The sequence below is a fragment of the Chrysemys picta genome, chromosome 1 (assembly GCF_011386835.1).
Source record: "Chrysemys picta bellii isolate R12L10 chromosome 1, ASM1138683v2, whole genome shotgun sequence".
In the NCBI taxonomy this organism is placed as follows: Eukaryota; Metazoa; Chordata; order Testudines; family Emydidae; genus Chrysemys; species Chrysemys picta.
The window spans coordinates 192,778,684-192,850,772 of record NC_088791.1 but is presented as its reverse complement, the minus strand read 5'-3'; the positions used below and the strand labels follow the sequence as shown (position 1 = coordinate 192,850,772).

The window sequence follows — 72,089 nt, the reverse complement described above, 5'->3', positions numbered from 1 at the left end:
TATCACTTCTGTGATCCCCTCTGAAAACATCTGAGTCACATTTGTGTGAGTAATGGGACATAATGAAGAGCAAATGCCATGTCTGGGATAAGTGAGCTCACTGTCCCAGATTGCCAGACTAATGTTTATAAATTTAAATAAATGTCACATTTACCTTTTCAGCTTTTAAGATATGTCTGAGCACGAGGAAGCACCTTGCAAGCTCATGCTACTGAGATGCTCTTTGATGACATCAGCCAAGGAATGGTATTTTTTAAAAAAAGACACCACTTTCTGTGTTGCCTGGCCAAAGGTCAGACATGTGACAAAGAACCTCTGAGCAGTGCCAGCTGGCAGGGCCTACAGTAACTGGCAAAGCACAATCCAGCACTGGAATTTAGCTGTCAGGAGTAGGAGTGAGAGGCTGGGAGAAAGAGGAAGATTTACATTGTTAAATTTACTCCGGTTTCCTGTTTTTGAATGCTTTGTGAACCCACCCTGATTTGTACAATTTTATTTGGTATTCATAAAAATCACCAAATATCTTGGATGAATATTTTTCATCCTATGGGTTGTTTGAGAATTGTTCAGTTTTGCACTTCTTTATTAATTATTTTTAGTGTGGATTTCCTCCCCCCTTTCTTGACTGGATGAATGAAACATTTTAAGCAAGAGAATAACAACAAATGTTGTATGTGGTATGAATTTTCAGATGAATTCTCACATGGGTTAAAATTCATGAAATTTTTTGGATTTGCAAACTGTACCGTGAATAAACTGGTCATTCAAACACTCACAAACAATATAACTCCATGAATAACAGTGGAATTAACTCTCCATATTTATATTACTCCTGGGGGAATGCTGCGCCACTGTGCAAGCGCAGAATTCATGCCTGGTTCAGAATTATTTTTCTATGCAGAAAATATATTCTGCATGAGAAGCAGTGCAGTTCTGCCTTTCTCCCACCAGAGGCTGCTGTGGTGTCAGAACAGCCAGCAGCAGCTGACCAGCAGAAACACCCAGCAGCTGGCTGCAGTCATCACAACACCCTGCTGGTGGAGCCAGTTAGGAAGCATGGGATATGGGAGGGGGATAGACAGAGTGGGGCACATGGGGCTGCTGGGCTAGTGGGGGAAACAGACTAGGGTGGGGGCTCAGGAGCTAGTGAGGTGACAGCATTGAGCCAGGGACAGGGCCACATGGGGACAGGGTAGGGGGGCTTCAGAGATGTGACAATATGTGTGGATGTGGGGATGCAGGGACATGTGGGGGCGGGGTGTGTGTGCAGGAACACAAGGGACAGGAGCAGATATGCCTGACTGAATGGGAGAGGCTCAAGGGTGAGTCAGGGTCTCCATGGGGGAGGCTTCCCAACTCCCTAACAATCCCCCCCTCCAAAAAAATGTTCCATACTTCTCCCACTGATACCCAACATCCCTCCAGGTTCACTCCCAGGCTCCTTCCCTCTCCCTCAGCTCCTCCATTACTCCTGCCTCCCCTAAGCCTTTGCACCGCTTCTGAAGGGTGCAGGAAATACATTTCTGTATTGTAATTTAAATGAATTATTACTCAAAGTTGTGTATTAATTTGCCTAGTAAGGAATCTATTTGTCAAAAAACCAAACCATTTCCTGAATCTTTTTTTTGGTCTGTATTATTACAGACATACTTGCTGACAGATATTTTGAAATAAATTATCAAAATAATTGGAACTAACATGATTATATTGTGTTATTTTGTCAAATAGGCAGAATTTTTATTTTTTTGAGGCAGAATTTTTAATTTTTTTGGAGCAGAATTCCCCTAGGAATCTTATGTACAAATATATTGTCAAATATAGTGATAGATTGAGCTCCTTGAGTCTATTTAGCTTAACAAAGAGAAGGTTAAAAGGTGACTTGATTACAGTCTTTAAGTACCTACTTGGGGAAGAAATATTTGATAATGGGCTCTTTAGTCTATCAGAGAAAGAAATAACATGATTCAATGACTGGAAGTTGAAGCTAGACAAATTCAGACTGGAAATCAGGTGTAAATTTTTAACAGTGAGGGTAATTAACTATTGGAACAATTTAGCAAGGTTCATGGTGGATTCTCCATCACTGGCAACTTTAGTGCATGGTAGCAGGGCTCACATGGACGCTTACTATATGGCATGACAGTGCAGGGTAGATTTACGCTCCAGCTTGGTGAGAACTAAGTATTCACACAGACAAGCCTTTAGAGATGGGGGCCCATATCAAATCCTGAATCCCCCACTTTGGGAAATTTTGGTTCAGGATTTTCACTTTGCCACTCAGGGCCATCTCTGTTCTATAGACCCGTTAAACAGCGGCATTTTTTCTTTGCCTTCTTGTTTTCTTATGGTATTGCAGTGATATTTTCACATTATGGCCACATTCATGCTCCTGTGTCCAAATGGGGAATGGTTGGGCTGGACTCTGGGGGGATGTGTACGTGGAAGAGGAGAAGAATTCTCCTCCGATGACATGGAACTGCTCCAGGGAGGTTACATTTTTAATTTTGGTCCTTAAAGCCAGAGAGCCTGTTGACTGCTACTTTAATCTGCGAGTTTCATTTTGCATTAGCCATATTGCAGTGAACTGAGTTTTTGGATTGTGCTGTGCTATATTAAAATCCATATTTCAAACAATAAATGTTTTCCATTTATTCAGGCAAGTATCTTTTTCTACTGAGCCAAACTTTAAGGCAGCTAGCAAAACCTTTCAGTCATATAAAGCACCTTTTTCATCTTGTGCCAGCACTCTAATGTCTCCAATAACTTAGGTTTAATTTTTAATACAGTTATCTATCATGAGTAATTATGTGGGCTGCTCACAGTATTCCATTTTCTGTTATGTGGTTTTTCTGAAGATTAGAATTTTTTTAAATAAATACCTTGCTGATGAATTTCATCTATAAAGAGATATTGAATCATCTCAGAGGTACCGTGTGAGATAGTTTGTTATATCCCTTAAAGTAACTTGAACACCCTTTAGATTTATGCCAATGTGCAAAGGAGTCTAAACTGGTGTAATTTACTCACTGAGGAGCCAGAACAATGTTTGAGAAAATACAAGTTATGGTAAGATGTAGTCTACACACAGATTTTGCACTGGGATAACTGTTCCAATTAAAGGGTGTAAATATATATATTTTCTTTAAATTGAAATAGTTATACAAGTACAATGCCTAGATTGGATGCAGTTATATTGATATAAAGGTGCTTTATATCAGGATAACTTATTCCCCTTCTCTTTCATATTGCTTGCAATGCTGTTGCCACACGCCGACACTCTATAAAGCTTTCACTACCATCTCTAACAGATGACGAAAAGCAACTTGTACCTGAACTTCAGCAAACTCTCACTCGAACATAAAACCTCAACAGCAATCCCATATGCTCTCATATAAACAGATTCATACATCTGACCGTCATGCCTTTCTTTGGGAAGTTATTCTGTCTTAATGTTACTGAGATCACTGTAATTATACACTTACTTTGAACTACATTATAACTACAGCCAGTTTATTGTAGAGTATATCTAAACATTTTTTACTGATCTTCAAGGATGGCTGTAGGGTTCTACCTTCTGAAAGCAAAATGCAAAATATCTGCTCCCTCAGAGCCCTTAGCTACTTACACAAGCATTTTCCCCCTTATGCGACAGCCTGTTTTGCATGTACAGTAGGAGAAGTTTGGTTTAGTGATCTACATTTGGGAATAAACATTGCACATGTATAGAAGGTTCATCTGAAGGGGCTTCTAGTGGCCACATGTGTTTTCTGCCTTGATCTCATTTGTGGATGTCTATACTGGGAAAATATCTGTACAGTAAAAAAAAAAAAAAAAAAAAAAAAAGTTCTGACTTCCCTTCTGCTCCCTGTCCCCAGCCTGACCTGGCACACTCCCTATGCTGGGGACTCGATGTGGGACTGATGTAGGGCTGCTCCAGAAGCTCTATCTTAGCAGGGCAGGCCTCTGATGCAGGGGTATTTCTAGGGGATGTTTTAACCCTCTTGCTACCAGGGCAACAGAGAATCAGCACCAGCATTACTCTCATCATGAAAAGTGAAATGTTTAGTGTGCATACAATATATTAAAGAAACATTGTTCAGCAGAACCTAAAATCTAATAATATATTCAGAATAAAATACTGAAAACATAATAGGTGAAATCCTGGCCTCATTGCAATGAATGGCAAAACTCCCACTGACTTCAGTGGGGCAGAATTTCACCCATGAACTATCCAATTTATTTTGGTCACAGTCCAGGGTTTAGTTATCATTTCACATGTTGTACCACATATATACATAGCAGTGAATAATACAAGATGTGCAGGTAAATTTAAGGCTGTAATTCAATCAAGGACTTTTGTTGATGTCTTAAACTGAGAGTCTAACAGCTTAAGTAGTTTATGACCAGCAGCAGAATTCTCTCGATTGAATTACTGCATGGGCATTCAATTGTGCAAGTGTATTGCTATTTATAAGGCATGCCAAAGGCTGAGTCTAAAGTTACTGGTGGCAGGTGGTAACTAATGGAGAAGGAACAGTACAGTATTACAGTGCTATTTAAGAAAGGGAAGGGGATGGATTGCATTGTGTTCTCTGTTTATATAAAAATAATTATCAGAGTTTTTTAGTATTCAAAGTACATTCACCTGCAAAAAAACCCAGGGCACCTGTCCATTTTTTGGAATATTAACAATTGATAGACGTACCTGTTCCGTTATCTATGTGCATTTAGAATTTTCCTCAATTTAATACAATCACTAGAAACGATATAGGCATTGTAATGATGCTCACTCTGTAATATGGTAACACCCTGTTAAATAGAAAGATCTGTTGACGATATTCCTATATAATATCTCTTCAAACAAAAGCTAATTGTTGTTTTTTTTCTGATATTAACATGGGAAGGATTTGTAAGCTTGTTAAAACTTACTAAATAAATAGTTAAAAAAACAATAATGATCAGTGCGCTATAGGGAATTAATAGTGCTACAGGGAATTAATTTCTTAATATACATTAAGGAAGGGGAACTCAGTGTTTTTATTTAGGAATACTCCCTGGGCCCTATTGTATAATTGGAGGATCTAAGCAATTCCCATTGAAGTTAGTGGGAGCTGCTCATAGACAGTAGTAGGAGAACTGGGCCCAGATATTTCAGTCTCCCTTTGAGATTTAAAGAAAAGGAAGTGAACTGAGGTACAATATATTACACTACAAAAGATACAATAGAAATGCTAAAACCAGGTGAAATTTTGTGTGTGAAAACTTTTCTGCCAGAAAATGCAGATTCAGGTGACTGAAACAATTCACAAATTCAAGTCAATTTTGATTAATTGTTTCATGGACGGGGGAGAGAAAAACAATTTTGGAAGTGTAAGGGTTGGTTCAGCATTCTTCCCCCACAACGTGCTCAAATAAAACCAAACCAAACCCCACCATTTTGACAAGATGCTTCATTTCAGAATTTACCTGAATGTTACTCAAAAATAAATTTATAAACATTTAAAAACCTCAAAATTGAAATGAGACATTTAGTTTTGGGTTGACAGAAACTTTTCAGTTGATGTGAACAAAGTTTTTTTTTTTTTTTCCTCTAATCTTTCAGTTTGTCAAAAAATTGAAAGCATTTTCATTTTGGGTTGACCCGAAATGAATTTTTTTGTTTGTTTGTTTTATTTGGACCTGCACTTGAACCACATATTCAATTATTCGGACAGCCCGACGGAATACAGTACCTATAATGGATACAATAGAAATACAGTATGCTGCAGTGGTTAGAAATCACTTGGACAGATATTTCTTATTTTCAGCACCTCAGTGTTGTGGAAGTGGGGACTCCCATGTCAGTGAAAGAGTTTATTGAATTCAAGCATTCAAAGACTCTCCTGACTTAGAGCTTTTACGAACTTGCATTAACTTTATATACTGTAACTTAGGCTGCAGTTTTTTCTCTCTCCATTTTAGGCCAGAAGAGCTTACGAATAGGATAACTTTACCAGCAGCTTTCGAAGGGAGACAGATAGACCAGGCACATTCAAATCAACCATTTTCTGAGGCAGTCAAACCTCCTCAATAACACTGCAAGCTGTCCGTGTCGTGGGCTGTCATTGCAAATTAGAGCTGACAGCTAGGAACTGTTCACATAGATTTCCTATTTCTCCTTTTAAACGGCCTGTATTAAATCGCACCAAAAGGGCTGACGTCCTTAAAATCCATGCTATTATATCACATTAAAGGCTGTAAAAATCTGCCTGCTTTCACAAATTTCAAAGTCACTTGACATATAAGCTTGGTAGGTGCATTAGAACCTTGAGACACATTATAACAGGCACACATGTGCATGTTCAACTGTATATAGAGCATCCATGCCCATCTGCAGCTTTTGAATATACACACCCAGCTTTTCACCTACATTTTTCAAAAATTTACATTGAAGGAGGAGCTATTTTACAGGAAAAATAAGTGGCATCTAATTATGGTAGAAAGTTGAAATTTTAATTCAGGGATCCTGGTGACAATATGAAGTATTTGAACATAACAAACACCTGATCCTTCAAACCCTTATTCAAAGTACTATCCCTTGTACACATGAGTAGTTCCACTGAGGTCAAAGAGGCTACTCATATGAGTAAGGACTGCTTCTGAGAGTAAGCACTTACTTATTGTATTTAGCATGTCTGTCTCTGGAACCTAGAAAAAAAACCCAAAGCCTTAGAAGAACAGTGTTTTAAAATATTTATAGTAACTGGATACAAATGAAAAAAACACAGGCATCTGATGCAAATTTTCTGACTTTCTCCTTGCCAAATTATGAGATTTTTCTGGAAACTAACATAATTTTCTAACATACAGTATACTATCTATATTTGCATAGCCTACAATAGAATTCTTTCTCTAAAAGAGCGCTTCAGCAAAAAGTCTCCAGAAAGTAAAGCATAGTATTATTATTATTTGTTGTCTGTGTTGCAGTAGTATCTAGCAGCCCAATATATGGACCTGGAGCCTTTTGTGGTAGGTGCTGTACAAACACAGAACAAAAAGACAGTTCCTTCCCCAAAGGCCTTACAGTCTAAGTAAGGATTAATTCATAACCAATAGTGTGTAGCATACAGACACGTTGATCAGATTTATATCAGAACTGTATTTTTTCAAGCTTGCAACATACTGCTATTCTCACATACCACTATTCTCACACCTGGCTAGTTCTGGTGGCTGCATAAGGGGTTCGGTTTTGGCTCCACCAGCCCTCTCTTGTTAAGGTGTAATGGACATGTTGGCCTTACTCTCCTGCCTGCCACAAGTGGTCCCAGAGAGCCCATCTCTATTCCCCTTCTGTGGCTGCAATACTCCTCCCTACTCCTCCCCTCCCCCCGGTGTGTCTGCTTAAGGGAAAATTAATTCCTTAATGAATGTAAATATTTAATGTAAGGATTGATAAACAAACTCACTTTGAAAATATAAACCTAACAAACTAGCCAAACTTTCCTGCCTGTGGAGAGCTTAATTGAGACTCAGGAGAAAAAGCACTTAAAGATTGTCTTGGAGCTCAAGCTGCACTACTTTCTTGTTCAACAAATGAGCGAAACAGTTCAAAATGTTATTTCGGTGCTCAAACCTTCTGGTTCAGACCCCTCAAAATCCTTCTCGTGCTTATGCCTTGACATGAACAAAATGTGCCCAATGCAAACACAACACACATGCACAAAATCAGATTTCAGGTGGTATTGTAGTTTCACTGGTTCTTTTGGCCCAGAGACTTTGGAGCCATCTGAAGTGTTATAAGATGTTGTGGGAGACTGGTACCATATTTACAACCTACTTCATTGCAGACTGGCTTTGGCATTACTGCAAATGAAAGTGATCTCTTAAAATACTGAAGGGCCTAGATCACTGGTGTTCAAATCTCTAATAAAACAGACAGACACTGCAATTGCAGTCTGATAAAGCTGATTTTCAGCTATACAGCAGAAAATTTTGCCAGAGCTAGCGAAATCTATCTTCTCTTGTATATATATGTATGATGTATTCTGGATCCACTCCTTCTGTTTCAAAGCAAAGGATACTTTGATAGAAATCTAATTTTCACTGAAAGTGCATTGTCCCTTTTGTTTATCGTTCTGATAATACCGCATGTTTTGGTGCAATAAGATGTGAACTCTTGGAAATCAGAGACTGCATCTCTTTCAATTTGCCTCCTATTACTATATTCAAATATGGCTCTTACAGTCTCTTTCTAATGCAGCTGTGTATATATTTGGAAGCCACTTCCATGGTCACTGTTGATTACATTTTCTCTGACCTGAGGGTATGTTAAAGACTAATGTTGATTTTATAGGGACATGAAAGTTTTCATTGCGTAGTTCAATATTTAAAATTAAAAACAAAAAATTAACCGATTGATTTTAAGCTTGCAAATGAAAAGCCACTGTCCTAAGGAGGAGGCTAAATCACGGCTTTCCCATGAGAACAGAGTAAGGGTCAGCATATTGTTGTGCTGTCCCATGAGCAATATGGGAGGGAGATTGTGGCTCAAAGTTTTACACCCTAGTGCCTTGCACCTCTATCAGTAATTTATGTCAGTAGATAGTTTTACCTCATAGCTTTATAAGCATCATAAATTGCTTTGAAGGTTCAGTGGCTGACTGAATGTACCAACTCATGGAAAATGTTTTATTCATTTGTACCATTAATGACAACAGCAAAGGTATTTCCCAAAGGTTGCCAGGGAGGGAAGATCTGTGTGCTCCCAATCTGAAACTTTAGCCCTCTGTCCCCTGCACTAAGCCTGTCTCCTCCAAATATACAGGTACGGGGAATGTGCCATGGAAGTGGCTGATTCCCCTCTACACATTTCACATGGCTTGGGGGCCGGGTAAATCTGTGTACAGTGGGTCCCTTCAGAGTTTGGATTTATGGGGCATGATCTGGCCCATTGGTAACAGACAAGTAATGTTTTAACAGACTGTGACAATACAGTCTTGTGGAAAACATATGTACAAGAGATAGTCATCACAAAACTGTGGGGACTTGTCAGATGGACTAGGATGTGTTAAAGAAATAAGTTTCCAATACTACTTTCTGCATTTTTCTAATCTGACCACTGCAATTTTTGGGCAATGAACCAAATACAGTAGAATTAAACTATTTCCCAATTTTGTCTAACCTCAAGTATTTTTTCCCCCATTAATGCAGAAGTCACAGATTTCTTATTGCAGAGAATAATCTGTTTTGCTACTAATAAATACAGTGAAACCCATTGTTGCCATTAATTGGAACATTTAATCTAAGTATTAAAATACAGTGTTTTCATTAGGGTAATTCTACTGCATAAACTTTTTTGTCTATTTCCCCCCCACAAAAATTAGCACAACAATCTTTCTTCTGTATTTTTTTAGCATAAAAATGTGCAAATAGTAAATCTAAGCTAAATAAACATAAGATGTACCACAGTAAAAGGAAGATATCAGGACAAATGATGCTGAATCAAACTTCCAACCACTAAACAAACCAGGAGGAGAATCATTAAATTAATTCTGGTTTTAATTTTATTTTTCTTACTAAAAGAAAAAAGAAAGAGTCATGAATTCTTATCAAGTTTCCTTAAAGACAGGTTGGCATTGGCTCTGACTTCCTAAAATTAAAATTATATTGATTTTTCAATTTTATTAAATGAATGTTCCTTCTCGAGTTTGCTTTATGAAAAGAAAAATGTTTTCAGTGCAATTTCCCTCTTCAACCATTGCCTGTACTTGGAATGTGGAATGCATATCTGTGTCTTCCAAATTACCTGAACAAAGAGATTACTGAAAAGGGCCCTTTTTAAAGTCTGTGACTAGCAGAACTGAAGTTTTAGTCTCCTCTGTGTTAGGCAAATAAACAAAACTCAGCTAGTGGCAAGTTTTCCCACATGATGTTTTATTATTTTGAAAATCGTGGATGAATTTTTGCATTGCAAGAAACTGGTGTAATACTGACTACTGAATAAGTGGGATGAGATATCTTCCCCTCTCCATATGTCCTCTGACAGTGCAGCTCACTTTGAATGACATGAGGCACCTCTTATACTTCAGTTTATGAAACGCATTGATATTGATTCTAAGAGTGCGGGTACAAGCCATCTGGAATACCCAGTCTGCCCAAAGCCAAAAGGAACACGAAGGCAGAGCAGGACTGATTCAGCTCCAGTGGCCTAACAAAACAGACAAAAAATTCTTTTCAGGTTGACCCAAAATGATTTTTAGAAAATATTTTCAGTGAAATGAGCACGTGGAAAAAAATCTGTTTAAGTGGAACAAAATGTTTTGTTTTGATTTTGAGGTTTTTAAAACATTTTAAATGGTAATTGAGGGAAATTCCAAAAGGGAATGGTTTGCAAAATGCAAAAACATTTTGTTTTGGGAATAACGAAACAAACCATTTAGATCTTTCTTTCTTTCTTAGCTGAAGTAATTCACCAAAATTGGGCTGAATTTGTGAATCTGCATTTTTTGGTGAAATTTTTTTTGTACAGAAAATTTGTTGTCCAGCTCTTCCATGTGGCAGCCTGCACTAGTGCTCTCCTATGGAGCCATGAATAACATTTGATGCTGCCTTTCCATGGGGCTAATCTTCTCTTCCAGTGCAGCAGTTGCTGTCACTGCAGGTGCAAAGGTATGTGGGTAAATGTTCTCACAGGATATTTCAGGGCAATGGAAAGATTCGGAGTGAACATGCTGGTGTTAATTTGGTGCACTCTTATTGTGCTAATGGTGAGATTTTAAGAACCAGTCCTCATTGCTTCGCAATTTCAATTCCCGTCTTAGAAGAGCATTTCACTAGGAGAGTGTTGGGAAGGCGGGGGAAAGAGAAATACTAAATATAGAACACATGCTGTTTCAGGTACCCATTGTGTGAGTGGTTATGAATGTTCTATTGGATCCTGAACTACTCAGTTTCCCTTTTTAATTATTTTACCCCCAATACAAAACAGTAATCTTATTTTAATTGAGGTAGTCAAGATGGCAAATATCATGGAGAGGCCATAATCTTGCCATAGTAAAGATTGCAACCAGCTTCCATTGTATAGCCCTGGTTTAGCACCCCTAGAATTCTGGCTTGCAAAACTGGCTCAGCCTGAAAATTTTCAGATTTATTCTGAAAGCAAATGGAAAAAGCTTCTATAAAGTCTGGAGGGTTTTTCAACTTACAGCATTAAAAATTATACTGCTTTGAAAGGTTGAGTTGTGTAACATTTTTGTCTCCCACTAGCTCAAAAACAGCTTGTCACTACCACTACACAATTTTCATATAATATTATGTCTTTGAAAATTTATGCACCGGCTAGCTTATAAGAAAATTGATTTTAATTAAGCAAAAGTTATGAATGATTTTTGTTGCTAGCCTATAGGAACAATCTTGCTCTCATTCATTTCAATTTGGAGTTATGGTATTAGTCTTGCTCCCATAGAGTTCACTGAGAGTGGGATGAATCACATATATATATGCAAGAGTATGTTTAATTCTATTGGCTGATTGCAGTTTAGAAAGAACATAATGGCCCTTCTATAGCTGGCAGCTAATACAGTTCTCCCTTTACCTCAGTGGTAGAAGCCTGTTTTTTCGGGGGGACTATGGGACCAAGGTTCTAAGTTAGTCTCTTTAGGTGCTTGTTGTTTGTCATGGAGAATTGGTAGCTTCCGAAGTCAAGGTTGCAATGAGACTGATTTTAACTGCTTTTGTTGATCTTTTAAAAAAAGTTCTCATACTGTTGTGTGCTTGAATGTGTGGCCAATTTAACTATATAGTAAATGTGTATCCTGGCAGGTGAACGCTGGATAACTCAGGGCTTTAAAGAAACCTTTTCCATGGCCAGTCATGTTTTAAAATTAATAATGTGGTACCCCGTCCCACCTATCATCTGTTCCAAAGGGAAAAAATGAAAAATGTTAAAATAGAATCAATGGGGAATTCCAAAAGAAAAAAATTTGTTTCAAAAGCCCACTAATGTTGCTTAGTGACATAAATATACTTCTCTCATCATGTAATTAACAAAACCCAAGCACTTAAAAGCAAGGAAATGAATAATTAAGAACATCCTAAATCTTACACTGCCCACATGATAAAGAAATGCATCAATCTTATAAAGTACAAGGAAGTACCCATTTCATCACAATGCAAGAACTTCCACTTTGACTCAAAGCAAATACTCTTGTTTCATCAGTAATTCCCAAACGTAAACACAACACAAAACCCCTCTGAAAAACGTAACAATTGTCTATATACACACTAATGCGATATATTGATCAGCCTCAAATATATAGGTCCACCTGCATATCTAATTTGACCATCATGTCTTCCACTTTTCCTATTTCAACGGCATTTGCACTGTTTGTAGGATTTTACTAAAAATTCTCCATCAGTTGATAAAGATATCATCTGATGTTTCCAGTTTAACAGAATTTCCTAAGAAAAGGTTTTAGTTACCCGAAGTCAGGATAAAAATAATGCAAAAAACTGCCCAACATTCCAAGGGCCAGAGCTAAGGTTGTTGTGCTGTGATGAAATAAACATTTATGTGTAGCTGATGTAATAATAATGGGTAAAATCCTGGTTCAAATGAAATCAATGGAAAATTTCCCGTTAACGTCAATGGAGCCAGAGTTACAACAAATGTGACTCTCGTATGATCCAGCCTCCTTGCAAAGTTCAGGCAGTGGAAAGGTAGTAGGTTCTGGTTGCTGTGGAGGGAAACTCTACTGGGGTAAATCTGGTGGAGTGGCTCCTGTGCCAGCTGCCCCTATTCCAGAGTACTGTGTACCTCTGGGTCAGAGCATGGCTGACTAGAACTCTGCTCAACATTGTAAGATCATGTAGAGTTCCTCTCAGTTGCTCAAACTGACATTGGGCTGGCACAAAATAAGGGAGTAATAGCTGGCTTCCTGTGGCCCCTCTTTCCCGGTGTAGTGAGCCAGGCTTGAACACTGACAGAGAAATGAGTTTTTGTTTATCCAGTGGGCAGTGTAAGACTAATGGCACTCTTATCTGTTCATTTCTTTATTTTTAAGTGCCTGGGGTTTTGTAAATGATCTGATAGGGTATTTTATATATATAAATTTGTTACTTAGCAATCTTAATTGGCTTTGGAAACAAAGTTTCTGTTTTTGTATTAATTTCTGTGTGACAGTCTCATGGCATCAGCAAATAATGAGATGTGTAAAATCATTGTGCTGAGATCCTGATCCCCTCTTGTAAAGAACTGAGGTGTTTCTTTCCATAGAGGTAAAATAATTCCTCAAGATCAAATTTGGAAGTGTCTGTGGCATTGTAGAAGGTAAATATAATTCTAGTTTCTGAAAGAATAATAATTCGTTTACAGACTCTTTCCTCTTCACTGGAACTACATAAGAAAATACCTTTCTTGTGATATTTTTACAGGAAATACCAGGAAACTGAGCATTCCTACCTTATGGTATTTCCATAAAAACACACACTCTTGCTTTATTTTATTGAGAAATGCTGAAAAATAACCTTTCTTGTGTTACAGTATGTTCAGCAAAAGACCCCAAGAATACCCTTTCCTTAACCATTGACAATACGAGCTTTCCAAATTTCATACTTTTACCCCTAGACTTTTCTCAAAAAAAGCTCACAATGCAGTAGCTCACAGCTTTGTGGAAAGCTTGTTCCAACACTGCACTCATATAAGTGGAATGCTCAGCTTGGCTTCTGGGATTCCTAGGTTTATAAGGATGGTGTGATGTCTATAACCATGTGTTCTGAAACTGGTGGTCACCAACAGGTTTCATGGGGTCATGAGGAGGTTTCAGGGGATTGCAACCATCCTGTTTTTTTAATGACTAGATGGAAACTATTCCTAAAATTTTTTGTGTTGTAACATAGGGCCACATTATGGAAAATGTTGAAAACTGCTCTCCTACGCTGATATTTTAGCATCCAAAATCATAGATGTCATAATAAGTAGTTTCTCATCCTTTCTCCTTTCAGATCCCCTGCCTCTTTCCCTGGGTCTGTCTTTCTTCTGAAGGCTACCAAGTTCCTTTTTCTTCTACATACCAGTCTTCTTTCCCCTTCTCTCATTAGGCCACTCTTTCTCTTGCTTGCTTCCTCCACTTGTGTTATAAGATTCTTAGCCTGCCTGCAGACTACTCCTGATGTTCTCTGTCCTTGCCTCACAGTCTTGTTTTAAACATTTTGACATAATTTGTTCATAAAAGCCCAGGACTAAGGCCTTGTCTACACTACAACTTTGGGATATATTTAAAAATGTTTCAAACATGGTCATGCCTAAACTCTTTTTTAAAACAGTTGGGTGCAGCAGTGTTGGAACAACTTTTATAGTGAGGGTGCTGATGATGGAAACCATGTATTTGGTTATTGTTATTACTACTTCAAGTGTGTGTGTGGGGGGTGTAGCAGCACCTCCAGCACCCCTAGTTATAGCACCACTGGTTGGGTGGGGCTATGAATGGGTCTAAACCATGAGTGAAAATTTGAGCCCATTGAAGTCAATGGGAATTTTACCATTGACTTCATAAGAGCCAGAATTTCACCCCCTGTGCGTACAGTTTCAAAAGGACATAGTCCTGTGCCTGGAACATGGTTTGGCCTTGTCTGCATGCCTGGACAAACTATGCAAAACTGTTTGGAGGAAGTTGAGTTTAGGAAAGCATTCAGCCAGAGTTGGCAGCATAATTGTACTGGGTGGCGCCCCAGGTATTAGGGGGCCAGGGACACAATAGGCTATGTTCAACTAAATAAGCATATTTATATAAACACTCACTACACTTCTAGATACATGGAATAGATTGAAGACTTGAAGCACCAAATTAAATGTTTACCAGTCAAACACTGGCTATAATGTATGGAAGCAGTGTGAAGATTTCTTTACACAGTTCTCCTAACGCATGGCAGTCCTATCGTTATTTCAGCTCTTCTCCGGCAATTCCTCCTGTGCTATGGGCTGGAAGACTTGGGGGCACAGAGGGGCTTTCATTACACAAGGTGAATCAGCTGAGGGCTGGTAAGCAAATTCATGAAAAGTTCTAGGGTGAAATTCTGGTCCCAATCCTATTGAAGACAATGGGACTTTTGCCACAGACTTTAATGGGGCCAGGATATCACCCACGTTTCCCCTAGAAAGTTCTTAGTTCGCAAATCTCACTTGATCACATCTTCCCAGACAAAGTGACAGTGAAGACTTGGACTGTTTATGCCGCAGGCCATTAGAGCTTCTCATACCTCAGGTGACTTTATGGATATCTTATTTGACAAATTGGATTTAAATGCATGTTGAAAAATGACTTTGTACTGTCAGAGCTCATTAGGTTTTATGCACAAAACAAAATCATTATTCAGAAATTTGGTATTGCTTTACTAAAGTGGGCATCTATTGAATATCCCCAATGCAATTGTTCCTTCTAATATGGTAATTCGTTATCTGTATTTAATTATCTGCAAGGTGAAAGGTTGCCGGGCAGAGTTGTTCAGCAATAGCCCAATGGAAATTTTTAAGTACTTTCACTCTGGGCCTGCTGTCTTTACAAATCAATCTTTCTGCTAATGACAACCAATACTTTCATATGTGATTACAGACTAGCTCCATCTTTTCATGAGCCGAGACTCTTTGGAATCATATGTATTGATCTTTTTAATAGAAGTCAAGAAAAATGAAATTACCGTGGCTTCTTGTTGCAAAACTATGACAAATGGGAACTTGGAAAGTTATGGAAGAAATTTTTTTCCTGATGTGGATTATTTTAATCACTAAAAATGATGGTCTTTTTAATAATGTTTGTCTTTCCATTATGCACATTTGCAGCAAAGCCAAATATTGTTTTTATATTACTTTATGTAACCACATTTGAGCAGAGACATGTCAGAGCTACCTGCTGGGAAACTCAGGTAACGCCAAAGAGGATGTGGGCAGATTTGTATTTTGTTGGTAACTGCAACAAATTCAAAGCAATTTATATAACAGCAATGTTGTAAAGGTCAACTGATAAGTACTTGTTTTTTGTATATGTTTTACCCTCCATTGCTTGTAATACTCTCTTGCAACCTCAAAAATTATATTTCTTTCCCCATTAATTTAGTTCTTTTCCAACTGGCACCCATGAGTCCCCCCCCTTCTTGTTTTCACTGGAAATAAAATTAACTTGGCTTTGATTTAGGTTTCATTTCCCCCCTTGTTTGTAAACCAAGGGCTTGATCCATTAGTAGGGTGACCAGATAGCAACTGTGAAAAAAACGGGACAGGGGGTAGGGGGCAATAGAAGTCTATATAAGAAAAAGTCCCCAAAAACATGACTGTCCCTATAAAAATGGGACATCTGGTCACCCTATCCATTAGTATTTACACAGCAAAACTCCTATTGTATTCAAAGTGTAAAAACTGTAGGACTGGGCCCCAACATTAGATTATGCTCCAAATACTGTTTGTACACCTGCGCAAATAAAATTGTCTACCTTAATTTCTCATTCTTGTGCTATTTGGGTGGCCAGCAAAAACATATTGAAGGTCCTACATAAACTGCAGTTATTCCATTAGTTGATTAAGATAAATCTCAGTGAGTTAGTAGCCGACAAAAAAATGTGGCCAAATCCTGAGTGGTGCAAAGGATATATAATTTCCATTGATATTAATGATAGTTGAGAGTTGCCAAGCACCAAATAGGATATGGTAGATTGATATTTAGAATATGGAAACACTTCTCATCAAATTATACAAATCATGTTTGGGGATCAGGCTATTTTAAAGTGACTTGTATAGATTGTGATGTATTGCAGGTGGAATGTGTTAGGTGACAACATGCTGTGACATTTTGTATCTAGCTAGAGAAACTACACTATTCCCAAACTACATTAGAGAAACCTCTGTTGAAGAGAGCTCACTGCTAATAATTGTTGTGAATATCTTTAATTATTTTCATAGCAAATAGTGAAAGATGATTCAGGATGCCTTGAAACCATCCATACAAAGCAAGTACCAATATTTTCTGTATCATTCTTAGGCTTCAATTCTCAAGCACTTAATACACACGAATAACTTCGCACCCATGGTTCAATGAGAATATTTACCTCTGCGAAGTTACTCACATTCAGACATGTTTGCAGAGCTGGAGCCTAAACATGGAAAAGTCAAATTGCTCTGCCTGGGCCGTTTTAGTCACAAAATGAACGACTTTGGAAAAAAATCATATGGGCTCTGATGGCTTGTTTTGAACTGTAGGAGCTCATTTTGTCAGCTTGTTTAAATACAGCATCATGCTGCAGTTATATGCTGCAAGGTAATAAATATTCTTAATGAAGTTCTGTGAAACTGTCTTTGTCAGTGTTTTCTGTTAGTACAAAAATCAGACACCAGCTCCCTATTGTTCTGTGCTTAATGAGGGGGAAAACAGGACAAGAGGAACACTAATGCTCCTCCATGCTGTTTATTTTAGTTCAGCAACCTTCTGGCACACATCTGTTCAGACTACAGTGTATTTCTCTACCATTCATGGCAGAATATATATAATGCAATGTATTACAGTGTCACAATAGTGAGGGATGAAATAATACTTTTATTGTAATGCCTCAATCCTACAAACATTTAGGGTATGTCTACACAGCAAAAAGCAAAACAGAAAAACCTCACAGCAGCCAGTCTCCAAGCCTGGGTCAAACTGACTCAGGCTAGTGCTACGGGGCAAAGAATGGCAATGTAGACATTCGGGCTCAGGCTGGAGCCCGGCTCTGAGGCCTGGTGAAGGGGGTGCTCAGAACCCTGCTCCAGCCTGAGCCTGAATGTCTATGCTGCAATTTTTAGCCCTACAGAACAAGCCCAAGTCAGTTGACCCAGGCTCTGAGACTTGCTGCTGTGGGGTTAATTTTTCTGTGTAGATGTACCCTTAGACATATGAGTGTTTTTAGTCATGCAAATAGTTCCATTGAGCTCAAAGGGTTTATTTGCCTGAGTAAAATTACTCGGGCATGTCTTCACTACCCGTTGGATCGGCGGGTAGCAATCGATCTATTGGGGATCGACTTATGGCGTCTAGTGAAGACGCGATAAAATCGATCCCTGATGGCTCTGCCGTCGACTCCGGAAATCCACCGTGGCAAGAGGCGGAAGCGGAGTCGACGGCGGCGCGGCAGCGGTCGACTCGCCACCGTCCTCACAGCCAGGTAAGTCGACCTAAAATACGCAACTTCAGCTACGCTATTCACGTAGCTGAAGTTGCGTATCTTAGGTTGATCCCGCCCTGTAGTGTAGACCTAGCCTCAGGAGTGTAAGTTTTGGTAGGATCCCCTGAATAGTCCTTATTTACTTGAGCAGTCTCACTGAAATCAACAGTGGTACTTGAGTCAGTATACAGGGAATATTTGCATGTATAAGGGTATGCAGGGCTGGGCTTGTTTTGAATTTCTGAACTTTTTTTACCCCCAGTAAGTCAAACCTTTGGGCTTGATCCTGAAAACCATTACATGTATGAGTAGTCCTTATGCATGTGTAAGCGTTTGCAGGATCAGCCTTGTGATATTTTCCCCAGGATGATTCAGTTTACAAACTTAACAAGAAAGGAAGAGTGTGCTACTTATTAGGGATAGAAGAACAGTCCAAAAACAAAGCAGGCATAAGTGGGTGGCCCATATGGGATATGTTGTATTTTCAGTATGTTATATCATGTACTATTTCATATGAATTTTTTCTCAATTCTCTTTGCGTCTTCTTTCAAACTCAGTCTGCACAATTTTTCTTTCACTCTGTTCTTTTACTCAACAAAATTATTAGCCTCTTCCCTAATCCTTATTCATACAGTCTATTTTCTTTTAGATTTTATGGATATCATTATTAAAACTCACTTGTATAGAGCTGTGCATTTACACAGCACTTTATAAATATACTATAGTTGCTGTTAGAAAGTAAGCATTGCCTTTTAGGCAGCACACAGGGGCACCTAAGATATCACAGTTATTTTATTTCCTATTTGAAGTGTAGAGAGAAACTGTGTTATCATAGGTGCCACTTGTATGGTAACTTTTGACTAATGCTGTATTTTTAATGTTAAACAATGTATAAGAAGACATTCTCTTATCCTGGTTTCAGAGTAGCAGCCGTGTTAGTCTGTATCCACAAAAAGAACGGGACTACTTGTGGCACCTTAGAGACTAACAAATTTATTTGAGCATAAGCTTTCGTGGGCTACAGCCCACTTCTTCGGATGCATAGAATGGAACATATATTGAGGAGATATATATACACATACAGAGAGCATGAAAAGGTCATGTACTGGGCTATCTTGATTATCACTTCAAAAGTTTTTTTTCCTCTTACTTAATTGGCCTCTCAGAGTTGGTAAGACAACTCCCACCTTTTCATGCTCTCTGTATGTGTATATATATCTCCTCAATATATGTTCCATTCTATGCATCCAAAGAAGTGGGCTGTAGCCCACGAAAGCTTATGCTCAAATAAATTTGTTAGTCTCTAAGGTGCCACAAGTACTCCTGGTCTCTTATCCTGAAGCACTTACAATCAAAGGCAGACCCAGACAAACCAAGAATGAGAAGCTATGGAACAATAATTCTGGGTAGAAAGCCTACTGTGGAAGAGGTGATAATAGCTACTCTATCCAAGAATACTACTTAAGTAGGGATTTGAAGGAAGAGAGGAGAGAGTGAATGCTTGAAAGAGAAGAGAACATAAACTGTTCTAGGTAGAGGAAGTAACAGGAGCTGTGGCTTTGGTGACTTTTGTGTGTACTGCAAATGAGTGGATGTGATAGCAAAGAGATTAACTAGTTTTCACTGAGAATCTTGAATGTTGCTCACTGCTGTTGGATGGAAGACTGAAACTTAGTGAAAACAGTTCGGTGACATGAAGTGCCAGATTCTGTGAACACACAAAGAGTTTCAATTCATCTGAGCTAATTGGGTTTCTCCCCATTTTAGGGTGAAAGAGTCTTTGAAAAGAAGTTGGTCAGGGTTTACAAAGGTCAGGTCTTGACAGTTATACTACAGTTCTTTGTAGTATCTAATACCTTCTGGTATGGCAGAACTAGTTAAATCTCTCATTATCACAGAATGACCAAAATTCTAGTTATCTAAAATGGAAACATATTTGGGCTTGTTGAAAATTTTCTGCTGAAACTGTTTTGTGATAGAAAATTGATGTTTTGAGCAAAACAACCCAAACAAACCCACCCATTTTTTCATGAAAAGTTTGTCTACTTTTTCTGGAAAATTTTATGTTGAAAAACCAAATACTCTAAAGCTAAAAAAGATTTGTTCAGGTTTTTTGTTTTGGTTTTGTTGGGTGTGTATGAAGTCAGAGGAAAATCAGTCAAAACCCAAATATTTTAATTTGGAAATGCTGACATGGCATCTCATGAGAATTGCAGTTCAAGTGCCTCACACTCCCATTCTCCTTTGTGGACTGGGTTCCCCAGCTGTACTATCTCCCATAATGAACCATGGTGACTCAGCAACAGGAGTAACTGTCCTGTATCATGGGAGATGTAGTCTTGCCAAGGGGTCCAGTGTATAGTGGAGAAGAGGGGTCTGAGGCACATTGGCAGCATTTCCAAATAATTTTTTTTATTTTTGGTTGAAAAAAATCAGTTTTCAGCAAAAAGTATTTTGGTTTTTCACTGAAAATTGTCAGTCTTTGATTTTTCAGCCAATTTCCAAATTTTCTGCTGGATTTTTTCCCCCAAACACCTCTAGAAAATACAAACACCCATGACATTTTGATTTAAAAACTTGAAAAACTCTAGCACCATAATGGTTGCCTTTTTGGCCTTTGACTATCCTTTGACATTTCCTAAAAATTGCCTAGACAAAATAACACTCTTAGGGTTAATGTTCTGCTGACTAGCTTTAAATCATTCCCATTGACAGCTAAATATCAAAGCTGTCAGTGGCATGGGGACTATTTATTCCTTTATATACTCAACCAAATTAACAGTGATCATAGTAGCAACATAAAGCTTATCAAACCTCTATCTCTATTTAAGATTCTAATCCTGCTTCCGTTGAACTCCATGGCAACATTTATGACTACAGTAGAAACAGGATTGGGTCCTAGAGCTTGCATGAATGTCCTGTATGCAATGGAAAATGAGTCTCAGCGTACTGAAGGCTGCTGATGGCCAACAAAGAGAAATTCATGTCTGTAAATGGAAGTGTGACAGTTGGCAGTGGTCTCTCTAACAGAAATTGTTTTTCCTTTGGAATTTGATAACTGTTAATTCTTCATATACTTGGTTTCTGCCAATGTACATTGTACTTTTCACTGATAGAAAATTATATTGTTAAACTCCACATGAACTCCAAGTATTAATGTATAATGCTTACCAGCAAAAACAAACGGCAAATGTCAGAGAAAATTTAATAATTAAGCTTAATAAAATAAGCTTCTTTTTGAAATCTTGCTTTATACATTTTGGATAGAACTATCAGTCTTGTTAAAATGAAGCCAGGAATGAAATGCACTGCATTGTTAATTGTCAGATGATCAATTGATTTAACAAGGAGATTGAAAATACTGCTTAGAAAAACTTTAAATGTAAGTTTAGAGTATGGTTGATTTAATATTCTCTCTCTCTCTTGAGCTGTCAGTATATGCTTATGATATATGAGGAAGAGAGTACTTGTTACTGTAATATGGTATGGGATTGTTATCTGTGTGAATTTGGGGTAGCTACCTTATTCATGACTGAGCGAGGCTGGTCATCCTAACTGAATGCTAATAAAACCTTTGCAGCACATCATCATGTCTTCTGTACGTGCCATATATTAAAATATTTTAGAAATTATATATAACATTTAAAAATGTTAGTGGGCCTTTTCTTTGATATTTCTCTACCTATAAAACTAGGTGACTTAATTATCATAGGCCTAGTCCTCTTTCTATTAAAGACAATGGCACAACTCTCATTAGGCCGGATTCTCAGCTGCAGGCAAGGATCATTCAGCAAAACTCAGGAGAAGGGAGCAGAGGTGCCACCTATTCACTTTCCCACACCTCTAGCTGAAATGTGGTAGGTTGTGGTAAACACAAGTTAGAACAGCCTACAGACAGGAGCGAGGAAGATGAAGAATGAAAGATCAGGAAGGTGGAGAAGATAAGGAATAAACAGTGGAAGGTCATAGTGCTTTGGTTCTGCTGACTGAAAAGACGAGCAGTGATGTGAAAGGAACAACAATATTTGAGTTCTTAGCAGAAGAGATGTGACACATGGGTTATGAAAGGTGTGGGGAAAGGAGGGATGGAGGAAACAGCAAATAAGAAAGATTGGAGATGGAGAGAATCATTCTGGTCACTGGCAACTGGCAAAGGAGAAATACAGAAGGAGACAGAATTGGGGATAGTGGGTAGGGAATCAAGAAGGAAAGAGGAAGGGTAATAACGTCAGGAAGTTTGATAAGCATTAATGGTAATGTGTAAGGAGTGAAAAATATTGTTAGGATGGCAACTTGGAGGAAATGATCAGATTAAGAGGTGTGAGATGATAGCTAGTTGTGCAATAGATGAGTTCTATCAAAGGCAGGTTTATCATTTGGGGAGACTTTGAAGAAAGATGAAGGCAGCTGGTGAGGAAGATATGAAGTGGAGGAGGAAAATATGGGCACAAGACAAATTGAGGTGAGACAAAGGAAGGGGCGGGACTGACTGAAATTAAGGGAAAGAGATGTCTGTATGGAGTAGAGGTAGAAAAATGGATCTAGGGGGATCCTTTTGCCGTGTCCTGTCTGGAGCTTGAGCTCTATGTGAAATGCTGAAGCTGGCACCAGAGCAGTGCGTGCACAATGCTGGAAAATATTGCTGGTTTTGGCACGCTGCCACAAACACGCTGCATCCAGCAACCCACAGGTAGGAAATGGCAATTTTCAACAGCTTATAACTTGGCCAAACTATGAGGCCACCGAACCTACACAAACATTTAATTATTCTTGAATACTGTTGCTCTCTCTTTTCTGAGGCAGTTTGACAAACCTTAGATACCAGCAATATATATTGATGAAGCAAGTGGCAGTCTCCTCAGAAAAGCTTCCTAGCAAGCTGTGTTCCACTTCAGAGTTTTTCTTGGGACATCTCATAACTCTTGTGGACAATAAAATGTCCAGATGTTCATGAAGAGATGTCAGAGTTTTGATTTGAAGGAAGATGTCTTTGTATTTTTGTTCTAATGATTTCCATATGCCCCTCAAATGAAGCAGTGTTTTTCATCTGTTTCTTTGGCCATCCATTGACTAATTCTGTATTAATCTTGAGTAAGTGTGACAGATACCTTGCCAGAATCTTTATGATGATTAAGCAGTCTGAAGACGACTTTGCTCAGCTGTGAGATGAGAATGTGCTGGAGGGATGGATGGACTAATCTTGGCATTTTACAAAGTTCGATGTTTATGAACGTGCAACATAAATGTACCGTAATGCAAGAAACTGGGACATACATGGCTTCAGAACATCTATTATGTGCCCTAATGTGCTATTTCAAATTCTGGCCCAGCTATACTATTAGAGTTGGGGGCGGAATTGCACAAAACTTTTATTAGTTGAAAAATGCAGATTCTGGTCAATCCAAATGTTTAGCAAATTCATGTTGGTTTTGATGAAATGTTTTGGCTTTGAAAAAAAAAAAGAGAAATGTTTGTTGGATGTATCAAAATGGTTCATTTTCAAAACAGTTGATTTTTTTTCAGCATGGATTCACCAAGGGTCTTAAGCATCTAACTACAACATTTAGGTGCCACTGGAACTCACAAAACTGAGGAGGAGGTGGCAGCAGCTGGTCCCTACTGCCAATAGCTCAGTGGTTAGGGCACTCCGCTGAGAGGTGGAGATCCAGCTGTGACACCTAACCACCAGGCCGTCAAGTCATTCTCTCCTTGAGTCTCTCTCTGGCCTAATGAATATTTGTAATTGTGTAATACAATGTGGAACAGCTTCAACAGGCGAGACTGAGAGTAACCTACCCCAGAACAGCCAATATCCTGGTGGTTAGGGGACTCGCATCGGATGTGGCAGACCTAGATTCAAGTCTTCCCTCCAGAGCAGTGATTCACATCCAAGTCTCCCACATCCCAAGGGAGTGCCCTCACCACTGGGCTGTTGTGCATAAGGGTGCACCACTGCCAGCTTGTCTTCTTCAATGCTGTAAATGGTACCTAGGTCCCCTTGTGAATCTAGACCTTTGTTTCCAAATGGATAAAAATGCAAGAAATCCAAGGGAAACACTTCATTTGACTTGAATTTTTTTTTTTTTGATTTTCAGAACAGTTAGTGAACCAGTTATTCACACCCAGCTCTTGTTCTTAGAGCCTGTGAGGATCCTGTTGCAGGACTAGGGCCTTTCTGAATAGTTGAATGATCAGCCCAGTGTTGAAACTAGTGACTTTCTTATAGCTGCTTCTGACTTCAGGCTCCTGCTGGATCATAAATAAGGCTGCAATTCTGTCATGGAGTTCACTGAAGTCACAGATTCCGTGACTTTATGTGACCTCTGTGACTTCCTCAGCGGCTGGTGTGGCTCACTTCAGGGCCGCCCCAGCCACTGCCAGGGCCGCCCTAGAGCCAGCTGCTCGGGCACCCCTAGAGCCAGCTGCTCGGGCACCCCACGGCCAGCCGCCCCAGCCACTGCTTGGGTAGCCCTGGGCAGCTGGCTTTGGGGACTGCATGAGCAGTGGCTGGTGAGGTTGATCCCAGGGACCGCCCAAGCAGCAGTCCTGGGGGCGGCCTCAGGCAGCGTCTGAGCAGCAGTCCCGGCAGCTGCACTGGGGACCACCAGAACAGTGGCCAGTGTGGCTGGCTCTGGGGAGCACCCAAGCAGCAATCCTGGGGGTGTCCTGGGGAGTGGTCCCGGGGTGGCTGGAGGCCATCCGGAGAGTGGTTCCTGGGAGCAGTGGCCGGGGGGCAGATAAACCCGAGCACTGGAGTAGGGCCCTCCCCCCAGTAAGGGCGCCCTGGAGCATCAGGCCCCCAGAAGTAGAGATTTAGTCACGGGTATTTTTGGTAAAAGTCATGGACTGGTTCACGGGTCATGAATTTTTATTTATTGCCTGTGACCTGTCCATGCTTTTTACCAAAAATAACCGTGACTAAATCTTAGCCTTAATCATAAAAAGTGTTGTGACAAAGTTCCTCCTCTACCTTGGTGGGTCCTGCGCTTATTGGCGGATTTGCTCGCTTCACAGATCCACTCTGTGGGTCAGGAAACAGTCCAGAGACCTTCCCCTCTGGTAGAAGCTATAGTCCAGGTCAATTCCTCCTGTGTTTGATCAGGAGTTGGGAGGTATGGGGGGAACCCGGGCCCGCCCTCTACTCCGGGTTCCAGCCCAGGGCCCTGTGGACTGCAGCTGTCTATAGTGCCTCCTTTAACAGCTGCATGACAGCTACAACTCCCTGGGCTACTTCCCCATGGCCTCCTCCCAACACCTTCTTTGTCCTCACCACCGGACCTTCCTCCTGATGTCTGATAACACTTGTGCTCCTCAGTCCTCCAGCAGCACACCCTCTCACTTTCAGCTCCTTGTGCCTCTTGCTCCCAGCTCCTCACACTGACTTCCTCTCCTCTGGCTCCCTGGCTCCCCCTGGCTTGACTGAAGTGAGCCCTTTTATAGCATCAGAGGGGCCTTAATTAGAGTCAGGTGCTTAACTGCCTCACCTGACTCTTAGCAGGTTAATTGGAGTCAGGTGGTCTATTAGCCAGGAGCAGACCCTGCGCTGGTCACTCAGGGAACAGAAAACTACTTATCCAGTGACCAGTATATCTCCCTTCTGCTACTGTGCTGTTCCCAACTGGTCTGGGTCTATCACATATCCCTCCCCCTGCTCAACACCAAGGGGTTGGGCAGCTTGGGATGCCACACAATGTACATGTGATAAGCCATCGGCGTTGCCATGGTGACTCCATGCTCTGTGCTGTATGCGGAACTGTAAAGGTTGGAGGGATAAGAACCACCTGGTTACCTGTGTGTTCTTTGCCTTATTCCATTGCATCCATTGAAGAGGGGCATGGTTGGTCACGAGGACAAATCTGCGCCCCAGCAGGTAGTAACGCAGTGTTTCCATGGCCCATTTTACAGCGAGGCATTCTCTCTCTACCACTGCATATTTTTGTTCCCTCGGAAGGAGTTTCCTGCTGAGGTAGAGAATTGGGTGTTCCTTGGTCTGTTAATATCTCTTTTGGTAGCCCCACTCGGGCAAAGAGCCCCACCAACTCCTTAGCTATCGTTTTAGAGGCCGTGTTTCGCAGGGGGACGGCTTCTGGGTAGCGAGTAGCATAATCCAGAATGACAAGTATATAGTGGTGGCCCCGGGCTGTCTTCTTCAGGGGTCCCACTAGGTCCATGGCTATTCACTCGAAGGGGACCTCTATGATGGGAAGGGGTACTAAAGGTGCCCTCAAGTGGGGATGGGGACTGTGCAGCTGACACTCCGGGCAGGAGGCACAGTACCTCCACACTTCTTCATGTACTCCGGGCCAGAAGAACCGTCGTAGGACCCTGGCCAGGGTCTTCTCTACCCCAAAATGTCCCCCCAAAAGATGACCATGGGCAAGACTTAATACAGCATTCTGGTGTTTTTGAGGTACTAGGATCTGCTGTACCTTCTGCCCCTGTACTGGTGCAACCCGGCATAAGAGATCCTTCTTCATTATGAAGTAGGGTCCCGGTCCCTGGGTTTTCCCTTCCACGGGGACCCCATCTATTTCAGTCACCTCCTTCCTAATGTTGTCGTACCTTGGGTCTTCTGCCTGATCCCGTCCAAAATTTCCTCTCCCGGGGCTAATCTGTCCGAGATCTAGGGGGCCAGTCTCTGTTGCCTCTACTGGTTCAGAAGTGTTAGGGTGGGGGTCAGACTCGGGTGCTTCTCCCTCCTGGGTGGCCTCCTTTTCAGCTGCTCGGGTCCGCCTACCTACGAGAGTGACCCTCTGGCTTTGGGTCAGTATTCAGGTTCCCAAGGCCTTAGCTGCCCTCCTTTCCCTTTTTGTCTTTCTGCCCTGTCTGGGAGTGGAGAACAAATCTGGGGATATTTCAGAGAAGACTGGGAGTTGACAGTCTACTGTGGATGCCTCACTAACTTCAGGGTTTCCCCCTTTCTCCAATCCCCTTACCGGGAGTAGGTCTCCAAACCCTGGGAATTCCCTCCCTATGAGCACCGGGTATGGGAGTTTAGGGACTACACCTGCTGCTACATCAGTAGTGTTCCCCTGAATCTCGATTTTTACTGGGATGGTAGGGTAATAACCAACTGTCCCATGGACACAGGTTATCCCCATATGCTTAGCCCACAGCAGCTGACTATGCTTCACAAGCTTCCCCGAGACAAGCGTGATAGCACTCCCCGAATCAACCAGTGCTGTGGTCTCTACCCCATTTAGTTTCACTGGTCTGGTATACATATGTGGGGTTAGTGAGACCCCCACAAGGTGGATTAGGGAGCAGGGGTCTGCCCAGTTCCCCAGGTTACACTGCAGAGGCTCCTCAGCATTGGGACACTGTGCAGCTATGTGTCCCCACTCCCCGCAGGCATAACATCTGCATGGAGCCCTAGGCATTCCCAGGTCTTTTGGTCTGGGCAGTCTAACATCACGATCCTCTTCTCCCTCAGTGCTCTGACTCTTTGTGGCCTCTAGTGGGCCTTCAGCCTCTCTCTTTTTCCACCTGGGCCCTCTTGGTGGCCCAGTCACCCGAGCTTTGGGGCTTGGTGCTGCTAATTTAATCCGGGGTGCCTCTTCCTTAATTGGTCGGGTCAGCTCCCTCGCCGTCTTTTGCCTCTCTACCAATGCGACGACCTCGTCATAGGTGCAGGGTTCGTTCTGGCTTACCCAGCGCGAAGGTCTGGCAGTAGTCCCCTCATGTATTGGTCAATGACCAGAACCTCTAGTATCTCTTCTGGATTCCAGGACTCAGTTTGCAACCACTTTCGTGCGAGATGGATGAGGTCATACAATTGGGACCGCGGGATTTTGTTTTCCTGGTACCTCCACTCGTGATACCGCTGGGCCCGCACTGCAGTTGTTACCCCAGATCTGGCCAGGATCTCTGCTTTCAGCTGGGGGTAGTCTGCTGCAGCCTCTTCAGGCAGATCATAGTAGGCCTTCTGGGCCTCCCCACACAGGAATGGGGCAAGGATGCCAGACCACTGATCTCGAGGCCAGGCCTCCCGTAGGGCTGTCCTCTCAAAGGCCAGAAGGTATGCCTCTACATCATCGTCCCGCATCATTTTCTGCAGCCAATGGCTGCCCTGTATGAGCCGCATCCCATCATGGCCACGGTTCAGCTCTGTAAGGGTCTTTACCTAGCTTACCAGTTCTCGCAACATAGCTCGGTCTTGAGCAGCCTGGTCCATCAGCAGGCAATTAGTCTCTTGCTGCAGCCGCACTGCCTCCTGTTGGGCGGCTGCCTGGATACAGGTAGCCTCCTGCTGGCTGCCGTAGCTTGTATCAGTGCACGCACTACGTCATCCATTGTGGTGAAAAAATAAACCTTTTTTTTTTAAATCACCCTCCTTCTTCCGCCGCGCTGTGCACCCCAAATCCCACCCCTGACACCAGTTGTGACAAAGCTCCTCCTCTACCTTGGTGGGTCCTGCGCTTATTGGTGGATTTGCTCACTTCACAGATCCACCCTGTGGGTCAGGAAACAGCCCAGAGACCTTCCCCTCTGGTCAGGGCCGGCTCTAGCTTTTTTGCTGCCACAAGCAGCAAAAAAAAGCGCCACCCCCCAACCCCCCCAGCCGAGCGCCACGCCGCCCCCCTGCCGAGCGCCGCCAGAACCCACCCCCAGAGCGGCGACCCCTGCGCCGCCCCCCCCCGCGCCGAGCGCCGCGCGCTGGAGCCCACCCCCCTGCGCCGAGCGCCACCGGAACCCCCCCAAGTGCCGAGCCCCGCGACGCCCCCTCCTCCCCTGCCGAGAACCGCGCCGCCGGATCCCGCCCCCGCCCCCTGCCAAGCGCCGCCGGAACCCCCCTCCAGCTCCGCGCCCGCGCCGCACCCCCCGAGCCCCGTGCTGCCCCCCCCGCCAAGCGCCGCCGGAACCCGCCCCCCGCCGAGCGCCGCCGGAGCCCCCTTCCAGCGCCGTGCCCGCGCCGCGCGCAACCGGAGCCCGCCCCCCCAGCGCCGCGCTGCCGGAGCGCCCCCCCCCCCGGAATGCCGCGCTGCGCTCCCCCCGCCGCCCCTTATCAGGTGCCGCCCCAAGCATGTGCTTGGGTGCCTGGTGCCTGGAGCCGGCCCTGCCTCTGGTAGAAGCTATAGTCCAGGTCAATTCCTCCTGTGTTTGATCAGGAGTTGGGAGGTATGGGGGGAACTCGGGCCCGCCCTCTACTCCGGGTTCCAGCCCAGGGCCCTGTGGACTGCAGCTGTCTAGAGTGCCTCTTGTAGCTGGTCACTCAGGGAACAGAAAACTACTTATCCAGTGACCAGTATATCTCCCTTCTGCTACTGTGCTGTTCCCAGCTGGTCTGGGTCTATCACAGTATGTAACGTATTTGCTTTTAATTTAAACTGAACTCAAAATGTAACATATTAAAAATGAGGTTTAATGGGTTAGTATCAAATTCTGGAAGTTTTGCCACTGACTTGGACGTGACATGTAGCCTGAAAACATTAGATAACAACTATTTACATACTCTTCAAGCAAGTATACAGGGCACCCATCAGTATCACTATTTTGCTCTCTATTAGGGCTCATTTCAAACCCCATTGAAAACTATCGAAAAATTCCCACAGCCTGAGTGAGCTTCTGATAGGCCTTAGAGCAGAGTTCAATAAATACATGCGAGTAAATTTAGTTTTGTGCATAAATGTTTCCAGGATCAGAATCCTTAGTGTAGACCAAGACCGGAAATACATTTTGCCTCGGCTGGCTCAGTTATGACCTATATTTATCTACCGAGTAGATGATGATGACATTTCCCTATGGGAAAATATTAACTACATAACCTTTTCCCTGTCTTGCATATCATCATCATCAACATTGTCAGATGTCAAGTGCACTGTTGTGATGTTAGCTCACATTCTTTCAGTTCAGGCATATATCACTGCCAGTCACACCCTCTGGATTCTTAACTACTGAGTGCCGCTCTTTGTGTGGCTGTGTGACCATTAACCAGGTTTGACAAAAATAATGTTTTTATGCACTGCTAAGGAAATCCTTGGTCAAGATAGCTTTCCCCTACTACTTACTTGCTGCCAGGAAGCTCTAAATAGAACCTCTGTAGCATTTTTTAAAAAATTACTTCACATTGGAGTTGAGTTATGGACTTTGAGCCAGAAAAATTAAGCTGTATTGACCCTGCTGAAAGGCCACAGAGCTCACGGTCAGCTGCGATGTTTTAACGTTGTGAGAGCATGTGCATATCGTTAATGTGTTAATCTAAAGCATATAGATAGGGTGTGTTTGTATCTAATATATTGGAGGCACTGATATCTTCTCACTCGGTTTGATAAAACTATTATTGCCCAGCAATAAATACTTTCAAAAGTTGCCTCTGCACTTTGTTCCCATTTAAGGTTTTACCATCACTGCTCACTCTTCCGCTGGAGTTTGGCAACACAATGTTGCCTTCCTCTCACAATTGTATCTGGAGTGGCAGGAGTCAGATGATATTTGTCATACGGGCCCAGCTGCTTGAATAGATTGCAAGAGAACCTCAGTTTATTTTTTTAAAAAGTAAGTGTTGTAACAAAGTTCCTCCTCTACCTTGGTGGGTCATGCGCTTGCCTCAGAGATTCATCATGTGGGTCAGGAAACAGCCCAGAGACCTTCCCCTCTGGTAGAAGCCACAGTCCTGGTCAATTCCTCCTGTGTCTGATCAGGAGTTGGGAGGTTTGGGGGGAATCTGGGCCCGCCCTCCACTCCGGGTTCCAGCCCAGGGCCCTGTGGACTGCAGCTGTCTAGAGTGCCTCCTGTAGCTGCGTGACAGCTACAACTCCCTGGGCTACTTCCCCATGGCCTCCTCCCAACACCTTCTTTATCCTCACCACAGGACCTTTCTCCTGGTGTCTGACAACACTTGTGCTCCTCAGTCCTCCAGCAGCACACCCTCTCACTTTCAGCTCCTTGTGCCTCTTGCTCCTAGCTCCTCGCATGCATGCTACAAACTGAAGTGAGGTCCTTTTAAACTCAGGTGCCCTGATTAGCCAGCCTGTCCTAATTGATTCTAGCAGTTTCTTCTTAATTGGCTCCAGGTGTCCTAATTAGCCTGCTTGCCTTAATTGGTTCCAGCAAGCTCCTGCTTGTTCTGGAACTGCCCCGGTTACCTTACCGAGGGAACAAGGGACCTGTTTGTCCTGAGGGCTGATCTACCTGCCTTCCACTCTTTTGAGGTTGTCCTGCTGGCCGGTTGCCTCCCTGGCTGTTGTTGCTGCTGTGGGGTGGTCTCTGCTGGTGTGACCCTCAGAGGGAAATGTGAGGTCCCACTTTTTCCATCATCTCTGGGGCCTCCCCTGGCTAGGTTGCTGCTGCCCTTGCTGCTGGGGAGCTGTTACTGCTGCTGGAGCTGAGGAGGGAGTAGAGGAGGCCTTGTTTTGTGGAGGGGGTTTGTAACATCCTTGCTTCTGTGGTGGTAGGTGCCTTTGTCGTGGGGAGCTGGGGGAGTGGCCTGGAGTCCTCCCCCTAGTCCACCTGCTCCCCTACTGCCACCACCACTGCCCCCTCCACCTTTCCATCTGCCTTCTGGCTCTGTTCTCTACTCCCCGGCCCAGCAGTTTGCTCTGCCCTTCTAACCATCCGGCGGGGCTCTGATCCCCACGTGCCCGTCTCGCTGGGCCACGGGGCTGGCAGGGGGGGTCCAATCGGGACATCCCGGGGTCTGTGACCCCGGTCCCTGCCGCACAGAGGAGCGATATGCGCTCTTTCTTGGAGGACACTCGTGGCTCCACAAATAGAGTGCATCTCGCTCTTCAGCGCTGGGGCGATTTCCATCTTGTTCTCCAGACTGTGAGGGCCATTATGGGGGAGGGCAAAGGGACAGGGAAGCGGGATGCTGCGGCTTACCAGCGGGCCCACGGCTTCCGTGATGCCCTGCTGGCTTTCGGGGTTGGTCATGGTTTGCTGCAGGGTCTGATGGGAGCCGCTAGCACCCCAGACCACGAGGATCATCCCTAGGCCTCCTTATGTCGCCGTCCATCTTTGCCACTTTGAACATCCGCGGCTGTAGGTCGGGTCTCTGCAGGTGCCAGGTGCTCTCCTTCCTTCGGGATGGGGGGTACTCGGTTATTTTCCCGCAGGAGACCCATGTGGATCTAGCCGCCGAAGCGAGGTGGCGGCTGGAGTGGGGGGACAGGGTCTACTTTAGCCACCCTTCGGCCCTATAGCTTGAGGTGCTGGGGATTACCGAGGTCGTGCCGGGTCGCCTGCTGCACCTCCGGGTTCGGATGGAGGGGCTAACGTTGCATCTTGTCAATGTCTATGCCCCAGCGTCCGGCCCGGTGAGACCGTGCTTCTTTCAGCAGGCATCTGCCTTCCTCGGTACTTTGGATCCTCGCGAGTGCCTGGTCCTGGGCGGAGACTTCAACTTCACTCTCGAGGAGTGGGACCGCATGGGGATTGAGCCGAGCCCGGCCGCTGCAGACGTCCTCAGAGAGATCATAGTCCATCACTCCTTGGTGGACGTCTGATGCGACCACCACCCGGATGACGACACTACATTCACTTTTATCTGAGTGGAAGAACAACGGTCAAGCCACTCCCGGTTGGATTGCATCTGTTTCTCTCGTTATCATCTTTCGCAGGCCCACTCCTCCAGCATTCGGCCAGCCCCATTCTCGGACCACCATTTGGTGGCTGTGACGGCCTCTCTTTCTTCGGAGAGGCCGGGGCCGGCCTATTGGCATTTCAATAACAGCCTGCTGGAGGATGTGAGATTTGTGGCATCCTTCCGGGAGTTTTGGCTGGCCTGGCGGGAACAGAGGCGTGCCTTTCCCTCAGTGCAGTGGTGGTGGGATGTGGGGAAGGTGCGCGCCCGGCTCTTCTGTCTTAGCCACATCCGGGGCGCCAGCCAGCGGAGGGATGTGGTGATAGAGCAGCTGGAGCGAGAGGTATTGGAGCTGGAGAGGCGTCTGTCCACCAGCCCCGGAGATCCACCCCTCTGTGGAGGGTACCGAGAGAAGCGGGAGGAGCTCTGGGCCCTCGACGATCTTCGGGCCCGGGGTGCCTTCGTAAGATCCCGCATCCATCTCCTGCGGGAGATGGATCGTGGCTCCCACTTCTTCTATGCCCTGGAGAAGAAGAGGGGGGCGAAAAAGCACATCCTCTGCCTTTTGGCAGAGGACGTCGCCCCCGTCACAGATCCGGTGGAGATGTGCGAGAGGGCCAGGGCCTTCTATGCTGGCCTTTTCTTCCCGGATCCAACTGACGCCGATGCCTGCGGCGTGCTTTGGGACAGACTCCTGACGGTCAGCACGGGCGACCGGGACCAGCTGGAGCTGCCTCTCACTCTGGCCGAGTTCTCGGAAGCCCTCTGTCTCATGCCCACCAATAAATCTCCGGGCATGGACGGGCTGACCGTGGAGTTCTACCGTGTGTTCTGGGACGTTCTCGGCTCGGACCTTGCCACCGTCTGGGCCGGGTCCTTGGAGAGCGGGGTCCTCCCTCTTTCGTGCAGGCGAGCGGTGCTCGCCTTATTGCCGAAGAAGGGAGACCTCTGCAATCTTCAAAATTGGCGTCCCATCTCGCTCCTCAGCATGGACTATAAGGTTGTGGCGAAGGCCATCTCGTTGTGGCTATGGTCCGTGCTGGTGGACGTGGTCCATCCGGACCAGACCTACACCATCCCGGGCCGCACTATCTTTGACAATCTTTATCTGGTCCGGGATCTCTTGGAGCTTGGGTGTAGGGATGGTCTGTCGTTCGCCCTCCTGTCCCTGGATCAGGAGAAGGCGTTCGACCGGATGGACCACGGGTATCTCCTGGGCACTCTACGGGCATTCGGCTTCAGACCCCGGTTTGTAGGGTTTCTCCAGGGGCTGTATGCCTCCGCAGAGTGCTTGGTCAAACTCAACTGGACCCTGACCATGCCTGTCAGCTTTGGGCGAGGGGTGCATCAAGGCTGCCCGCTGTCGGGTCAGCTGTACACTCTGGCCATTGAACCCTTCCTTCGTCTCCTTCGCATGAGGTTGACGGGGTTGGTGCTCCGTGAGCCAGAGGTGCGGCTGGTCCTGGCAGCGTACGCCGACGACATGCTTCTCGTGGTCCAGGACCCGGATGACCTGGTGTGGGTGGAGGCTTGTCAAGCTGTTTATTCAGCGGCCTCCTCCGCCCAGGTCAACTGGGTCAAGAGCTCTGGCCTGGTGGTTGGGGCCGGGTAGCAAGCGAGCCCCCTCCCACCCGTGCTTCAAGCCATCCGGTGGAGTGCAGGTCCGCTGCTCTATCTTGGCGTTTATTTTTCTGCCACGCATCCATCTCCGCCGGAGAACTGGCACAGTTTAGAGGGCAGGGTGACTAGGCAGTTGCGGAGCTGGACAGGACTGCTCCGGTGCCTCTCCCTCCAGGAGAGAGTCCTGGTGCTCAACCAACTGGTCCTGTCCATGCTCTGGCACTGATTCAACACCCTGTGCCTGCCCCCGGGGTTCCTGGCCAATCTCCAGAGGTTGGTTCTGGGTTTTTTTTGGCCGGGACTGCACTGGGTCTCTGCAGGGGTTCTCCATCTCCCCCTGGAGGAGGGCGGACAGGGCCTGATTTGCATGCGCACACAGGTCCATGTCTTCCGTCTCCAGGCTCTGCAGAGACTCCTTTATAGTGCAGGTGGCTCGGTGTGGAGCGTGTTGGTGCACACTTTACTCCGCTGCCTGCGAGGGCTCCGATAGGACCGGCAGCTCTTTTTTCTCCATCCAAGAGGTCTTCCGCGAGACCACTCCGAGCTGCCGGTCTTCTACCAGGACCTCCTCCGGACCTGGAGGCTGGTTTCAGCAACCAGGTCCTTTGTGGCCACCGAGGGGGTAGATCTCCTCGCGGAGCCCCTGCTACACAATCCCCATCTTCGTGTGCAGGTGATGGAGTCCTCCTTGGTGCGCCGGAGGTTGGTCCTGGCGGGAGTCACCAAGATCGGAGACCTCCTGGACTACGACCTGGGGGACTGGGTGGATACCCAGGCGCTCAGTCAGCGCTTGGGGCTCTCCACCCTTACGACCCCCCGGCGCATACTCCAGGAGGTGGAGGCAGCCCTGTCTCCCGTGGCTCAGATTTTCCTCGAGCGAGGCAGCCCTGTCTCCCGCGGCTCAGATTTTCCTCGAGCGGGTCCTGCGAGAGGGTGCGCTCTGCCCGCCCCTTACTCCAGGCCCTCCGGATCTTTCCATCGGCCCCCTGCCCCATGAGCCTTCCCGGCCTCCCTCCCCCTATACCTCCAGCCGGTTGCATGTCGTGCAGCCGGTTTGTTTTCAAACCGCGCCAGGGGACCATCTGTACATGCTCGTGCTACACATGCTTCATTACCCCACCCTCGTGTCCCGCCCAGACACTAAGTGGTGGGATCTTTTGCTGGCAGTGGAGGTGGGGAACCCCGGTGGGCCAGTTTCTATTCCACCTTAGTCCTGCGGCCCGCCGGGGACATCAGCTGGCGGCTCCTGCATGGAGCTGTGAGCACGGGCGTGTACTTGGCGTGGTTTACCACTGTGCCTGAAGCCTGTCCCTTCTGTGGCGTGAGGGAGACCCTGGCGCACACGTACCTTCAGTGCGCCAGGGTGCAGCCCCTTTTCTGGCTCCTCGAGAACTTTTCCCTTCACTTATTTCTTTATGCACACCCAATCCGAGGCCTCACGAAGTCGCAGGACCACCTCGTCAGCCTCCTCCTAGCCATGGCCAAGGTGGCCATTCGTAACACCAGGGAGAGGAGGTTGGGGGGGGGGGGGTGGTGGCTGCGACTGTGGGGCCGTTTTTCGTTCTTTCATCTGTTCACGTATCCGGGCAGAGTTCCTCTGGGCAGCATCCACCGGCTCTCTTGACGTGTTCGAGGAGCAGTGGATGCTGTCCGGGGTTCTCTGCTCGGTGTCCCTTTCTGGTTCCTTAGTTTTGGCCCTTTGACCCACGCACCTGTTCCTGTTGTTGTCTTTGTTGTCCCCCGAACTCTGAGTTCCGGGTTTAGTAGCCCCGCCCTATGCTGGAGGAGGGGCTTTCAGCAGTGGGCGAGCCTGGGGCTCTCCACCCTAGTGGAGCTAGTGCTCGCCCATGTCCTGGTACTCAAAAGGACTCTTTTGAGGCCGTTCTGCTGGCTGGTTGCCCTCCTGGCTACTGCTGCTGTGCGGAAGACCCTGCTGGTATGACCCTCAGAGGGGAGTGTGAGGCCCCACTTTTTCCATCATTTTTGGGGCCTCCCCTGACTGGGTTGCTGCTGCCCTTGCTGCTGCTGGGGAGCTGTTACTGCTGCTGGAGCTGAGGAGGGAGTAGAGGAGGCCTTGTTTTGTGGAGGGGGTTTGTAACCTCCTTGCTTCTGTGATGGTAGGTGCCTTTGCTGTGGGGAGTTGGGGGAGTGGCCTGGAGCCCTCCCCCTAGTCCATCCGCTCCCCTACTGCCACCACCACTGCCCCCTCCACCTTTCCACCTTCCACCCGCCAGCTCTCTTGATGTTTTCGAGGAGAAGTGGGCGCTGTCCGGGGTTCTCTGCTCGGTGTCCCCTTCCGGTTCCTTAGTTTTGGCCCTTTGACCCCCACGCCTGTTCCCGTTTTTGCCTTTGTTGTCCCCTGAACTCAGTTGAGTTCCAGGTTTAGTAGCTCCTCCCTAGGCTGGAGGAGGGGCTTTCAGCAGTGGGCGAGCTAGCGCTCGTCCATGTCCCAGTACTCAAAAGGAACACTCTCCTGTAGCCATCTGGCCTGACCCTGTCACAGCGTCTAGCCTCATGGCTGTGGATAAAAGCATGAAGACATGAACTGGGTCCAGCCTAAAGGCTCAGAAACCAGGAGACAAATGATCCCAAATATATTATTTTAAAAAAATCTTATGATGTTGAAGCCGACTCTCTGATTCTTGTGGTCCAACTCTCTCTGATTCTTGTGGTCCAACTCATGATTTTTAAACATTTGGGGTTGGCAGTACTGCAGCTGAAAGGTGGGAAAAGGCTGAAATGGAAAGTTTTCAACCAGCCTAGGTGTTTGTACATGAAAAGTGGCTGAAAGAAAAATGGTCCTATCTGCATTTGAGCTCATCTTCAGCAATAGTGTTTTTTTTTTTTTATAGTAAATTTGCTATTAGAATACAAATCTTTACCAAGGGGGTGGGCGACTGATATACTTGGGGAAAGAATAAACCTATTTCACTTCAGATTAAAAAACAGCAGTATACTAATACTTTTTATGAGCTATCAGCTTTTAAAGACCCTTTCTTAATCTAAGTAGTCAGTGGCTGCATGTATACACCTGTGGCATTCACAATAAGAATACGGGGATAAATTGAGAGGAGGAGGTAAGCCATGGATAAAAGCAGCAGTGGCAATAGCAGAGCAATTAAATGGATGTGGCATGGGAAAGAATATAAACCATACATCTCTGTGCTGCTGGTAAAGCTGAGAGTGTTGCAAATTGCATAGTCATGGCAGCTAGTGGGGACTGGACCAGGGATGAGACAAAGGTCTTTGGAGGGGAAGGGAGTGGAGCTGGTAAGATTGAGTAGCAAGAGCCTGACAACTGAAGGACTTCCCATTCTGACTGTGAGCTGGAGCTGTTGCTACATCACCGACTGCCCTTGCCCTCCCCTCCCCTCTAGTAGGGATTGATATTGGGAGGGGGTGCTGTTACCACAAATAGAGAGCCCTCCCAACTAGCCAGGACTGCAGGATCGGGCTAGGAGCATACCTTCAAATTTTTGTTCTTGTTTGTTTAATGGGGTGGTGGAAAGTGGTGCTAACAGTGGACTGGTAAAATTCTACATAATGTAAAGGAGGATATCAGAATCTGGCCCTTCATCTTTCAGTGCTTCAGCTTCCCCAGCTGCTCAATGGAATAAGTAACACCTCTGTCAGAAGTGGGAATAGTGAGTTACTGATCAATAAAATGTCAGGTGCTGGCCCTGAGGAGTGATCACAGCACGGACAATCCCACTGTGGAAGACCAAGAGATGTGTTTAGTGTTGTATGTGCCTCAAGTGGCTTTCCCTTTGCCTAAGCATTCATTTTTAAAATTAAATTAGTGAATTAGGGGTTGTGGGGATTGTGTGTGAAGGTTATACTCAGGGCCCGCCTTAGGGAAAATGGCACCCCTGGCGAACTTGTATTTTGGTACCCCTGGCCCCTGCTGCTTTCCTGGGCTCCCCATCCATCCGCACATCACCCCTGGCCCCCGCTGCCTTCCCACCCTCCCACTGACCCAGGCTCCCCTACCACTCCCCCTCTCATTGCTCTAAGCTTCCTTCCGCTGCCTCGCACCCCAGGCCTGCCCCGTTCCTTGCCTCTTGACCACGGCACACCCCGACCATGGCACCCTGGGTTGGCGCCCATATCACCCACCCATAAGTTCAGCCCAGATTATACTGGAAGACAGTGAAGAGAGGCTGACCAAGAGAAGTACCGTAAGTATAGTGGTGGGTTATGGAAGGAGTTCAGTAAACTCAAGTGTTGCTGAAGTTTTACTGACGTCTGTCCTCATCAGGAACAATGCAGTTTTAATTGGTAGGTTCAGTTAATTGTCCTACACTGCACTCAGTAAATTGCACTGCCTATGTCAGCTCTTTACGGGGAAAAAAACGAGTTAAACCCTTTTCTGCAGTGGGACAGAAAAACATATTACTGTGCTTAGATTCAACACGAGCAACAAATGCTGGTTTTTGTGGAAATATTCTATTTTTATTCCCTGATATCCTTTTGGGTAAACACTGAAACACATTGAATCAATTTTTCAAACAAACTTGTAAAACTGGAAAATACAACAGTCTTTGATAAGCAGCATCATTAATTACTAGCAGCTACAAAGGGGTATTTAACCACTGGAGCATTTTGGCAAAAATACAAGAGACGTATTTTCCTTCCATGCCCTTAAAAATAGCTTTTATAAACTCGGAGCTTCCTGTGATGGGGAGTTCACCATTCATCACCTTTATGACATCTTATATGTAGGCCAGGGATAAATCCATGGGCCCTAATCAACCACTTTCCTGAGGAAATTGGCCAAATCCCGACTCTTTGAGACAGGAGTCAGGGGATGAATCACAACAACTTTGCTATTCAGACAAATCTCTTTTCAAGTGCCCTTAAAGCTTTTTTTTCATACATAGCTAAGACAGCCACACAGGAAACAATAATAGTTTAATCTCTTAAAAAATTTCCTTCCTGCACTGCAGCACCCTTTCAGACAGGTAGTCAAAGCACACCAAAGAAAATTAACAGCAGCTGATGCCAAGAGCAGGCTGTTATTTGAGCCTGTTAGCTCTATCCCCTTTCCATGTGAGTAGAGCACAAGAGACTACTCATGTCTGTGATTCAACCTGCTCCCAGCTACGTTCTGCTGCACATTAGTAACACTTACAGACTTTGGGAAATGATAATGGAAGAAAGAAGACACACTGGGCAAGATCCTGCAAACAATTACTAATGAGCGTAATACGGACAACCATGAATAGTCCCATTGAATTAGGTTCCGAGGATGGTGTATGCAGACTCCTGCACATGTATATACTTAGTAATAGAGCTGGTCAGAAATTTTTTTGGTGAAACGTTTTTGGACGGAAAATGCCACTTTTGTTGAAATCAAAATATTTACCCAAATGTGTTTATTTTGACGAGTTCGTTTAGACAAAATGCAATGAAGCATTGGGATAATGTCAAAACATTCTGTTTCAACATGTTTGGAAGGGAACATTTTGATTTTTCATTCTGAAATGACTTTTCCAAATGAAACCAATTGTTTTTTATACAATTTTTTTAAAGTTAAAAAGGTCAAAATTGGAACAAAAAATATTTCAGTTGTATCAAAATGAAATATTTCCATCCACCCCAAATTATTTATATTTTATTTCATGGGAAATTTTGAAATATTTTTTGTTCTGTTTTGGAATGGAAATTTAAAAAAACAACAACTCAGTTCATCTAAACCAGAAACTCTGGTTCCTCACTAGCTCCAAAAGGTAACTATTTGCAGGAGGAAGCCCTTAATTACCAGTTGTGTGACACTGGCATTTTCTTCTTCTGATTTTTCTCCATCCTACCATGGATTTCTTCTTAACTCATATGGAGAGAGGTAAACAAAGCCACAATAAAAAAGAAATGTTTTACAGTTAGAGCTGAGTGGAATTCAAAATGGATGTTATATGGAGTTTGGTGCAGAAACGTTTGCTGTATCATTGCACATCAATTTGCACACTATGGGCTTGATTCTCAACTGTTTTGTATCTTGTGTAGTCCTTTACATCTCTTTCAGGGAGAATGTAAAGGAGGTGTCAGATGCTACTTTTGTAGAATCATTGTAACATTGTATGCCCACTTTGAACTGGTCCAGAAGGCAGCATAAGATACAAGAATGTGGGGAATCAGGCCCTGCTGAATTTCACTATATGTGTAAGAGTTGTTTCTGCATCAATACCATGTGGAAAAGCTACATTTGTGCCCGTTTCTCATGCAAAGTCTACACTTTCACCTAGGTCCATATTTGCTCAGAATGTTGATATAATTTAAAATTTTGCACAGAAAATAGATCCATTTTTGAGTTCAGAACAGCATGCAGAAAATACAGGTTTTCTTTTTTTGAGAAATGTAGCATATTCTCAACGTAGTCTATCCACAGTGTATGCCTAGAACAGGGAGAATACAAATAGGGCCAAATCCTGCTCCCTAAGTCCACCAACGTACATTTGGGCTTGGGTTATTCTTTGTGCCAGGAGGAATGAACTCCTGGGAAATGTAGCAGTAACAGATGATTTACATGGCAGCAGAGGAAAAGGCCTTCTGCAGAGCTGGGCTCTCCAGCACTTAGAGATGTGCACTCCCTGCTCCAGCTCCAAACATCCTCTTCCCAAATCCAGCAGGACTACATCAGTTCTTCTGCCTTCAAGTTCTTTGGTAGTCTTAGGTGGGGATGGAGTAGATGGTGAAATTCCTCTGTATGTGGCTACTATAATTGAATGTCTATAAGATGATTGGTAAAACAATGCTTCTATATTCAATGTCATTAAACTTATCAATACTTCTATGGAATTATTACTAATTATATATATATGACAGTAGCACCTGGAGACCTCCAAGTGAGATCAGGGTTTCATTATGTTATACAGACACATAGTAAGAGACAATTCTTACCAAAAGAGCTTACAGTCTAAAAAAAAAACCATGTCACAGAACCAAATGACTGACTGATGGAAAAGACATATTTCCTCATCCAATCCACCCCTTGGGGACCAGTACATGAATTTTACCTACAGCATATTTTTTTAATATTTTATTCAGAGTGGAAGGATGGTCCAGTTGCTAGCCTGGAGCTTGGGAGACCCGATTTCAATTTTCCGATCTGCCAGGTATTTTCTGCTTGGCCTGGGGCAAGTTACTTAGGGCATGTCTACATTTCAATGTAAGCCCATGCTTAGTAGGACTCAAGTTAGCAGACCCTGAGTTTGTTAGCCTAGGGTTTGAGCATCTACATTCATTTGTAACTCCACATTAGGAATTGTTAGGTCCCAACCTGGGGTGCCAGCGCCTACACTGCATTACGTGGGCCTGAGTCCAACCACTCATATCTCAGACTTCCTAATGCCCTCCCCAAATGTGTCTGCACTAGCCCTTTGCTTGTGGTGCAATATGGGAAAACTTGACTGTCCACAAGTCAAAGGAAGTCAGCCCATGGGATTGTGGGATACTTTTGGTGGACTCCCAGGGCATGAGTCCAGCGGAATTGCATCTACACTGCAAAGCAATAGGGCTTGAACCCTGGGACCCGGCTTGACTCAGGCACAGACCTTGCATTCCTGTCTGAGTCCTGGGATAGCATGGAAGGGGGGTTAGGCTTGAGCCAGAGTTTGACCCCTGGGCTTACCTTTCAGTGTTGGCTTACCTTTAGTCTCTCTCTGCTTCATCCTCTGTAAAACGGTTCTAAAGGAATTTCCTTAGTTCACAGGGTTGTTGTGCGGATAATGTTTCAGATAGTATGGTAATGGAGGCCATTTATTAATTATTATGTGTAAGCACTGGAGTGCTTAGGAAATCTAATCAAGAACCAAGACACCATTATGCAAGGTGCTGTACAAACATAGAGCTAAAAGACGGACCCTACTCTAAGGAGCTTACAATCTAAGTATCAGAAAAGAGACAACAGATGGATATAGACAAACCCTTATATAAATATTTTAGATTGATTTTTTTAATCCAGTCTTGTAAATTACTGAACTACATTTACTGCACCACCAGTATCCAGTGATAGTTTTTGAGAATAAAGTGGAGAAAATCAATTTTATTCTCAAACAGGAAATAAATAATGGACTTATAGCCTGAATGCTTATTGGTTCCTTCATCTCATGTGTTGAATAGCTGTTAATTGTACTTAGTGACAAAGATTCTCCCTGTTATTTACTATACACAAGGATGAATCCTTGTTACTGATTACAAGAAACAGTAAAAGGATGGTGAGTTTTCAGGCCGGCACAGTGAACTCTGCACCTACTGTAGAAGACCGTAAGAAAGATTCCTTGGTTTTGCAACAATGATGAGTTAGTGTCTGCTCCAGGGTAGGGTATGTTACGTTCTACCTTGCATGGCTTAAGCCCCTCCCTCCCTATTTTTCAGCATGTCTTACCTGCATATCACTGAAGATGATCTATATCAGTGTGTCTGATACTTGTCCATAATATGGTTAATAAGTTATGCTCAGGCGACACTATCTAATTTTATGGTGAAAATCTTTAAAAATTCAAAAAGGCTATTTTTTCAATCTGTACTTTTTCATTGCCTCACATTAAAGCACAATGCTATAAAATTATCCCTGTATATCAGGGGTTGGCAACCTCTGGCACGTGGCTCACCAGGGTAAATACCCTGGTGGGCCGGACCAGTTTGTTTACCTGCCATGTCGGCAGGTTTGGCCGATCGCGGCTCCCACTGGCCGCGGTTCACCGTCCCCGGGCAATGGGGGTGGCGGGAAGCAGCGTGGGCCGAGGGATGTGCTGGCCATGGCTTCCCGCCGCCCCCATTGGCCTGGAGCGGCGAACTGCGGCCCCGGCCAAACCTGCCAAAGCAGTAGTTAAGCAAAATGTCCTGGCCCACCAGGGTGCTTACCCTGGCGAGCTGCGTGCCAGAGGTTGCCGACCCCTGCTGTATATTTTCCTGAGCTGTGATTTATCTTCTTTGCAAAACACAACTTTGATTTTGCACGACACATATGAGAAAAGAGTGAATAGCTACTAGTTATGCCAGAAAAGAAAATCTTTTCAACCAGCAGGTTTCAAGGCCTTCCAAGGAAGAGAATCTATTGCTGACTTTGAGCCTGATTGCATGCCTGTTGGACACCATTAGAAAAACTCCCATTGACTTTAGTCAGAGCTGGATCAGGCCCTATATCATTATCTTCATAGAAAATAGAAATGTAAGTTACAATGAGCACAGTGAAAACCTCGTGTTGTGTAAATTCCTTAAAAATAATTTTAAAAAATGATTAGAAGAATTTGTCTTCAAAGCTTATTTTGGTTCATTCCTTTTAAGCTGTTCCAAATGTCTACTCATATCTTCTACATTGTACATTTGTGAACCTCTGTTTTATAAACAAAACAAAACAAAAAGACTATTTCCTGTTGATTATTGAACGAAGAACATGAATGTATTATTTAAATGGGGACATTTTAGCTTGCTAAATAAATGTGACTTCACATGACCTTTTTCAAACATGTTATCAAATTAAAAGCAGATTTGGGTTGCATTTTACAGATCAAGAGCATGTTTGAGAGAGTCAATAACAGGAAAATTAACAGTATAGTTATTCTGAATTGAAACTAATATTAATTAAATAGTGCAATACATGCAGTAAGTGAATGGTGGTTCTGTCTTATTCAGAGAGCAAAGAATGAATGTAGAAAGTTATTTGATCTGTAAATAATTAGCTTCAAGCTCAAAATTTTGTTATTTGAACCAATTCCCCTCCCCCCCACAGGAAAAACAGCACATACTGACCATGAAATGCACTAACCAAAAGCTATTTAAAAATAATTATTGATGTCTTATAATTATTTAAGCTGTCACCTTACCGACATAACTTTTTGTTGATAGCCTTCCGTTCAGATATATACTGTACTACTAATTCTAGAGGCGCCTTCTAGATTTGCAGGTCCTTTGTATCCTTCGATATGACAACTGCAGTGCAAATGCCCAGTTAATGACAGTACTTTGAAATGTAGTGTGTAGACTAGACCTTTGCCCTCAGAATTTGCTTGTCCTCTGAAATACAGTAAAATTTTCCAAGCCATATCTTGACTTGTTTGATATATCATGGGAAAGAAAACTCAAAAATAGATTTCACCTCTGCTGTTAACAAGTTTTGACCTTTGCTCACATTTGTTGGGGGAAAGTAGCTTATACTACCAATTAACATGAATTATTAACTCCCACATTAATAATTAATTTATTAGAGGGCTAAAGGCATCTGTCTTTGCCAGCCAAGACTATTGAGAGAAAATGAAGAAAACAACACAACCCTAATTATAACAGTTTAATGAGGATGTTTGGAAGATGTGATGGGATTCAGTCACTCTAAATGCTCTTTATTTCCTCTTCGAAACCACATTGGGTGCAAAGAGTCAGGCAGTTAACTACAGTTCCTGTAGTGCAGGATTTCTCCCTACTTTCTGAAGAAAGGAAGCCCAAGAAGGAGAGCTCAATTTAGATATTATTAAGGACTGACCAGAATGCCATCGCCTAAACATTATGAATGCTGTCTGTTTCAGTAATGAACTATGTCTGAATCACTAATGGACTGAATATGCTGGTGAGAAAGCTTCCTAGTCTCAAAATTACACCTTTGTGGCGCTTTCTCGATTTCACAGGTAAAAGGGGTCTACTTACAGTACCTTTCACTGCAGACTGTACTTTTGGACTCAGAGGCACAGATTATTATAACAAGTTTATATTACCTGAGTTCTTTTTATAGGTCTAGGTCAAAATGCAGGGAAATGAGAAAAAGAACATAATTAAGTATAATGCTCAGGAAATTTCAGGTGAAGGAAAAACAAATGAACAAAAACATTATTCCACAACACTCAGGTGTTATAATGATGCTTTTCATTCTCTCTACTGGAGTCCTCTTTGTGTAGGCCCCTGGACCAGGTTGTCTGTGTCCTTTCAGTTGGTGACTGTCCAGAATTGTCTATGATGGCACTGTGTGATGCAGTGTACTACAACTTTCGTCAGCCACTGGTATGGTAGTCTTCATAAGTAAAGTTTGTAGGTAAAAAAACAAAACAAACCCCACCCCACCCCCAAACCCCATAAATGGTGCATGAAACTAACAACTTTAAGCATCTCCACATTATATTTTTGGCAATAGTTTTCTTTCAGTCCATGATGTTTCCTTTTAAAAAACTGCTGGACTATGCAATATGTTTTATTTTCCTCTGGGCCCTAACCACAAGCCTCATCACACACAGTCTTGCTTAGCAGATCAGCAGTATTAGACCAACTTAGAAAGACTAAGATGAACATTGAATTAATCAAACAATGCTCTTGGGGAAATGGCCACTAATTTCAGATTTTTCATCTCCTGAAAATCAATTATTATTATGTTTATTGATATTGTACTTGTCACTACTTTCAGTATTTTGCTTGTGGTGACAGAGACTAAAACAAGAAGGATGCTTTGAAAGATATATTAAACCAGTTATAATCTATTCCTAAAGCAGCAGAACTTGGTAACCAACTTAGTTTGGGTCAATAAATATGCTGTAATAGGAAAAACTACTAGGATATATTTTGCATAGTCGTATATCATTTTATTGTCTTAACATGTTATAGCCTCACTTAAATTGTGGTTTCAGGTTGATATTTCTCCTAAAATTTATTAACATGGACCCAAAGGGCAACATTCTGCTCTGTTTTCATGGGTGTTCCAGGAGGGCAAGAGGATACAGGAAGAGTTTTTCTCTCATCCCATAAGTGGGCTGGAATGGGGCAGAATGTGGACTTAGAATTCTCAGGAGCACAGGAGTTCCAGACAATGCACAATCTCACAGCAACATGGCCAGATCTAAACCTTCTTGCAATGTATGGTACTTTCTAGCAGTGGGCATTATGGGTAGAGTTCACTGCTTCTTATGCACCTGATTCAATGCCCATTAAAATAAATGGAAGCCTTCAGTGGGTGTTGAATCAGGCCCTGATGGAGCAGCAGCAAGTCCCCCCAGCTAAGCCTTCCTGCCACACACAGGCAGAATAGAATGGACTTCTTTAGCTTGGCTGCTACCGCCCTCCACTCACTCTCTCCCAGGTGGTAGAAAGGAGCAAGAATGGAATTTCACCTTGTCTCTATGCTTATTATTAACCTCAGATGCAAACATAAAGATGAATTTAAAATCATTTTCACTCGCCAACACTTAAGTTCAAGAACTCAATTGCAGACTTTTGGGTTACTTCTGTAACTACTGGAATGTGGGTATAGATTGTTGTGGCCCTCATGCAGTGCATGGGTGTGGGGAGGGCAAAGGCATACTCCCTCTGTCCTCCTAAATGACCCATTTAAAAGCCAGGCACAATTAGCTCAGAAGAGTGCAGCAACTTTTTCCTGCCAACATTCTTAGGGGTACAGTGCCCCACAGGGGTGGATAAGGCAGAAAACTATCCCTATTCATAGAATCGTAGAATCACAGGACTGGAAGGGACCTCAAGAGGTCATCTACTCCAGTCCCCTGCACTCATGGCAGAACTAAGTATTATCTAGACCATCCCTGACAGGCGTTTGTCTAACCTGCTCTTAAAAATCTCCAATGACAGAGATTCCACAACCTTCCTAGGCAATTTATTCCAGTGCTTAACCACTCTGACAGTAAGGAAGTTTTTCCTAATTTTCAATCTCAGTACATGCTTAATTTAAAAAACATATATTTATGGCCTGTAGGAGTCAATGGAATTTAAGCATATGCTTAATTTAAACCATGAGCTTAAGTTCTGTGCTGAATAAGAATCAGCTTAAAGATGTGTTTAAAAAAGACTCCCTATTCAGGGAGGCACTTAAAGGTGTGCTTAAGTCACACTGACTTCAGCATGTACTTTGGTGGAGCACATCACTATGTATGTTCTGAATAGAGATGGACTCAAGCAGATGTTTAAGTGCTTTCTCGAATTAGGGCCCAGTGACCCAATCCTCAGAGGTATTTAGGCACCTAACTCCCATTGATCTGGGCCTCAATGTCCACTGTTCTCAAGTCTCAAGAATGCCTGCTTGTAAACTGGGCAGCTAAGAAGTAGGGGGAGTTGAATTTCAGTCCCAATAGTTCATTTCAGTGAATAGAATCCTGCAATAGCAAGGTAGTCTGTTAAACAGGGCAAAGTACAGGATCATTAAAAAACAAAGGAGAAGCTTGCCAGTGAGTTCTGTCTGTGTGCCACCTTAAAAGGGAGCTGCAGTAGTTACTTTTACATCATCAACATTGCATGCTTTGGGCCAAATTCTAATCTGCTTACACTGCACAGCCCTTACCCTAGGAAAACTGCCACTACCGAAAACAGTGGATGGGTCTAAATTCTGTTTTATGCAGGAGTTCAAACTATATGATCAGTAATGGTCCCTTCTGACCTGAAAAGACCATGACTCTGTTAAAAGTTCTATTGAAATCAATGGCATTTTTTGTGGAGTGAAGTGCTACTCAACGTAAGTAAGGGGACCAGAATCTGGCACTTTGAAATCAGGGCTAATTTTATTTATAACTATAGATTCAGGACAAAGTGTAGTTAATGTTGCAGCATTATAGAAATGACTTTCCATTAAATTAGGCTTTCTACTAAGTAAATATTAAGATTCAGCTTTTATGAATTTAATAATAAGTTTGACTTTAATAATAAAATATATGAAATATTTCTATGGTTACAGATGATAACAGCTATTACTGTAGCAGTCACTAAATACTGTTATAAATTTCGCTAATGAAATAGCAATATTGTAACCTTCCAATCACTATGCAAGATTTAATGCTTACTCTTTCCCTGTGATATAATGTAATTCTAGCTTGTCACAAGCAAAAATGTGCCTCTATTAGATTTAGGAATTGTCATTCAATTACCTTAACATTCCTTGGTTTTAAAAACATAAAACGGTGCTCCAGTGGTTCAAAGAAACAGATGTTCTAGTTTGCCTGTACCATGTCTAACTTAGGGTATGTCTACACTGCAATTAAACAGCCCGTTAGTCCCACCCTTGTGAGCCTGAGTCCGCTGGCACGGGCTAGCTGCTGGTTTTAAATTGCAATGTAGACATACCCTTAGATTCTAAACAGAGGCACTGGAACAATTTGTATAGCGGGGGTGCTGAGAGCCATTGAACCAAACTGTAAACCCTGTGTAAGGTAGAAACCACTTCAATCCAGGGGGTGCTGCAGCACCCCCCGCATCCCTAGATCCAGCACCTATGATTCCAAAACTCTTCAGGGCAGGGACCTTTCTACATAAGTTTATCTGTGAAATGCCATACACACTTGTGGTACAGAAATAATAATGAAATAAAACCACTTGACCTAGGATTGTCCACTTGGATTCAAGCCCATTTAGGTAAAATGAATTTGATGTTTCATAATTAGTTATACAAGCAACTCAGAATGAAACAACACCCTGAGCCACATTCTCAGCTGGTATAAATGGGTGCAGTTCTATTGGTTTCAAGGGAGTGACTAGTGAGGAAGGATGGTTCAGTGGTTAGAGCACTAGATGGCTTCAATTTCCTGCTCTACCACCTGTTCTTAAGTCACTTAAGAACTCACTTAAGCCCAGAGGCACAAAGGGATTTAAGTGCTTAAATCCCAGTTCTACCACCTCCCCAACTCCTTGCTCAGCTGCTGCCTAGCCTTGTAGGCACCTAAATTTCTGCCTCTGGGCATGTGCACAATGCCTCACTGTTGGCCTCCAGATGCCATCTCACACCTAAGCCCCAGGGGCATCCTCAAAGCTGGTGAAAATAGGCATTGCCCTGCTTATCTCACATGTAGGCATGCTCAGAGCACACTTACCAGATCGGCCCATTCAAGATTTAGTGGCAGGCAGAAGAGGTGGCCTCTCCCTTAGAATTTTTTTATCCTACTGGTTACAGCATTCACCTGGGATCTGAGTTTAATTGCCCCCTCCGCCTGATGGGAAGAGGCGTTTTGAACAGGCGTCTCCCACCTTGCAGGATAGCGCTCAAATCACTGAACTATGGGACACCCTGCTGTGGGGCTCCCTCAGTCTCTCCTGTTGAAATTGTCCCACTGTGGAGAAATAATCAAATACTTGTAGAGCATGGGGGACTGGAGACTGGGCGAGTGTCCCACCCACCATGCTATGGAGACATTCAGTCTCTTTCTCACTCGTACCCAAGGATTATTTAAGTATTTGTACAAAATGGAACGGCTTCAACAGGAGAGATTGAGGGAGCCCTGCATCAGAATATTCTCTAGCCTGGTGGTTAGAACATACTCCTGAGAGCTGGGAGACCCCTAGTATTAAAAGGGGATAACAGGACTGCCCTATCCAAGGCCGGCTCTGGCTTTTTTGCCGCCCTAGGCAAAAAAGCCACACCCCCCCCAGCACGGCAGGGGAGGGCGCCGAGCCTGGCCGCGGGCCAGCAATCCCCAACCGGCCGGAGCGCCGGGGGGAGGGCGGTGAGCCTGCTGCGGCTCCGCTCTCCCCGGCGGCCAGAGCGCTGGGAGCAGGGTGGAGAGCCCGGCTGGGGCTCTCTTCTCTCCCCGGCGGCGAGCCCCCGGCGGCCAGAGCGCCGGGGGGAGAGCGGTGAGCCTGGCCGGGGCTCTCCGCTCTCCCCAGCAGCCAGAGTGCCGGGAGCAGGGCGGAGAGCCTGCCGCGGCTCTCTGCTCTCCCCGACCGGCCGGAGCGCTGGGGGGAGGGCGGCGAGCCCGCTGCGGCTCCGCTCTCCCCGGCGGCTGGAGCGCCACGGGGAGGGCAGCGAGCCCAGTTGCGGCCCCGCTCTCGGACCGGAGTGCCCCGCCCCGCCGCCCCCCTCCAGGCGCCGCCCCAAGCACATGCTTGGTGAGCTGGTGCCTGGAGCCGGCCCTGGCCCTATCTCACAGGGGTAGTGTGAGGAGATATATGTTAAAGACTGGGAGGCACTCAGATACTATGGTAATGGGGGTCAAACAAATACCTTAGGCAGATAGATTCTTGCAGTAATAGTGACTGCAGTGCCCCGATGCGGATTCACACCAGCTGAAGAGTTGGCCCAGTATACCTTTCCTGTTCTGTGTAGGTTATTATACTGTGTCCAGCACTGGAGTGAGTGGACACCATTGGCAGTCTCTGATGCCTGAAGCTTATTAACTCATTTTCAGGCATAGGCAATATGTAAACAAATCATTTGTACTGGGCTAAATCTTGCCATGTCTTCATGGATCATGGAAGTCCATGATCCCACGGAGCCAGTGAAGTTTCTCTGTGGAAATTAGGGGCAGAACTGGGGGACCTGCACAGGTACAGACTCCTTTTATAGGCTGTGGAATTGAACTCGGTGCAAGTAAATTGCATTGGAAGGTGGGAGGTTTGGGACAAAGCAGAGGCAAGCGTAGAGGGAGCAGGCTGGTCATTCCACGAGTCATACTCCCTTACTGGAGAGAGCAGCAATTGCAGGGGCTTCTGCAGGAACATTTGCAGAGTATCTCCACTGCCATTGTGTGGCTTGGAAAAGGATTCCTCCCTTCCCCCAACCATAGGTAGAAGCCTACTGCGCATCCTGGCCTCTCAAGCTGTGTGCTGCATCCATGACTTGGCCCAATAAGGGCTAGACTGTACCATTATGCATAGTCATGAGCAAGGAAAGGTGGATAAGCTGTACCATTCCAGGAGTAACCCCAAAGTCATCGTGCCTTAGGCCTTGTCTACACTACGAGAGTAGTTCGATTTTACTTGCATCGAATTTTTGGAATCGATATTGCAAAGTCGAACGTGTGTGTCCACACTAAGGACAGTAATTCGACTTTGTGCGTCCACACTAACGGTGAAAGCGTCGACATTCGAAGCGGTGCACTGTGGTCAGCTATCCCACAGTTCCCGCAGTCCCCTCTGCCCATTGGAATTCTGGGTGTAGCCGGCAATGCCTTCTGGGTAACAAAATGAGTCGAGGGTGCTTTTGGGAAACTGTCGTCATCCGTCCATCACTCCCGCCCTCCCTCCCTGAAAGCGCCGGCGGGAAATCAGTTCGCGCGCTTTTCCAGTCATTGACAGCGCGGACGCCACTGTACTCCGAGCATGGAGCCCGCTGCGACCATCGCTGCAGTTGTGGCCGCTCTCAACGCCTCGCAGCTTATCATAAAGGTTTCCCTGAGGCAGATGCAGAAAAGTCAGGCGAGGAGGCTACGGCACCGCGGTGATGTCCTGAAGTCTGAGAGTAGCACAGACCTGTCAGAAAGCAGGGGACCCAGCGCCGAGGACATCACAGTGGCAATGGGTCATGTTGATGCTGTGGAACGGCGATTCTGGGCACGGGAAACAAGCACTGAGTGGTGGGACCGCATAGTGCTGCAGGTCTGGGATGAATCCCAGTGGCTGCGAAACTTTCGCATGCGGAAGGGAACTTTCCTGGAACTTTGTGAGTTGCTGTCCCCTGCCCTGAAGCGCAGTGACACCCGGTTGCGAGCTGCACTGAGTGTACAGAAGCGAGTGGCCATAGCCCTCTGGAAGCTTGCAACGCCAGACAGCTACCGGTCAGTCGCGAACCAGTTTGGGGTGGGCAAATCTACCGTGGGGGTTGTTGTGATGCAAGTAGCGAAGGCAATCGTTGATGTACTGCTGCCAAAGGTAGTGACCCTGGGAAACGTGGAGGCGATCATAGATGGCTTCGCAGCGATGGGATTCCCAAACTGCGGTGGGGCCATAGATGGAACTCACATCCCTATCCTGGCACCGGACCACCAGGCCACCCAGTACATTAACCGAAAGGGATACTTTTCCACGGTGCTGCAAGCACTGGTGGACCACAGGGGACGTTTTACCAACATCTACGTGGGATGGCCGGGCAAGGTTCATGACGCTCGTGTTTTCAGGAACTCTGGTCTGTTTAGACGGCTGCAACAAGGTATTTACTTCCCGGACCACAAAATAACTGTTGGGGATGTGGAGATGCCTATAGTCATCCTCGGGGACCCAGCCTACCCACTAATGCCCTGGCTCATGAAGCCCTATACTGGCGCCCTGGACACTGAAAAAGAACTCTTCAACTATCGGCTGAGCAAGTGCAGAATGGTGGTGGAGTGTGCTTTTGGCCGTCTCAAGGGGAGATGGAGAAGCTTACTGACTCGCTGTGATCTCAGCGAAACCAATATCCCCATTGTTATAGCAGCTTGCTGTGTGCTCCACAATCTCTGTGAGAGCAAGGGGGAGACCTTTATGGCGGGGTGGGAGGTTGAGGAAAATAGCCTGGCTGGTGATTACTCACAGCCAGACAGCCGGGCGATTAGAAGAGACCAGCGGGAAGCGCTGTGCATCCGGGAGGCTTTGAAAGCAAAGTTCCTGAGTGAGCAGGGTAACCTGTGACTTTAAAGTTTGTGTACTGAGAAGCTAAACCTGCCCCCGTTTCTTTACCCAGTTAATGTTGACTATCCTATCCAGTTACATACCCCCTTCACCCCCCCTCCAACACACGTGTCGAAATAAAAATAGTTCTACTTTGTTAAAGCACACCGTTTTCTTTAATACTGTTTTCGCGGGAATTTTTTAAAACTGGGACGCAGACTGTGGTGCGGAGCGGGTGTAGTGTTGTGACGCGAATGCAGCTTCTAAACTCAAGGATTGACAGGCTCCGCTGCGGTGGGATGCTTGTTTCAACGGAGCCTGTCACCCCTCCTGATCGGGACTGTGTGTATGGGGGGTATATGTGACTTTGTGGCAGGGGGAGGACGGTTACAGATCCCATGCTGTGTGGCTCTGTGATCCTGCCTAAGGACCGGCGCTTAAGATCTGTAACTGCCCTCCCCCGCCACAAAGTCACAGAGCAACCCCCCCCCCCAACATAACATGAAAACAACCTCCCAGACTAACCGGGGTAACTAGTCACTGCATCACTGCACTGTGTATGTGCCCTGCTGCTGTGCCTGCCCCCGACTATGTACCCTGCCAAAGGAGACTGTCCTGTCCAATTACCAACCCCCTTTCCCCTCCTCCTCCAAAAGAACATGATTGAAACAGTAGTTAACAGAAACGAATTTTTTATTATCAACTACACATGGCATTGGGAGGTGAAACTTGGACGTGGGCTTGTGTCAGGCGGGAAGGAAAGAACTTTTCACATTTTGGGAAATGAGAGCCTTCTGCTACTAGAGCTCTCTGCAGGGGTGGAGTGAGACTTAGCAGGGACTCTGCCGCCTCTCCTTCTTTGCACTTTGGGTGAGGTGGGTATGGGACTTGGTGGCGGGGGAGGGCGGTTAGAGATGGACTGCAGCGGGGCTCTGTCCTCCTGCCTCCGTTCCTGCAGAACATCCACAAGGCGCCAGAGCGTGTCCGTTTGCTCCCTCAGTAGTCCAAGCAGCGTTTGAGTCGCCTGCTGGTCTTCCTGCCGCCACCTCTCCTCCCGATCCATGTTGGCTTGGTGCATTCGGGTCAAGTTCTCCCGCCACTGGGTCTGCTGTGCTGCCTGGGCTTGGGAACAGGCCATAAGCTCAGAGAACATGTCCTCCCGTGTCCTCTTCTTCCTACGCCTAATCCGCGCTAGCCTCTGGGAGTGTGATTCCAGGCTAGGTTGTGAGACAGTCGCAGATGTGGCTGTGGAAATGGGAAAAAGGGAGTGAATTCCTCAGAAAGATAAATGTAGTTGTGAACAAAGAACATAGTCTTTCTCTGTGAACAAGACCATGCACAGCACCTTTCACATGCGCACTCAGCACAAGGTCGAATTCTCGGCCTTCGCATTCAGTGCCTGGGGTCTTGAACAGCACATTTGAGAAGCGGGGCAGCACAACGGAATTTCTGTTGCAGGCAGACATGGTAAGCCATACACTTGTGGCAGTTTAAAACTTTTATATTACCACTGGCCTCATTTCACATTTAAAGCAATGTCAGTCCCTGCTGCCAGCAATCCGGCAAGCGGGAACTCTGCCCCTGTCCCACCCCCTCGCGGCTGTCCCCGGGAACGATCCCTTTCGGCTGCCCCTCTCCCGCCTCCACCGCGTGGCTGCAAACCAGCGGTTACAGTTCTGTAAAGGAACGGGAAAGCAGTCCCAACACTAACATTCCCCTACCTAATTAAAAGCAGGTCACCATGGCCGACATCACCCTGATGAGGATCTCCGAGAGCGACAAAGAGAGAATGCTCCGGGAAAGCCTCCAAAGACCAGGGCCGTATGTCGCCCTGCTGTGCAGAGCAATGATTCCCGAGTACTTGATAATCTCGTGGCGCGGCAACGTGTCGTACTTCGGAGGACCCAATAAGGCCGCTCTCCCCAGGAACCTCATGCAACGGCTTTCAAATTACCTCCAGGAGAGCTTCATCGAGATGTCCCAGGAGGATTACTGCTCTATCCCCGGACATATTGACCGCATTTTACTGTAGCTGCAGTAGCAGGGAATAAACAGTAGAGCGGCTTGTGCAGGACAATCACTGAAAACTGGACATTGCTAGATTTCTTTTCAAAACTTGCACTGCCCATGACTAAACCGTTAAGCGCCTAGGGCACACTAATCATGAACAACCCATTCTTTTAATTGTTAATATTCCTGTTTTGTTAAAAATAAATGTTTAGATGTTTACAACACTTACTGGCTGATCCTTCACCAGATTCTGTGTCCGGGGTAACGGCTGGGGACGCTTCGTAGGGGATCTCTGTAAGGGTGATGAAGAGATCCTGGCTGTCGGGGAAATCAGCGTTGTGAGAGCTGCCGACTGCCTCGCCCTCCTCATCTCCTTCCTCATCTTCCCCGTCCCCTAACATGTCCGAGGAACCGGCCGTGGACAGTATCCCATCCTCAGAGTCCACGGTCACTGGTGGGGTAGTGGTGGCGGCCGCACCGAGGATGGAATGCAGTGCCTCGTAGAAACGGGATGTCTGGGGATGGGATCGGGAGCGTCCGTTTGCCTCTTTGGTCTTCTGGTAGCCTTGTCTCAGCTCCTTGATTTTCACGTGGCACTGCGTTGCATCCCGGCTGTATCCTCTCTCTGCCATGTCTTTAGAGATCTTCTCGTAGATCTTTGCATTCCTTCTTTTGGATCGCAGCTCGGAAAGCACGGACTCATCGCCCCACACAGCGATGAGATCCAAGACTTCACGATCAGTCCATGCTGGGGCTCTCTTTCTATTCACAGACTGCACGGCCATCACTGCTGGAGAGCTCTGCATCGTTGCCAGTGCTGCTGTGCTCGCCACGATGTCCAGACAGGAAATGAGATTCAAATTGTCCAGACAGGAAAAGGAATTCCAATTCAAATTTTCCCGGGGCTTTTCCTGTGTGGCTGGTCAGAGCATCCGAGCTCGCACTGCTGTCCAGAGCGTCAACAGAGTGGTGCACTGTGGGATAGCTCCCGGAGCTATTAGCGTCGATTTCCATCCACACCTAGCCTAATTCGACATGGCCATGTCGAATTTAGCGCTACTCCCCTCGTCGGGGAGGAGTACAGAAGTCGAATTAAAGAGACCTCTATGTCGAACTAAATAGCATCGCAGTGTGGACGGGTGCAGGGTTAATTCGATGTAACGGCGCTAACTTCGACATAAACGCCTAGTGTAGACCAGGCCTTAGAGACACTCATCTGAGATAGTTCCCTCCCTGCTTCTCCCTTCCTCCAGAGAGTAGTGATTTATTGCTGGGCTGAACCTGTAGGAAATCACCACATTTCTTGCACTGGCTCTCGCTCCACTGTGCTAGGGTGACCAGATGTCACGTTTTTATAGGGACAGTCCCATTTTGGGGGACTTTTTCTTATATAGGCACCTATTACCCCCCCACCCTCTGTCCCATTTTTTCACAGTTGCTATCTGGTCACCCTACACTGTGCTGGCCAGCTTGTTGAGAGGCGGAGTCAAGGCTCCACCTATTCCCCGGGAGTCAGGCCTGGGTGCACAGACAAAAGGGGAATCTAGCCCAATGTAAATATTCTGGGCCTTATCCATTAGTTACATTTCCTACAAAACTCCTAGTGACTTTGGCAGTTATGAATGCAGGTTAACTATAGAAACAAATTTTAAATAAAGTTCAAAAAGTAGTGGGCTATCTCTGAGTAACAATTGGTTAAAATTCTCCTTACTTGATATCTACTTTATTATCTACTTTATAGATTTTGTTTGAGACACCCGACACCATAGGTGCCGACTTCTGCTCCTGCCGGTGGGTGCTTGACCCCCCCTCTCCACCCGCCCCTACTCCACCCCTGCCCCACCCCCAGTCCAACACCTTCCCCAAAGTACCCGCCCCCTCTCTGCCCCTATTCCGACTCCTTCCCCAAATCCCTGTCCCGGCCCCACCTCTTCCCTGCCTCCTCCCTTGAGCACGCTGTGTTCCCGCTCCTCAGCACACCGCCAAAGCAATGCAGGAAGCACTGGGAGGTAGGCAGAGGAGCGGGGACGCGCACGCTCAGAAGAGGTGGGTCGTGGGTGGGGGGAGGGGAGCTTGGCTGCTGGTGCGTGCAGAGCAGCCACTAATTTTTCCCTGTGGGTGCTCCAGCTCCGGAGCACCCACGGAGTCAGTGCCTATGCCTGACACGATAGTAGGAACAGTCTTTGCTTCTGTGGGGAGAAGTTAATCAAATGTCTGAACATGTAGGCTTCTGATGTGAGAAATAAAATTTCCAACGTAGTTATATATTTATTTCTCTTGGAGTTAGTTATTTTTGTGTACTGAAAGTCCTCCTAACTTCCGTTGTAACCTAAATATGCATCTGTGACTAGCTAGCTGTGCAGTTTTAGTTGGCTTTGTTTAGTAGGAGTATACTTCATAATTCAAACAAATGGCTTGTTCTCTCTCTGCCATCAAAAATGGAACCTCCCTACATTTGTTTTAGAAAACAATGATCTCAGTTAATTAAGAATTTGGGCTTGTTACATGCACATAATAAATACAGTAGATGAATGAGAAATTTAGTAGATTATGAGAGGATCTGCCAAGAAGTTGGAAATTATTTAGGCAGAGCACCATCAATATACAAAGGTACTGTATTTACTAACTGGCTTTGACACCACTGTTAAACTTTGACTGCTTAGTGCTCCTGTACCTGTCTCTATCTCTAACAGAGGTGCATGGAATTATGTAGAGTAGGTTCCTTGTGTTTTGATGGAGCTTTAGTTTCAGGTTAATTGAAGCAGAAATGTTCAAATTTGCTTTGATGTCAGATTCCTCTTGAATCCTAAATTGAATTTCCTAATCTTCTTCTTTCATGAATATTTCCAGTCCATCTTGGACTCTTGCCAGCCCTCCCAGTCAAAACCTCAACTTCATTACCTGTTCTCCTTCAGTTATGCTCTAGCTCGCTCTTTCTCAATGTCCTCTGGCTTCTCTATCGCGCCTCACTCCCTCTTTCCCCTTCTACCGCCATTTCCCCAGGGCTGATATTTGTCTAGATATTGACAAAGGGATTCCAGACTCTGGATTTTGCAAAGATGCTTTTCTTTATTTTTTAAACTGAAGCTTTAATTAAACAACAAGGTAAACTTCTTGCCTTTCAAAATATAGGTAATACAGCAATAATAAATGGTTACAGCAGGGGTCGGCAACCTTTCAGAAGTGGTGTGCCGAGTCTTCATTTATTCACTCTAATTTAAGGTTTCGCGTGCCAGTAATACATTTTAACGTTTGTAGAAGGTCTCTTTCAATAAGTCTATAATATATAACTAAATTATTGTTGTATGTAAAGTAAATAAGGTTTTTAAAATGTTTAAGAAGCTTCATTTAAAATTAAATTAAAATGCAGAGCCCCCCAGACCAGTGGCCAGGACCCGGGCAGTGTGAGTGCCACTGAAAATCAGCTCGTGTGCCGCCTTCGGCATCCATGCCATAGGTTGCCTACCCCTGGGTTACAGCCAAGGAGTTCCCTAGCTACATATAACACCCTTTCTGGAAAAGAACTATAGAAAATAATAATCTAAGAGGGTTTATGAACAATCCTATAGAATTTAATAGAGAATTATATCTTTGCAATAGACATCGATGAGATGATTAACAAAACCTATAGAAAGCATAATTCTCTATTATGTTCTATAGGTTTGTACAGTAATTTCTCTAGAACTCTACTAGGTGGCTATCAAACTTGGTTGGCTTTATCCTTACGAAATTCTATAGGATTTTTCCATAAGGAATGAATCTATTGAACAATTCAGTAGCAAAAAAAAAAAAATCAGAGGATCAAAGAATGAGGCTTCTCAATGAAGCTGAAGAAGGGTAGATTACTAATGGTTCCTACTTAGCATTTGTCACTTCAGAGAGGCAACAGCTGGCAGTGGTCAGAGTGTTGAGCAGGAGAAAGCAATAGCAGGTGGCTCATTTCACAGAAGATTTGTGTCAGCTGATGCTGGGAAGGACTAGAAATGAATTAGGTTACATGGAGAGGAAGGGAGGGAGATGAATCTTTGCCTACAACACCTTGTTGGCTTGGCCTATTGGGTATGGCCACATTGTGACCCAGTGCAAGGAAGAAAGAAGGAGAAAGAAGCAGGCAGTGTGCCTCACAGCTGCTTTCTGCAGCTCACCTTCTGCAGTGCCCGGTTTACAATGGCACCAGTGGCACCATGGAGCTGGGCCCATGCTCAGAAGGGGCCCCAGCCTGCTCTGCTTGCACTGCGCCGTGAGACCCTGCTAGCCCGCTGGCTCCCCCTACCCCACCCACAACTTGCTCCTCTTGGCCTGCCTGCTGAGGGCTCCTCTTCACCCCCTGGCCCCACCCGCCGGCTTCTCTCTGCCCCCTGGCCAGACCCCAGTGCACCTCTGGCTCCGGGTAGTCTCTGCTTCCCACCCCTGTGGGGCCCCACCTGTCTCCTTGGAGCTGAGCCGCCTGGGACTGGTGCAGAAGCCTGGCCAGTCTCAGCCAGTTGGGGGGGGCAATGTGGGGGGGTTGACTGGGCCCCTCCAGGCAAGTGGGTCCTGAGGGAGCCCGGCTGGGGCAGGCCCTGGCCTGGCTGATTGCACTACTCCCAAGGGGCTGGAGCAATTCCCCACCTCGGGACCAGCCCTGACTGCACTGGCAGCTCAGCTTGGCAGACAGTTGCCTCCCAGCAGGGCTGGTGAGTGCGGCCGGGAGGCAAGGCGTGGGGGAGTGGGTGTCTGGAGGGCCTGAGGGGGAGGTGCTGGGCTGTGAGGGGGCGGGGAAGATGTGTGTGCTGGGGCACTAGGGAGTGGGGGTTCTGTGTGGAGTGCTGGGCAGTTGTGGTGGGGCTGTGGGCAGGGGGGCGCTGGGCAGGGGTGGTGTGGTGCAGGGTGCTGTGCATTTGTGGCAGGGTCTGCAGGGGTGCTGGGCATAGTGGGTCCGGGAGGGCTCTGGCCATAGGGAATTGGAGGGCTGTTCCAGTGTTGGGTGGGGGGGCTCTGTGGCGTGGCATGGGCCCATCCCCAAGGGGAAGGGGCATGCTGGCAACACAGGGTTGGGCGGGCCACTGTGTGTCTGGTAATTGCTGATTTGTAAATAGTGTCATCTCACTGGGTTGGGTACAGTAGGACCGCCCCTGCCATGCCATGCCATGCCCCTGGCCAGCCGCTTGCTCCAGGGACCGACCCCCCCGCACCATGCTCCATTGCCCCCAGGGGGCCCCACAAATATGTTGGGTGCCAGGCCCACAAAAGGTTAATCTGGTTCTGACCTTCTGGTTGCTGCAGAGTACATGAGCAGAGAATGACCTAAGAATGAGCACACAGCGGGAATGAAACTCAGGCCATCTGTCAAGGAAGGAGACAGGCTGGGACAGCTGGGCAGTTCTCACTTGTGTCAGTTGCTTAATCACATGACTGAGTCAGAATATTTAAATACTATGCCAGAGTTTGTCTTTTGGACCTAGGCAATAAGGGCCACATCTTCTGGGCATCTTACTCACTGGCACCAGATACAGGGTCAGACTTGGGTAGTGGCTCAAACATAAGTCTAGAAAATATTTGGTGCTGTCTGGACAGAATGTAGTGCAAAGAGGAGGCACCTTGGCAAGATAACAGCAGTTGAGAGAGCGAGTGAGGAAGTCTCTCTCTTTGGAGTGGATCCAGATCTCAGCTAGGCTTATTCCATCCTGAAATCTGAAACATCATTTTTGGCTTTGTGCAGACTCCTCAGCACATTAATCTTAACTAGGAGAAGAGGGAGGCACTTGGAAAAAACACATTGAATAATTTAAATGTTACGGTTTGGAAGCCATTTCCCCTATGTCATCAGAATGTCCCAGTAAGTTTGCTTATAGATGTGAGACTGAGAACAACTACTGGCATAAAAGTCCAACACACTTATTTTCCTTAAATGTAGATCGAACAAGAAATATCAGGAGGCCTATGCATGTAGACAGACAGACAGACATGTATGCATGTGTGCACACACACAAAGAGAGGGAACAGTGAAAATTCATATTTTTTTAATAACAAAGTAAATCAGAGTAAAAAATATTTCAGATCAAAACCTATAGCTACAGTCAATGTATTGAATAATCTTGTGAATTGACAAAACTAATGAACATGTGTCTGGTTATTAAGTTGGGCTCTTTAAAAGGACTCCAGTGTCCTGAGCCTCAGAAACACACAAGCCATGGAAAAGAATTACAAAAGTAAGAATTATAACTTCCCTCTTCCCCTAATGGAGCAGTTAATAGTGTGCAGGTGGACAAGCTGGCCGATTGTCATTACAAACGATGTAACAATCAGATAAGGCAGTGTTTCCAAAGGACTAGGACAAGACCTCTCAATTGTTCTCTGCAGTCTCAGCTTGTGTTTTGAAAAAAAGTCTGGTGTGAGGGCTGTAGGAAAAAGCTTCAAAATCTGAAGCGAGTGTAGCTAATGTAGCAAGGGCCTGCCTGAGTCTGCAGAGAGCATCAAACAGTACCTCTGAGGTGGGAACTGCCCCATTCATTTCAATGGCTGCCAACTCAGATGCCAGTGACAATACTCTCATTGATAACAGTTTCATTGCTTATTGAAGCATATAAGAAAGGAGAGGAAAGATCATACTATTAAGAGCTACACCAGTGTTTCTCAAGGCTGGTCAGGGTTGTGTGAAGGATTACAGGGGATCATGGAAGCTATCTAAACTAAGATGGGTAGGCCTTCAACACCACATGCCAGGACTTAAGGGGGGGTGTGTACAATTGGTTTTGTTCCCCTGAAGCTGGGAGGTGGGGATGGGGAGGAGATTGGGGAGAATCAGCTTTCAGAAGTCTGGGAAACACTGAGCTAAGGAATTAGTTCTGAACTGCAGTGAGCCTACTCATCTTCTAGCACCGTAAATAGATCGCTTATTAGCCACATTTTGAAGATGAGCAGCCATGGTAGTTTGAGAAAGAGGCAGAGAGACACCCAGGTTTGTTGGTACTAGATTACAATTTCTGTCCACGGCCGGATGACTGCTTTGAGTCAGACCTTTGGCACTTTTCCAATGACCCCATATCTCCTACTTTCACCCCATGACAATAATCTCTTTCCCCCATTTGGCTCCACATTATCTTTAGTAACCTTACATTGTGGGGGAGGAGGGAGCTTCCACCTGGCAGTCTCTGGAAAGACAGGTTGCTTTGGGGGTAGTTAGAGCAAGGGAGGTGAAGTATTTATCCTTTTTCAGATCTAAAGAAGTCCAAGCTGGGTTCAGTTCATTCACTTAGCTTGTTCTTATTTCCCTGTTCTGGTTACAGTTTTTGCAATAAAAAATGGAGGGATCACCGTCTTTTCAGATTGCTGTTCAGCACTGGACCCATGCTGGACAGTTCCCCATTAATAATGGCCATTTGCTGCAGCAGGAGCAGAGGAAGTGCAGTATCTACCTTTTGTCTGGTAGGTTTCTTCCTTAATCTGACAAGCCCAGTGTCTTATGATGAAAAGAGCCCTTCAATATAGTGAAAAAAGGCATGAAGGTGAAATGCGAGGGTGATATGTAGAATGAGATTACTTCCGTGGGATCTCATTTTTTGGGGGGGGAGGGGGAAGGGTGTGTGTGTGTAGGGGGGAGGAGCTGAGGGGAGAAATAAAGGAAAGGGCACAAGCCAAGAACTGGAGTGGTGATTATGTGAAAGAAGTAGAGAGAGAGAAAGTGTGGCTTGAATCTTAATATAACTTGGTTTCAGTGCAGGAAACTCCAAAGTTCAAAGCTTATTGAAGTGGAAAAGTTACGAGTTGCTGCAGGATAGCATGGGCAGCACAGAGTAGGGTTTTTGACATATATAAAGGAAATGAATTAACTTTTGATAAGAGGCATACAAATATTGTAAATGGAGCATTTTGTATAAATTAATGATTTACTGTATCTCAGGCTAGTTCATGATGCATGATAGTGCAACCCAGAACTCAGCACTTTTGTTACTATTATGCTGAGGAATGTTGTTCTAATACACTTCAACTGTGGGGTAAGAAAAAATGTAGTGCCAAATGCTGAAGAAGTAGCAGGCTCTCACAGGCCAGTGGGCATGATTTAATGAGACTTGAGAAGCCTCCTTTGGAAACGGACAGCAGATTTACTGGTCAGGTTTTGCTCTCATGCCCCAAGAGATCCCACGACTTTGCATTGATCAGCAATATAACCACCCTACTTGCATTTAATTGGGTACACCTTGTTTGGAGAAGTCCAGATTCATTTGCCCCATTTCCAATATAAATGGCTCCTGAAAATGCCTCATTATGGGCCTGATCCAAAACTCATTGAAGTCAATGGGAGTTTTTCCATTGACTACAGTGGACTTTGGATCAGACTCTCTCAAATTATACAAAAAGAAGAACAGGAGTACTTGTGGCACCTTAGAGACTAACAAATTTATTAGAGCATAAGCTTTCGTGGACTACAGCCCACTTCTTCGGATGCATAGAAGTGGGCTGTAGTCCACGAAAGCTTATGCTCTAATAAATTTGTTAGTCTCTAAGGTGCCACAAGTACTCCTGTTCTTCTTTTTGCAGATACAGACTAACACGGCTGCTACTCTGAAACCTGTCAAATTATACATGAATCCCCATTAAAATAGACAGATCCCCTCTACCCCCAGCCACACTGTTCCTTGATACATCCTGTCCAATACCTTCATGAGACTTCATCACACTCAGCATTCAATTAAGATTTTAAATGTGAACTGCGGAATGCCACTTGTATGTCAATACTGCCGTTGTACACACTCTCTCTTCCTTTCTGGCTCTAAAATCTTTATTGAATTTTCATCCATCATTACAAGGGATCCATTCAGCATGGCAAAGGTGCCATTTAGATGCAAGCATATTCAGTCAGAGGAGGTTAAACTCTTAATTTATTGCTTGTTAAACATGTCAGTTTCCTTATCAGTGTCAGTATTGCTGATATAGCACTGACGAGCCCTCTTGGAAGGCAAGCGCAGGAGCTGAGATTGGAAAACCATGAACATGTACAGGGAGGTGGAGCTGATACTCAAGCTGGGTGTCAAACACTGCCAGATCAGAATTATAGCCTTTAAACCCACTGTGCACAGCTGGGAATGGTTACACAACATGAAAGTCATTGGTAAATGAGGTCCTGTGCCTCTACCTGCATTTAGCTGAAGTGTTAACCCACAGTAAATGTGAAGTCAAGATGTGCCCATAGAACTCTTGACTGGTGAGTTATTTGTGAGCTCTAACAACTACCTACTCTCCTGATTATTAATTATTATTATTATTATTTTATTTTGCCACTCACTAGTCACCCATAAAAATATCGTATAGGATTTTCCCAGATGCTTAGAGGATCTGGATGCCAATAACTGGAATAGAAACTGAGCCTCCAAATGCCTTAGGCAGCACCGAAAAACTCGCCTATCGGGTAAGACATCTACTATTTAAAATTAAAGGAAACTTTAAAAAGAGAGAGAGTCCAGTGCACTCATTGACTTATTTTGCATGATATATTCTGTTTGCAGATGTACACCCAAGAAGCCTTAAAATTAACAAAACAGTGCAAAATATACAGAAATATTGTAAGTCTTCAAGGCCTGGTGCTGTAGATCCTCCCTACAATTTGTTTAGGCACACCTTGCTAAGCTTTCTGTTGTTGCAAAGTCCATCAAAGATGTCTCTGTTTCTGAAATGCAATGTGAAATTATTATTGCCATTTATAGCTAACACAAGAAGCTAGTGCTTTGTCCTTTTGTTTCTGCTGGGTTCTTGGAGGACAGATTCCATGATTATTATGGTTACTTATTATTTGTGTTACAGAAATGCCTAGAATCCCTAGTCATGGATCAGGAATGCATTGTGCTAGGTGCTGTACAAACACAGAACAAAAAGATGTCATTCCCCCCCTCCCTCCAGGACCTTACAATCAGTATAAGATGAAAGACAACAGGTAGTTACAAGACAGACTAGGGAGCACAAGAAAACACTCAGACAATGGACAGTGGATGAGTCTATCATCAACAGCTGCAACACATCATAACTTGTCAATCAGTTCTTCAAACTTCAGTTTACTGACTTCCTTAAGTCTGTTCTGTCTTCCCTTAGGGAATTTCAGTTTGCTACAGAATCTCCATTATGTCTCTTCTCAGTCTGTTTTGATTTTTTTGCTGTCAATTTATTTTCCTGGCAATGGAGTAGAAAAGGGAAGCGATGGGCAGAGGCATTCTTAGCCGGTTCATATGACCAGAGGTTCTCATCTCCTGAGGTTATAAGTCACAATATCACTCTGGCTTTCCCCTTTATAAGGCCTTGTCTGCACATAAATTCACACTGGTTTAACTAACATTTTTTCTCTCAAACTTCTTTGTTTATAGGATTAAGTTAAATCATGATAAGTCACTGCTAAAATGAAATTAGCGTGTGTACACACAAACGTGCACACAAACAAGTTTAACTAAATTCATTTTAAAAACATACCTTTAGTGCAAATTTTTGCATAGGCATGGCCTTAGAAGCGGATACTTTTTTGTGATTTCAGGCCCCCAGTAGCAAAGTTTCATGTCCTGCATTCGGATGACTAAGCTGTTTTGGAATGGCTGGATGCTGTTCTATTGCCATTTGCATAAGAACAATGCCTTTTACTTAAGAACAGCATGCATGTAAATCATTTAATGCTCCAGACTGTTGGTCTTTAAAGATATAAAAAAACGGGCATCTCCTCACTCTTCCCATTTGCCTGCTGGGGGCTGCTGCAGCAGGCTTTACAGACCCTTTTCACCTGCAGGCTGTGACCTGAGGTGATGACTGAAGGACAGTGCAAAAGGGCACTGTCCATTTGTGTCCACTAAAGAGCAGGTGGGCTCTTCCCTTTGTATAGATTTGTCCTTTTTCTCCACTCATCACTCTATAGTGGTTGTGCTGTTGGCCCATCTTGGAGTCTTTCTTTCTTTCTTGATGCGGAGACGAGATTATAGTCTACACTGGTTTTCATAACAGATGTTAAATTGTGAGGGGACAGTGACCTCTCTCACATGTGTTTTACTTTTGGTTTTGTTACCCCAGAAATGTGAGCAATGGCAGTGAGTGTTATGATGAGAATGTTCTTTTTCCTTCATATGTTACTAAAAGCTAATTATGAACAAACATGAGATTCTCTCAGTCCAGGCTGAGAGAAATGGAAAAAAATAAGCCAGTGGGGGAAAATGGTGAAAAATAAATTAGATGTTTTGTAAAAAATATCTATTTTAATAATCTAAATTATGTTGTTAGAACCATATATAAGGAAATTTAATATTTAAAGATATGATTTGAACCTGACAGTATCCCTTTAATTTCAAAATTGACTGCTAAAACTAAAACCACAGCTTGTTTTTTTTTTATTTTCAAATGTGTACCACAATGCACTGCTTTTCATCATGAGTTTTTTAGCCCTGTGGTAAATTTGTTTTGCACCACACACACCCCAGCTTGACACAGGAACCACAGAGAATCTTTTTAGAGTTTATAAAGCCCTGTTCTCTATCCAGAGGTTACTGCTGTCGCCAGGTCACATTCCTGAGTCAGAGAACCCATTATAGCTACTTTTTACAAATTCTTCAGACATTTGCTTTTAATGACCATTTTCAATTTTCTTTTGAAAGACCTTGTCTCCATTTCCTTCTTCCTTGTGAAATGGACCTTCTCATCATTCTGGGGTCAGTGAATGAATGTAGAACCTCTGTTTCTTTGGATGTTTAAAAATTCTGCAGATAATGGTCAGAGATAGGGTAAGCAATTTCCTTATTCAGGCTTTTAACAAACAAACAAACAAACAAACAAACAAACAAACAAACAAACAAACTGATACTCTTGTTCAATGTCATAAGTTTTAATGTAGTTTAATGAGTTTTCACAAATTTTATCTCTTAGGTCAAAGAATTCAAACTCCTTTCATGACAGTGTCCATAGCTCCACATTACTTTCAAAGAGATTTTCTGTGCAGTTTAAGCTATGTACCATTAAGTTACAAACTACGCCTCATCTGTCCCTCCAGTGTTTCCTTGCCTGACCTTACTACAAGTTTCTGTTTAGGGCTTTTTCAGGCAACTTGTTTTACATATAATATTATTTGAAATATCTGGACCAACCAAAAAGGAATCACATATGGTGGCTTTAAAACGAAGTTATTGCCATCTGACAAAATTTGACATTAAATAATGTTCTGTGTCCACAGTTCTTTTTCAGGAGTCTTCTCTATGCAGCTCTGCTAACCCACTTGAATCCTGCCCACTCTTCTAATCCAGAGATCTTCTAGCTGGATCTACACCCAGCTACATCCCTCAGGAGTGGGAAAAATCCACACCCCTGAGTGATGTAGTTAAGCCAATCTAAGTCCCAGTGCAGACACTGCTAGATTAACGGAAGAATTCTTCCATCAACCTAGCTACCGCCTCTTGGGGTGGTGGATTACCCAGCACTGCAGCTGTGTAGTTGTAGTGTTTCAAGTGTAGATAAGCCCTAAGTTAATTGAGCTAAAAAGTTCCAAAAACATAGAGGCTTTGTGAAGTGGACTACTTCCAATGGAGGCTTGCCAGATACAACACTGCTACAGCCTTCTGACTACTGAACTATAACTCGGAACCTCTGGAGGTTAAATGCAAATTCACTGAATCTTCTCCAAAAAGGCCAAACCCTTCTGAAGTCTTTCTCTGCAGAAGGAACTATGGGATACCTTGTGTATGCACATAGGGTGTACACTGGGGGTGGGAAGGTGAAAGAAGCCTTTCTTCTCCCTTTGAGTGGCTTTCACAAGAGCCAGACACAATATTAGACCCTGCATTTAGGGAAGCACAGAAACTGGTCCTTTCCCACTCCCCTGAGCAGGCACTGTGTGTAAAAGGGGTGGGGAGGAAGCAGGGAGTAAGATAAAATGCTATACTCTTATTTCATATGAAATTGAAAAAGTTTGTAGGATTTTGGTCTCTGGCATTTTCAACAGATGAGATCAACTGTGAACTTTAATGAACATGAATTCCACTTGTGTGAATTTCTTCTAGGGTTCTGTAACTGTTGCAGAAACTCTTCAGGTGAAATCAGTGGGTCCACTGAAATCAATGGCAAAACTCCCATTGACTTAATGGATCCAGGATTTCACCCTAAAAAAACAGGGTGACACAAAATTTATGATATAATTTTCCAGATGTCCGGTCATATCTTCTTTAAGTAATGCTATCTTCATTTTTAACTATTCTGAACCTTAGAATACAAATAAGATTTCTGTGGTATTGAGTCTACAACCCACACATAACAGCCCAGTATATCTTCATTAACAAGAAACTTTTCTATTGATTTCATTTTGCAATGTTTCATATTACACATAACAAATATGTATGGTCACCTAAGTGAATTATTGCAATTCAATTTGGAATGATTGCATCAGGTTATTGTATTATCTCTAGGATGCCTCAGTCTCTGGGTGTCAAAACTGTTTTTATTTAATGGAATAACATGGAAAAGTTAATCAGAGTAGTTAACCTCTGTGGAACTCAAGGTCACATACATTCAGTCTCAGTCGTAAATGGGGAGCTTTCATTTTTAACTTTTTTTAAAAAATAGTCATGTATGGGAAAAAGCCAACGTGGGAATACTTAACAGACTCACCCCTCTCAGTAAGTTTATTGGGCTTTCCACCACGGAGAATTTCTATGTAAAGATTCTCTGGAGCAAATAGATTTAACAAGGCAAACTTAATTAAAATCTGTATCACAATTAAGCTTTTTGAAATAAATCCCTCCGAATGGATTTCAGCTTGAGGTTTAACATCACTTTTGCACATGCAGAAAATGAAACAATTTTGTTTTAAAGGAGAAAAATGTGGGGTTATGTTGAGATTGCAGTTTATTATGCTAGTAACAATTGTTTCACTAAAAAGCAACAGAGGGTCCTGTGGCATCTGAAGAAGTGAGGTTCTTACCCACGAAAGCTTATGCTCCCAATACTTCTGTTAGTCTTAAAGGTGCCACAGGACCCTCTGTTGCTTTTTACAGATTCAGACTAACACGGCTACCCCTCTGATAATTGTTTCACTGTTACTTTAACCTTCCTGCCTCCTCCTGATCACTTGCTTTATCCAGCTCTCATCCTATGCTAACACTGCACACCCTTGGGTCAGAAACGAGCTCCTAGGCTTGAGGGGTCCTGATTCCTGGTTGGGGGCCTTAAGCACTACTGTTGTACAAAAAATAAGTAATAATATTAATAAATAATACACTTGCAGATCTATCAGACTGAAAATATAAATTCTTGTACCCCTGTTCTACGGAACTCTCTTATAGGCCCTGTTCACAAAGGCTGGTCAGTTAGAGCATGAATAGGGCCATAGGGAAGACATTTAAAAAATTATAACAGGAATGGCATATGCCCACTGCAATGTGATAAAACAAACTGGGGCAGAGGAAGTTCCCACTTCACTTGGTGCTATTATTTAATCTGTTTGCAGGTGCAAGTGGTAGCAGTTTGCATTCTGATAAGTTTGATGTTTTGGTGAATTTTAAATGGAAGTGTAGATTCTGGAAAATACTGCAAACTTCATAGATGATCTGGGGTAAGAATGGAAAGATTTCTATTGTCTCAGTGATGGGCATCCTTGCAATGGACAAGCTGGTGTGTGTGCAAAATGGGACTAATACAATTTCAATAAGAAAACAAGTTTTGGGTTCCCATTACCACTTCTGAACAGAGCACTTTAAAAAAAAATTAACCATAGAGAATATTTTAATGAAGCAGAAGGGATTTGGGCATTTGCAGATGTTAGAAATGGGGTATTTCCTTTAACCATCGATAAATGTGTCAACATCGGAAGGGACGGACGCCTACTAAGCAAGTCCAAGTGCTTCACAAGTTCACTCCATCACCTCTGACTCTAACATCCACCCCCGTGCAGAGGGCCAGCCCAAAATTATGTATCCCTTAAGTCTCATTACAGCATGCAAAACAGGGCATAAGTGGGACTGAACTGGACCTCGGTGTTATGTTGGCTCTCTGCAGAGGGGTGTATTGCAGCCATAGGTAGCAGCCGTCAAACCGCTGTGAAGCTTGGTGAGTAGGCAAAAAACCCAGAAGGTAAAATGTAGGTGTGGGGACTCTGAAATCCTCTGATACATAGGTGCTGGAACTAGGGGTGCGGGAGGTGGTGCAGCACCCCCTGGCTTGAAGTGGTTTCCCATATCTATATATCTATATCTATATCTATACCAGGTTTGCAGTTTGGTCCAATGGCTTCAAGCACCGCTGCTCTGATATATGGTGCCAAATAAGTGCCATGTACTATTCACACAAGATTTTTTGCTGCCTTTTCTCTTCTTTAGCATCATCCTCTTAGTTATTTATATCAAGTTGGTGAGGCTGTGACTAGTTGATTGGACCCTTTGGAAGAATTGTCTCCAGTTGTCTAGTTCTGGATGACATTTACTTTTAGGTTCATCCTTTTTGTTAACACTTTAGATTTTAACTAGTGACATGCAATAACATGTTGTTAGTCAGTGTCAATATTTCTTCCTCTCCAAATGTACCAGCAGTGGACATAGTATTCTGCCTGGAGTTCGTTAGAGTGCAAACTGACAAACCGTTTCGTGTTCTGGCCTGGATACCATTCCTGCCAAATCCTGCAGCTGCCGCACAGCCTGCTGTCTTCAAAGCCACAAAGTTTTGGGTAACTGTGGATATTGAATCCTGATGCTGATGACAATGGATAGACATAGAGTCTCTGAGCTCTTTTGCAAACAAGAAGAAACTGCTCTCTGTCACTGTCACACAATGAATGATTTCCATTCACCGAAAGGTTTGACTGAATTCCAATCACAGCCTCATAGAGTTGGCATTGGTTTACTCCAGGGAATAGGGCTGTTTTCAGTGGTCAGCAAAAGAAAGGCCAGAACTGATCATTAATATTTTAAAAGCTAAACATGGAAATGACATCATGAATGATGTACTGTGCCTGCTGTTTCTATATTAAGATAATGATTTCTAAAGCAATCAAGATTTTTCTAGCTTGGGACATTTAAAAGAATGTTCCCTTAGATTCTTTAGTGCCTCTGTGATCAAACTCTTAAGCACAAAACTGTGGGTCAGATTCTCAGCTGGTGTGAATCAGCCCAACTTCATTGAAGCCTGTCCAATGCTTGTTCTCCCAGTCTTTTATCCCCAGGCCAGTATTAATGAATGCAGGTTTCCTTTCTCTTCTCAGATCTATGTACTTGTTGTCTCTCTAGAATCTATTTGATTTTATTGAGAATATTTTGCTTTTATTGTTATACTTGTTACATACATTATATAGATTGATATGTTGTTTTTCATCCAAAATGTTACATAGATATGGCATTTTAGCATAGCAATAAGTTTTTGTCATTATATTTGCAAAGGAATACTAATCATAAGAAGAAGAAAAGTGCACATGAGACAAATTAAGACACACATTTTAAGAAAACCATTAAGAGAAATATACATATATATAGTGAAAGAGAGAGTGATATAGCTAAATAATTTGTTTTACAATTCTGAGTACCCTGTAGCCATTTGAGAGAATAATAAAACAACTCTCCAGAATTTCTAGTTTAACATATGTTACTGATTTAGGGTGGGATTTGCAAAAGTGCCTAAGTGCCAGATTTGCAATGGTATTTAGGTGCCTAAAGATGCAGATGGGTGGGATTTGCATAAGCGCCTAAGTGAATTAGGCATCTAACTCCCATTGACTTTCAAGTTGATTTCAATGGGACTTAGATACATAGCTGGTTTTATAAAGCCCACTAGGTCCCTACCTAGGTATCTGTAGCTGTCTAAGTCCCATTGTAAAGCTGGCCTAATTGACTTCAGAGCACAAGTGCCTTTGGAAAGTCAATTGAATGTATGCTCCTAAATCATGTAGGGGCTTTTGAATATCCCACCTTTAAATAACGTTAAAATTTGTCCCAGAGGGAAAATAGCTGGATAAAAGGGTAATTGTATATTTGTAATTTCAATGATCTTTCATCACTCAGGAGATTATATATTTAATATAAAGTGGCAAAGCCACCATAAATGTGCTTATGTTGCAGTTTTTGGACAAGGAGAATTAATATGGTGATTATTCTGTGATATATACAATTGAAGCATCAAATCAATATGTATTTGAAATTGCACATTTAGGCATAAAGTTCCAAATTTTCTTCCCACCAGGTTGTGTAATGGTAAAATGCAAATCTTCTTACTTTCTTTTTTTATTACTTTCGTGTACACACCAGCCTTCTATGCTCAGGCTCTGAACACTCCAAGGAAAACCTATATTTCATTGTACTGTTTAAAAAGTCAATTGTAAATTTTTGCAATTTTATTTTCTCTGCTAAAATTCAAGGATTCAGGAAACGTCATATTTTCTGCAGATTTTAATCAGATACAGACAGCCACATTAGCATATATGTTTCATACAACATGAAAGATATCAATTTAATGCTACAATAGATTTCTGAAAAACACGCAGGTTTCGATAATGCAGTGAACCTCTACAAAATACCACCCTGATTAGGCTTCT

General features: G+C 44.3%; 1 protein-coding gene across 1 annotated transcript; it reads right to left on the bottom strand.

Annotated features, from left to right (window-relative positions):
* Positions 1 to 53,058: 53,058 nt before the first annotated feature.
* LOC135977286 (uncharacterized) lies at positions 53,059 to 55,789 on the bottom strand. Its single transcript, XM_065577305.1, has 2 exons — positions 54,813 to 55,789; positions 53,059 to 53,818 (listed from the first exon to the last, which is right to left on the bottom strand). Exons 1-2 carry the CDS (start codon positions 55,387 to 55,389, stop codon positions 53,343 to 53,345), a joined length of 1,053 nt encoding a protein of 350 aa, XP_065433377.1. The 5' UTR covers positions 55,390 to 55,789; the 3' UTR covers positions 53,059 to 53,342.
* Positions 55,790 to 72,089: the final 16,300 nt, after the last annotated feature.

Bases quoted from the DNA above. Each gene is read 5' to 3' on its own strand.
- LOC135977286 (XM_065577305.1), bottom strand. From the start codon at position 55,389: ATGCAGAGCTCTCCAGCAGTGATGGCCGTGCAGTCTGTGAATAGAAAG. The intron at 53,819-54,812 runs GTAAGTGTTGTA...CCATTTCCACAG, and splicing joins ATCTGGTGAAGGATCAGCCA to CCACATCTGCGACTGTCTCA.